Genomic DNA, 60,948 nt, shown 5'->3' on the forward strand with positions numbered 1-60,948 from the left:
AGAGAGAAATAAAATAAAATACAATAAAAAAAATAAAATAAAATAAAGCCATCAAGTATATACACAGTACAAAGGTCAAGAAATCTGTTCTACCAGCTCACAGGAACAGAAATACCCCATTATAGTGCAGGTGCTAGGACTAAAGAGATGACTTATTTACATATAGCTCTTAAAGGGATCCTGTCTCCATGAAAATGCTACCTAAGCTATCGGCATCACGTTATAGAGCAGGAGATGCTGAACAGATTGATTTGACAGTTTTGATCAGTCACGGCCCAGGTGTTCAGATTCTTACCAATAACTAGACAGAGCCAGGAGAAACATATGGATGGGCACTTCACTCTCCAGCTTGCTGCGCTATCCGACTGGTAGGAGAGAGGTTCTATAACAAGTCTATGGAGCTTGTTCCTGTAAGGAGTCGGATAGAGATGCGAGCTGGGGAGTGAAGAGCTCAGGCGTGCCCTTCTCCTGGCTCTATCTAGTGTAATATATAGAGTTTGTGTAATATATTAAAAAAAAAAAATTTAAGACAATGACACTTTAACATTATGGTTTCAATGACTGAAAATACTATTTCGAGGGGGTACATACTTTTGGCCATGTGATGTAAACAATTACTAGTCATGAAGGATTTAAATAGTCGAATATTAATTTATGGCTTCTTTTACAACTATAGTATTTTGAGTATTCAAAAAGGCAAGAAATTATCCACAATACCTTCAATGAGCTGTGTCTTCCGGCGAGCTTTGGACCGCTAAAATTAAGACCTTGCCATCACAGATTTGGAGACTCGTTTCAATTACCAGTGGACAAGTGGAAATTTCATATGGTAAGTTTATTATTCATAAAAGGAGATTTATCAAACATGGTGTAAAGTGAAACTGGCTCAGTTGCCCCTAGCAACCAATCAGATTCCACTTTTCATTCCTTACACATTCTTTGGAAAATGAAAGATGGAATCTGATTGGTTGCTAGGGGCAACTGAGCCAGTTTCACTTTACACCATGTTTGATAAATCTCCCACATAGTCTTCAGATGTATCAGAACTCCATTGACTTACTGTGGTGTCTGTTGTTTGGACAGCAAGAATAGCGATATATGATGCAATATACTTACCACTGGAGACTCAGAAGTAGATGTTAACAGAGCCTAGTGCTGGTTTGTAGTATATACTATATGGATATTAGAATATACCTCTAAATCACTGAATTGAGGTGTTTTATTAAAGGGAAACTATCAGCAGGCTAGGAGAATCTAACCTGCTGATACCTTCCTATTGTGCACAGGGCGCTGAGGATGAAGGTAAGTTTCTTACCTCCATCCTAGGAGCTCTTAGGAGTTTAACCTTCATGGTAGTTGAGTTTTTTGGTGCACTGGGGAGCGGGTTATCCTAATAATATGGAAACTTAACTTTATCCTCAGTGATCCATGCACAATAGGGACATATTAGTAGGTTAGATACTTCTAACCTGCTGATAGTTCCCCTTTAAATCCCTATTTACACAAATGTATAACATCCAGCCCCTAACAATACAGTCGGCCTCTACAAACATTTGCAAAAGTATGGGTCATGCTAAAGAGCACACTGACACCAGCGTAATAGGACGCCACCACTGAAACAAGTCACTTCATGAGTTTTCTTCCCTCTTTAATCTTCCACTTGTACTTGTATTATGTATTATGGAGAAGTGGAAGTGTAGAGAGATAACAGCAACTCAGCCACATAAGCTTACAGTGAAGGGTCACCGAGTGCTGAGGCTCATAGTTTATAAAAGTCACCATCGCTCTGCAGAGACCAAATATCTAGTATTAGAATCAGCATAAAAATTGGTTTTCCATGGCTGAGCTGCTGCATGCAAGCCTTACATGACCAAGCATTGGATGCTGTAGAGGAACTTGACTGGCCGCACCTATCCTTGACCTCAACCTCAATGAACATCTTTGGGATGAACAAGCACAAAGATGAGGAGCCAGGCACTCCCGTCTGATGTCAAAAATGTTTTTTCTAGATAAATGGGCAAAAATTCCCATAGATACCTTCAAACTTTTGTATAAAGTCGTCGACCCCATATTAAAGGAGAAGTTTGGCAAAATTTTTTATTAAAGTATTGAATTGCCCTCCAAAAGTTATACAAATCACCAATATACACTTATTACGGGAAATGCTTATAAAGTGTTTTTTTCCCTGCATTTACTACTGCATCAAGACTTCACTTGTTGGATAACATGGTGATGTCACTTCCTGGATAACATGGTGATGTCACGACCCGACTCCCAGAGCTGTGCAGGCTGTGGCTGCTGGAGAGGATGATGGCAGGGGGACACTGAGGGACACAGGGCACTGGAGGGACACTGAGCATCCCTCTGCCATCATCCTCTCCAGCAGCCACAGCCCGCACAGCTCTGGGAGTCAGGTAGTGACTGGTGTTATCCAGGAAGTGACATCACCATGTTATCCAGAAAGTGACATCACCATGTTATCCTGGAAGTGACATCACCATGTTATCCAGAAAGTGACATCACCATGTTATCCTGGAAGTGACATCACCATGTTATCCAGGAAGTGACATCACCATGTTATCCTGGAAGTGACATCACCATGTTATCCAGGAAGTGAAGCCTTGATGGAGTAGTAAGTGCAGGGAAAAATCACTTTATGTGCATTTCCCGTAATAAGTGTATATTGGTGACTTTTGGAGGGCAATACAATACTTTTTTGTAAATTTTGCCGGACTTCTCCCTAAAAGAAGTCTGGCCACTAGTAAAAAATTTGAAACTCCAGGGGCAGGGGAGAACATTATAAACCATCCACACTCACCTTTCGAGCACTGGAATGCCACTCTGGGATCTCCTGCACTGCCGACGTCACGGCCTGGTTGATGGACAGCCCGCTCAGCCAATTAGTGACTGGGGCAGGACACCCCTTATCGGCTGAGCGGGCTGTCCATCAGCCAGGATGGGAATTTTCCCATCATCACAACTTGGGGGAAAATGTCTTCTGGCGGGGTCTCGGGTCCGGTCAGACAAGGTATCACGGGCAGGGGGAGAGGTAAGCAAGGCTTCATTGCTATGTTCTCCCCTGCCCCTGCCTGTTAAATATCGAAAAAGCCCAGACTCCTCCTTTGATTTCTATAGATTGTGGCATGTCATAAAAGCTTCTGTCATCTACAGTATATATTATGTATACAAATATTCCATTTTTCACATTTGACATGTTTTGCAGGATGGATCTATGTTCAGTATTAAATATAATATGTGCCTGACTGGGAACATGCGGAGCGTCCATCTGGCACCCTGTAACGGCTCCGATCCTTTTCAGCAATGGCGGTTTCAGCAGTATATGTGAGGGAGAAATTGTCCCTTTAAGAATATAATAATCCAAAACAGTCTCCGGTAGTAAAGTGTTATGGTAATTGAGTATAGGAGTAGACTAATGAAAGACCAACCAAATGTTTTTGCAACAAGAATATGTGGTAGAGAGAGAATTGGAGAGGATAATGTTCAGGAAGAAAGATGGAAGATACTTAATGTATAAACGTTTGTGATTTGGATTTTGCCTCTTTTTTTTTGGGGGGGGGGGGGGGGTTAAGGGAAGGGATAAGTAATTCTGATGTAATATATTGTGAAATTATAATAAGGTTTTTTTTGCCTTGAAATGTAAGTAAGGATAAAATATTTAAATAAAGATTAAAAAAAAATAATAATAATAATAATAATAATAATAATAATAATAATATGTTTTTGTGGTTGTATTTAAAGAATTGAACTACTAATAAAACTTTTCTGAGAAATAATGTGAACCGTGGTCAGCTGGTGCTCGGCTATAAGGGGTTGTCCCACAAGGACACTAATAAATCATGTGGGTAGTTGGGGTGTTAATTTCTGGGACCCCCCCCCACTGTTACTGAGAACAAAAAGTCTCAAATTCCTAATCTTGGCCGCAGTATGGGGAAAACATTAAATGGATTATCAACATATCCATGCATGGAGAGGCAGGTACCCCGTATACTTTAATGGCCCGGATGTAGCCATCTAGTGACTGTATTCAGGTCACTTTTCAAACATATATGTATTTAGCCTTGTACCCTAAGTTTCCTTGTTTCCTACACTAAAGGGTCTTCATTTTATATAGGTATACATTAAGAAAATAAACGTAATATAGTCAATAGCTGTCTACATTCGGGTCTTTGATGCTTCTCTATGCATGGACACATTGGCATCCCATTTTAACATGATGACGATGTATTTATGGAACGTAAAGGCAAATCATAGTCTAAACCTGGCTAAGCTATCGGCATCATGTTACAGAGCAGGAGGAGCTGAGCAGATTGATATATATCTTTATGGGAAAAGATCCAGTATAACTTATTGATTGGAATCTCTGATGTTTCCCTGCTAAAGAGTCCAGTCTATTGAGTGACACCGCCCACTGGACTCCTTACACAGAATGATCAGAGATTTTAATCAGTTATACTGATTCTTTTCCTACAAATATATATATCAATCTGCTCAGCTCTTCCTGCTCTATTACATGATACTGATATATTAGATAGCATTGTCTTGGTGACAGGTTCCCTTTAACATCCTTAAAGAGGGTTTTCCCACTGAAGACATTCTGAAATATATACACGATTTGCCATAAAAGTTTCTGGAATCACAACTATAAAAAAGAGGGTCCCGTGCCCACAGTCCACCATATAATTTCTATAGACTGGACATGCACAGCCACCTTTTTTTTTCAGGTTTAGGTACATGTGCACATGTCTCCACTACTTCCTGAGCAGCAAACAACGCTGCCATCCATACAACGCTTTCACCGCCGCCCTTTAATATTTCATGTGGGGTCCATTCTATATAGATAAATGCCTGCACAGAGGAGACAGCGCGCCATTGTCAGCAGTCAGGGTATACTTGCCTGTGATGGTGCTGCAGGGGGTCTGGCTGATAATAAGTTTCCCCGGCTTCCTGAATGTGCTCCATCACTCGCTAACAATACTTCCTGCGCCTTCTCCTTTCAGCAGCCGAGCTGCCGCATTACACAAGTCATTTGTCCCTGGATGGTTGTCTACCTCTCCCTGTGGTGTTGCTGAATACTGTCTGGAATTCTAGTGGATTATTCCTTTCTATTTAACAGCAGAGCGTCTCAGTTCTACAGCTTTTTCCGTCCATTTCTCCTTCTTTTCCGGAGTTTCCACAAGACTTAACTTTCACGCCCTGTTAAAGTATTTAGCTACCTAGAAAAGCAGTAAATCGAATCACACTCCTGCTATCTCTTCGAGGGATAAATATTCAGATGTGACGTCCATGTTTATTCTACTGAGTTGAGGGTTTACAAATGTAGCAGAGCTGACTTGTTCAGAAGAAGCAGTGCTGAGTTTGTCATTTGTCACCGCCAATGGGGTTAACGGTAGTTTTCCCGTAAGCCTGCATATAAAACCATTGTCTAACAATCCTAGAAAATAAAGCCTCTTCAATTGTATAATTTTACAGTAAACGTTCTGCATCAGTTCCTCTATACTACAGAAGATCTCCGCTTATGGTCATTGAAAAGAAACTTTCATTGTTCAAAGCATTACTGGCATTTAAAAAAAAATGTCATAGGAATGTGTCAATAATTTAGAGTATACAGACCCCCACCAATTGCTAGAACAAGCCAAGAGAAGCGCATGGTTAAGTGCTCCTCCCCCAGCTTGCTGCAGGAGATTGTAAGGGCCCTATTCCACCGGACGATTATCGTTTGCATAATCGTTAACGATTAACAATCTCAAACGACCGCTGTTGCGAAAGACCTGAAAACGTTCACTCATTTCCATGGAACGATAATCGTTACTTCTGATCATAATTGCGATAGTTTTTTCTTCGCTATTTATTCGCTATTGTGTTCGTATCTATTGCGAACGACCGAACTATGTCTTATTCAATGCGAGCGATTTGCGAACGTTTTGCGAACGAGCAACGATAAAAATAGGTCCAGGTCTTATAAAGCGATCAACGATTTCTCATTTGGTCGTTAATCGTTAACTGCATTTCAACTGAACGATTATCGTTTAGATTCTAACGATTTAACGATAATCTGAACGATAATTGTCCAGTGGAATAGGGCCCTAAGTGTCTGGAGTCCGACTCCTGCAGCGAACCAGGAAGAGAAGTGCTCAACCGTACACTTCTTCTGGCTTGTTCTGTAGATTTGTGGAACACCCAGACCCTGAACAATGAAAACTTTTAATAATTCTCTAAACCTTATTTAAAATCTAAAAAAAAAACATGCTCCCAGAGAAAAAGAGAAGACTATATTGTGTTACACAATTGACAGTGATGGCAGGGTATTGTCCAGGGATATCACAGAACCTCAAATTCCCAATCACCATGTCCATAACCTCCTTCAGAGTACCCACTGTACACAAACATACATTCCAACGTGTTTCCCCCAAGAGAACATGAGGTTCATCAGGGGATACCTCGTATAAAAACTAAATAGTCTCATTGCTGGATGGAGCGAGCACTGGTGCCTTTACAGAGAAGGGTAAATAAGGGAATATGGAGGTGACATACAATATTGCTGGCTGAATACACCTATACAGCTGCCCGGGGAGGGATATGGATTGGGGGTTTATCTCTTAGGTGCACTTTACAGGTATATAACTATGGGCTACACGTTAAAACTTTAGCATTTGTTATTTAACGGCCTCGTGTTTCTGTCCATCAGTCTGTACCGTTTTGTACAGAGAAAATAACAGCTATTACTCAAAGAGACCTCATATGTTCCATTATGTCAGCCGCTCCATTCCTCGGCATTATGTAACATTTAAACACTGTTCCTGCCTCAGCCAGACGAGATTACAACCTATTCCCAATTACCGTGTCATTCTTACCGGGAACATTAAGATTTGTTATTAGCTAAAATGGATCATCACACTAACATATTCACCTGATTCTGACTGAGAAATGTTATGGAGCCGATGGGAAAATACAAAGAGATGTATCTGCTGTGCAGGGTGTTACTGATACTTCTGTGCATTCATATATATATCTATATATATATATATATATATATATATATGTGGTTCGGCTCAACAAACTTCATAAACCAATAGCAGATGCCAGTATAAGAAACGTACTCTTAAACTTACTTTCCTTCCCCCTCCTAAACTCACTGGGGGGCATCACAATACAACCTTTTGGTCACTGATATAGTTAATATCCCAAAGCATTTATGGCTATGGCAGACGTGGGGGCACTTTATAGTCCCATCAGCACCCATCAATTCCACTTCAGAGAAGCAATAGAGTGACACCTCTGTCTAACCACCTAAATGCCATGGACAATATTTAAAGGGGTATTTTGAAGATAAAAAAAATTCTCAAATCAACTGGTAACAGAAATTTGTAAATTACATCTATTTAAAAATCTCAAGCTTATCAGCTGCTGTATGTCCTGCAGGAAGTGGTGTATTCTTTCCAGTCTGACACAGTGCTCTCTGCTGCCTCTTCTGTCCATGAAAGGAACTGTCCAGAGCAGGAGCAAATCCCCATAGAAGACCTCTCCTGCTCTGGACAGTTCCTGACATGGACAGAAGTGGCAGCAGAGAGCACTGTGTCAGACTGGAAAGAATACATCACTTCCTGCAGGGCATACAGTAGCTGATAAGTCCTGGAAGGCTTGAGATTTGTAAATAGAAATTTCTGTAACTTTTTCAAACGAATTGATTTGAAAACTTTTTTTCTCCTTACTCCTTTAAGGCAGCATCAAACAGATTAAACAGCTGAGATCGGAGTTAATTCCACTCACATTTGTTGGAGCAGGAGCCTGTCCGTCATAGCTCCTACAATGACTGAACTGGCACAGCCCCTGCATGGTTTACCATAGTGGCTATGTCTAATATTATTTCTTCCCTGTACCTTCCCCCCTTCAAGTAGTCCGTGGAACTGCCCCATCTGTGATGGAGATCAGGCAAGATCTACCCTGCTCTTTAAATCTGCCCTGCCCCCGAGCCAATTCCCTGCCTAAAGTGTCACTGTCGTTTAATTATTATTATTATTTTTTTTTTTTTTGCAGAAATCGATAGCACAGGCGATTTTAAGAAACTTTGTAATTGGGTTTATTAGACAAATATGCCATTATCTGCATTCAAAAAGACTTTCCCCAGGTCCCCCCCCCCCCTCCTCTCTCACATTCACTGCTTATTATCAGGAAATCTCAACTGTTTTACATTAGTCGGATCCTGTCTGTTAAATGAAGGGGGCAGGAGGAAGGAGGGAGATTAGTCGCCAGCAGAGAGCAGAGAACAAAGGATTACACAGCGGGAACTGTGTGAAAGCTGGTATTCAGAGGTCAGAGATGTCAGTGCTGACTTCCGAGGAGATAGCCCGGTGATGTAGCTGTAAATTAACTCTTTGTTGTCCTGTTTTGGTGCCACATCTCTCTCCACCCCTCCCCACTCCATAGAGAACACTGATTACAGGGGGAGAGCTTCAAACTGCTTTTTCATGATAAAAATGCATTTTTCGGCTAATAAACCAATTACAAAGTTTCTTAAAATCACCTGTAATATTGATTTCTGCAAAAAAAATGTAAACGACAGTGACACTTTAAGTTAGAAGGGACCAGAAAATAGAACCCAGACATTATCTACGACCAGCAAGTGGCAAGTATATTATTATTTTTTTCTTTTTCATTTTTAGGTTTCACTCTCCCCTAGATTATAAAACCCTGAATATGAGGATGAAATGAAAGCTGGCAAACATCCCCTGCACAGCTGTCATTCCTATACAGAGGACATAGTAGGGGAATACACCACATCCAGCCTCTACACTGAGAGGAGGAGGAAGCACAGACACGCTGCTGTCTGGCCGCTCCGGTCTATCAGCAGAGTGGATGGAATATACAGACTAGATGTTGTAGAACGTAGGTTACATGCTGCCAGCTAGTGTATGACGTGTTCCCAAAACAGGATCGCTGCGAAAAAGAGATGTGGGAAATAGCTTCCATTCTTCTTTCCTGTTATTCACTGCCGTCCTCTGCAAGTGACACTCTAGTAGTGAGTCCAATGATTTATTCCATGGGAGAGTAGAAATATATTGGGGTAGCTGCACATTACACCTACAGGAGCTAGTAGGACATCTTATTCTACGTCTATAACAGCTTCCACTCTTCTAAGAAGACTTTCTACAAAGTTTTGGAGGCATCTGTGGGAATTTTTGACCTTTCAGCCAGAAAAGGTCCAGACGCTAATGTTAGATGAGAGGCTTGGGCTTACGATTTAAGGGAATGTGCACACTATGGAATCCTGGCAGATGACCTGCCATGGATCCCGAAGCTTGCCCCTGCTCGTGGCCGTGCGCATCTCTGCTATAGACTCCATTCTATGGTCAGGCAGATTCTGCTGTGCACATACGCTTAGCTAAAGTTAATCCCAGGTTTACACAACAGGATTCTTCTACCATCATTAGACGCAAATGCCTTGATACATCTTGCAGAATTTATGCCTAAGGCTGGGTTCACACTGCGTTTTTTGTAGTCCGTTTTTTTTTTTTTTCATTTTTTTTGCAAAAAAAAAAAAAAAAACGGATTGAAAAACAGATCAAAGCACATCTTGTTTTAGCCTACACAAAAATGCGGTCAACTACGTTTTTTTTTTGTGTACACTAAAAAATGGATGCATTTTATCCATTTTATTGTTAATGGAAAAACTGATCCAAATGGAGGCACACAGACGCTTCCTTTTTTCCATCCATTTTGCAAACGAATGGAAAAACAAACAAACTGGAAAAACACTGTGTGAACCCAGCCTAGAACCGCTTGGCTACAAAGCTATGCTAGGGTAGGATTTTATGCAAAAAAAACTAAATTTGCACATGATAAATCTAATGAAAACTAGTTAATGGAACAACCCCCCCTCCCCTCTTGCAAACATTGAAAAAAAGGTGCAGGCATTGGAAACTGATGAAAAATAACGCAAAACCCTTATTAAGTCTTGGACAGATATTTATGAAGTGCATAAAATCCCTTTATTAGCCAAAAGAAAAAATAAAGTTATGCAAACACAATAATAAATCATAGGGGACGACTTATCAAACATAGGGGGAAATTTATCAAACATGGTGTAAAGTGAATCTGGCTCAGTTGCCCCTAGCAACCAATCAGATTCCACCTTTCATTCCTCACAGACTCTTTGGAAAATGAAAGGTGGAATCTGATTGGTTGCTAGGGGCAACTGAGCCAGTTTCACTTTACACCATGTTTGATAAATCTCTGCCGATGTTTTTAGATTTTAAAGAATTACATCAGTAGCTTCTCACTAAACTCAGCAGACAAAACCGAATCCTCAACAAAATGTTGAAAAATTAAGTATTTCTTGTGTATATCACTCAATGCTACTGATTTCATGGGGGTATAATATGGCCTGAGGGGGTATGAATTGGCCTAGGCCAAAATATACCCGGGGTATAAGCTAGCCTAGGCCATTTTAACCCCGGGTATAGTTTGGGCTGGGGGTATACTCTGGCCTGTTACACCGGAGCTCTTTAGAAGGATCTATAGTCTTTTCTTCTTCCATTGAATTATCTTATGGTAGAAAAGTAATTATTTCCTCAGTAATTGGATTTTTAGGCTAGTGATACAGGGCGATTCCTGTAAATGGGGTTGTGTTGCTGGTCAGGGACGCTTGTGGGTCCCAATATCACCACTTTCACTTGTATGAATGATGTAGTGTTGCATCAGGCAGTGGAACACCGTGGTACCTGGTGGTGTTACCGGTAATTGCCACGTAGCCCCAGCCCTACGCTATCTCATGTACAAAGGCTCTGTTCACACTAGTGCTTTGACCTCTATTAATACCAGCATCATGTCAGATTTGTTTTCCAATGGACAGCCAGAAAAAATCCGGGGGACTGCGCTATTCTCGCCACCAGTAATTCTGGAAAGGCCGACAGACACAACCCCCGATGGAGACTCTCAATGTAGATGTGAACCACGCCAAAGATGGATACATCAGCCCTAAACTATTTGCTTTTATCTATTTTTGTGATGATTTTTCGAAAGTGAATGTGATTTACAAAGTGAAAAATGTCAAACACAAAAATCCTAAGCCCTGGGAGGAACCAATGTGAAAAATGTGGCGTATAGAGAGGAGGATTTCACGCTATATTATCACCTTTTTTTCTTGCCACAAGCCAAATAGTTTGGATTAAAACTCCGAGTAGGATTTTCTTTTTCTCTGAAGCCTTCGTGTTTTTTTTCTGTTTTTTTTTTCCTTGTTTAGTCTTAACTCTCAGGAAACTGATTTATATGCAATCCAAGAAGCAGCGATACACGCGGAGATGCACAAAGCAATTAAGGCTCAAAGGTTTTTACAGCAAACTCCGATGATGGACTGCATGCTAATAAGACGAGAGCCCAATCTCTGCAGGAGGACCGGAACGTACAGCCTTGATGGTAATTTAGCTTCTGCTAATAAAATAGCACTTTTACTTCTGCAATGTCGCTACAAACAAGGCAAAATGTATAAAAAGGTGAGAGGGTTAACCCCTTCCTGCACTGCACATGCATGGCACTGGGGTAATTCCCATGCAGTGGTATATAGTACATGTCAAATCACGGTTGTGACCTCTGTGGCAAGGGTGTATCGGAAAAGGTGATGGGGTGCTGATGGATCCATACATTTAAGGACTCAATATCGTTAAAAAAAAAAAAATTGTTCTAATTTTAGCGATAATCTTCTGGTATAAACGTGGCAACAATCAAACTACGGAAAAAAAAAAAACGCTCGTATGTCGCTGATGGCATCTTTTGAGCTCACCTCAAAATTATTGTTTGTCGTTCTCAAGTCTTTCAGTGTGTAACCACTTGTCATTCACAGTGTATGGATACGAACGCAATAACGGATATTCATAGAATATATACAAACGCAATTATGATTGCATTAACGGCTTTTTATAGCGATTTATGTTTTCGTCTGAATGCCCATCATTTAAAAAAAAAGTCGTTCGCTAAACAAGCGATTATAGGTACGTGTAAAAGGACCTTTATGGGCCTATTACACGGGCCGATGCTGAGGAGCAAGCAGGCACGACCTGTTAGGTCAGCACTCACTTGCTCCTAGTTCCTCGTTAACTGTCAGTGCTATTACCCGCACCGACATAAAGCAGGTAAGAGCACGGGGGGAGGGGGGCTGTCTGACGATTCAGGTAGTGCATGTTGGTTGACCATTGCCTTCTAAACTTACCTATTACACCAAAAGATTCTCGGTCATACTTGGCTGATTACTGGCCGTTCCGGATGATAATCGTTTCGTGTAATAGGTCACGACGGCTGATTGTTGATTTAAAGCAAGACCTAAAATCCTGATAACAATAGCAACAGTCTGCTGGGCGCCACTCTGTGTAATAGGAGCGGCGGCAGCAGACCGCTGCTCTCTCCTATGGGCCACCCAGATAATATAAAGATCGTCCGGGCAGCCCCTCTCACAACTATCCCACCCCCCCAACATACTTGCCAACAAACCCAACTCTGCTAGGACCTGTTTTGAGGTCATTCCTGGGTATTTTCTGGCAATTGCAATGAATCTTAGTAAAAGCTGAAACCATGGAGCAAAAAGAAAGAAACCTTTAGTGGTTAGAGAAGAGCAAATATTCAAATATTCGAAATTCGATTCGAATAGCCCCTGGTATTCGTATATTCGATCAAATATCGAATCCCATTATTGTCTATGGGAGAAAAATACTTGGGACCCAGAAATCAATATTTGACCACTTGGACACCTCAGGAAATGATGACAACACCTCTGAAATGCATCTGGGACACCAGGGGAAGCATGCCTGGGTGCATCTAACTTTTGGGGGTCCCTTCCTACCCAAGGGCCCTATTACACGGGACATTTACCGTTTGCTAACTATTGTTCCCTAATCATGCGCTGTAATTCCACATTTGTTCGCTCAAGTTCCGCATTTGCTCACTACTCGTTCAGTGTAATTGCACATTGTTCATTGTTTTTCTGGGATCAGATGGAGTAAATGATCGTAGTAACGTTCGCAATAAGGATCGAAACTAACAACTATTGTTCTGTGTAATATGGTGAACAATTTCAGGTTAACGATAAACAATCTTGTTTGCAATCGTTTATCGTTAAACGTTAAATATTGCTTTGTCTAATAGGACCCTGAATACACTGTCTCAAAACACCTTCTAAATCTCTGCTTATTATAGTTTTAGCCCTAATAAGGGCTTTTGGGGGTCGCTTCCTACCTAACTTCACCTAAAAGCTTTCTCTCCCTGGTATACAGTCTGTCCCTCTCTGAAATCCCCTATTCTGATACTCAGGAGGTGACATAGTTTAGCCAGCCAATCACAGTTAGAGTTTTTTTTTTAAGTCCTGCCTATTCCTAGTGCCTGCCCCCCCCCCGCATGTTTATTGGCTGGAAAAAAGCGCCAGGGGGGTGGGAGGGTGAATCACATTTTTACGGCGTTTTCGTTCAAATATTCGAACAAAAACGAATAGCGTAGTATTCGATCATCACTATTAGTGACCCCTAAGTTTGCCGGCAGTGCACTGTTCCTCACTGAAAGTGCTGCAGTGATGTCACTGGAAGAGACTACAGAAGTAAACATTGCATGTGACGCCATCACCGCATTTCCCGCAGGAGATATCAGAGTGGCAGTTGTGGTAAAGAAAGTTTTTTTTCTTCTTTATCCCCAGTTTCAGGATGTTCTTAAATTGGTAAATTACTAAATATCAATGTATCTTGTACATTGCACAAGTAAAAAACTCGATTCTTCCATGAGTGTCCGACATGGAGGCTCCAGTGGGTGTCCTAGTTTTTTTTTTTTTTTTTTTTTTTAATTAACGTTTGTCATGTAACTTGGCTGAGGGCTAAACACAGTAGCAGGGTCATTCTTTAACTTTGTATGGTGTGAACACAGGGAATCCCCAATCGCTAGGTCTGAAATATTCTCTATAGCAATTGATGACATGCAGATGACCAATCAATGATAATTAACAGTGGAAATTAGAAGGGTTTTCCACTCAAACATAACTTTTTATATGTTGCTGCCCGTGGTGAGACTAACTATTTATTCCATACTTGTTATTATCTATCCAGCCTCCTTCCCCCAGTTCCGAGTGGCTGCTTTCTGCTGTGTGTGAGATTTTCTGAGATGGTTGATGTAAACAAGTCTCTGGCAGGCTTTATCTGCAACTCTGGAGCTTCTTTGTAATGCTGGGAGGGTTAATCTTAGGTCAAATTACTGATGAATGCACTGCGATTAACCCTTCCAAAATTAAAAAGTTGCAGATAGGGACTTGCTTACATCAGCCATCTGTGAACCATCAGCTCACATACAGTTTTTTGTGTCTTCAGCAGAAAGCAGCAGATCAGAACTGGGAGAAGGAGACCGAATAGATTAACAAGTTGTGTCTGAGCGGAATGCCCCTTTAGGTGGAACATGGTGAGCAAACGGGGTGTTATCAAAAGTGCAAAAAACACTTGATTAGTGCAAAAACCTGCACCTTTTTGATGCCGTACGTCCTGCTCCCTGGATGGATGTGATGAATGGTGGAGGGGGGGGGGCATGGCTAGCAGGCATAAATCATAGTGAAAATCCCCACAGACTTAATATAATAAAATATAATATAATTAAAGCCCCATAGACTTATTATAAAGCTGCCCTGATCGACATCACTGCGAGCCGGGGAGTGAAGTCTGCTACTATGTGCTTTACCACGACTGTGACATCTCCAAAGTTTGTTTGTTTGTTTGTTTTTTAAGACTGTGCCCATTAAAAAACACACCATTATGGCAGCCGGATGTGATAAATCAACACAGCTTGTTCACATGGCAGAAATAGGAATGTTCTGCTGCAAAATCTTTGATGTGAGTATCTAAATTCCATGCTGATTTTGACGTAGAATTTTATCTATATTTTCACACAGATTTTTTTTTGACACAGTGCTCTCTGCTGCCACCTCTGTCCATGTCAGGAACTGTAGCAAACCCCATAGGAAACCTCTACTACTATGGACAGTTCCTGTCACAGACAAAGGTGGCAGCAGAGAGCACTGTGTAAGACTAGAAAGAATACACCACTTCCTGCAGGACATCCAGTAGCTGATAAGTACTGGAAGACTGGAGATTTTTAAATAGAAGTAAATTATAAATCTGTATGACTTTCTGACACACTTTTAATTCAGATTTCCTAACCTGGGTAATGTAAACTGGGTTGAGGGGGGTCTAAAACCAGTACTCCCAGTCCCCCTGACCCAGTTAAAGAGGTAAAATCTTTTTCTATCAAATTAACTGGTTTCAGAAAGTTATATAGATTTGTAATTTACTTCTATTTAAAAATCTTAAGTCTCCCAGTACTTATCAGCTGCTGTATGTCCTGCAGGAAGTGGTGCATTCTTTCCAATCTGACATAGTGCTCTCTGCTGCCACCTCTGTCCATGTGAGAAACTGTACAGAGCAGGAGCAAATCCCCATAGAAAACCTCTCCTGCTCTGCACAGTTCCTGCCATGGACAGAGGTGTCAGCAGAGAACACTAAAAAGAATACACCACTTCCTGCAGGATATACAGCAGCTCATAAGTACTAGAAGACTGGAGCGTTTTTAAAGAGAAGTAAATTTAAAATCTGTATAACTTTTTGAAACCAGTTGATTTAAGGGAAAAAGATTTTAGCTAGAGTACCCCTTTAAAGAGGATGTACCACCAGGTACATCCTCTTTAACCTGAACCGATGGATCGAACGGCGCCGGCATGGGGAAGCCGGTGCCACGGTCCGTTTTCCGGACTGAGTCCTGGTTCCCATGCACGGCGCCGCTCTATGCACCGGAACCGGTCGGTGCTCAAGCACTGGAGGCGGGAGGGAATTCCCTACCCTGTATGACGCAGCTCCATTCTTTCTAAGGGAGCCGCGTCATGGAGGGGAGGGAATTCCCTCCCACTGGGGGCGGGCTGGCCTCCAGTGCTTGAGCACCGGCCGATTCCGGTGCATAGAACGGCGCCGTGCCCGGGAATCAGGCCTCGGTCCGGAAAACGGACTGCGGCACAGGCTTCCCCGTGCCGGCGCCGTTCGATCCATCGGTTAAGGTTAAAAAGGATGTACCTGGTGGTACATCCTCTTAAAGTGTGGTCCCTCTAGCACCATGTCTGCAATAATAAATGTTACCGCTCTATCTGATAAGAATATGTGGACATCCTGGAAACCGTGTATTGCAGGTGACCTATTTTTCTTCTATTTTAATCCATCTGTGAAGTCTGTGAAGTGGAGTTTTTATTGCCTAGCTGTGTAATACACCTACAACCACACAGCAGCCGGGAAACATGAGTAACATTAGCCACACAGAACAGAAGAGATTAGAATAATAGTTGTCTGCTGCCGCCTGCTATTTGCCTGAGGTCTGTGCTGGATGTAATTTGGGCTGGATGACTCATAGGAGATGTCATCCCCACCGCTGCCCGACCATAGACCGATCCCACCGATAGTGATAATTACACAGACCACACATGTGCAGCCCCCTCCTCATTCACATCATCAGCCTCCTTTCTTCAGAGATCAATGAGAGTCTGGACCTCTACCAAGCTGGCGTAGGATGACCTGCTAGAAGAGTCATTTCAACCATTTAATACCATGTTGTATCTGCAGCAGAAAGTCTCAGCAGGATAAGGCTATGTTCACACAACGTAAGTTCCGTGAGAATCACGGCCGTTGTTACAACGGCCGTGATTCCCACGGAACTTACGTAGTGCTGCCTTCTGAGGGAATCCCTGCCGGAGTGTATACACATAGTATAAACTCCAGCCGGGATCCCTAGCAGCGCCGTAGAAAACTGACATTCATTGAATAGTGGCCGCAGAAAACCCTGTCAGTGCACACTATGGAGCGAGGGGCTCCGGTTGCACACTCCATTGTGTGCAGTGGAGAGTTCTGATGCGGGCGCACACGGATGCACCCGCATCAGAACTTTGCGGCGCTAAAGATCATCCGGACGATACTGCAGTACCGGCCGGGATGATCTTTTCTGAGACTGCCCGGGTCCTGGAACGGCCGGTCTCTTATGTAGTTTGAACATAGCCTAAAATTGTGTCAATCTGCAAAACTGCATATTTATTCCTTTCTATCCTAGAAAAAGACATAAAGGGGTTATTCCGGCTTAGAAAAACGTGGCTGCTTTTTTAATTTTTTTAATTTTTTTTACAAATCTATATAACTTTCTGAAACCAGTTGATCTGAAAGAAAAAGATTTTCTGCGGAGTACCCTTTTAAGATTTAGTGGGGTCTGATCAAAGTTTCAGGAAGTCATTGGTGGGTTCTGGCTAAAATGACACCTCCAATGACAGTGCTAGAAAGCCATCAATGTGAGGTCTGGATAATGTGACCCCTTCGAGTCGACTGTGGTGCCAGGAAGCCATCAATGTCTGGTGAGTGGGGTGCAACTAATGGGACCCTCTGATCGTGGTGCTAGAAATACTGTGCGCTCCTTCATCATAAGTGATCACGTCTTTCCGTATCCCCCCAGCACCCGCTCCGCAGAACAGTTCCGGATCTATAACATGATGGACCCCACTGACTACAATGGGTTCATAGGGGGAGATTTATCAAACATGGTGTAAAGTGAAACTGGCTCAGTTGCCCCTAGCAACCAATCAGATTCCACTTTTCATTCCTTACAGATTCTTTGGAAAATGAAAGGTGGAATCAGATTGGTTGCTAGGGGCAACTGAGCCGGTTTCACTTTACACCATGTTTGATAAATCTCCCCCCAATGGTGTCCAATATTTTATCAGACAGAACAGAGCTGCATTCTAGGCTATTTTGTTCAGAACGTGTGTTAGAGGCTCCTATTGGGACACACAGTAAATCCTATACATGGATAAATCTGAACATTATAGAATGTGCTGAAAGCAGTAAAACAGTGAAGTAATGGTTGATTTGTGCCGAGTCATCTCAATGTGCGGATCCAGAGCTTCTGGTAAAACACGGTGGCTGTGATTATCCGCAGTCTCAGTCACCGACTTGTGATAATAATAAGTAGGATAACTTGTGGTGACCACTGAAGTAGCTGAAATCAGTCTGGTACTGGACCGGGTCCAGAGGACGTCACCATTTACAGACGATGAGAGCGAATAGCCTGCAGCTGCCTCTGACACTATTTGCAAGTAGTATTGCCCGATGCAATGTGCTGCAGGATATCGTATTACTGATGGGGGGTGTAGAAGCAGCATTAGAAATCTTGCATTGGGGTTGTCTGCCTCACCTTAAAGGGGTTGTCCAGCAAAAAATCTTTTTCTTTCAAATCAACTGGTTTCAGAAAGTTATATAGATTTATAATTTACGTCTTTCAGTTTGACACAGTGCTCTCTGCTGCCACCTCTGTCCAAGACAGGAACTGACCAGGTCAGAAGCAAATTCCCATAGAAAACTTCAGACATGGACAGAGGTGGCAGCAGAGATCACTGTGTCCGACTTAAAAGAACACATTTCTTTTCAGACTTACAGCAGCTGATAAGTACTGGAAGACTTGAGATTTTTAAAAAGAAGTAAATTACAAATCTATACAACTTTCTGAATGCAGTTGATTTGAAAGAAAAAGATTTTTGCTGGAGTACTCCTTTAAGGCAAGGACACCATGGAGGATATATTGCACATTATATAGGCTGCGTTCACACTACGTATATTTCAGTCAGTATATGTATATTTCAGTCAGTATTGCAACCAAAACCAGGAGTGGATTAAAAACACAGAAAGGCTCTGTTCACACAATGTTGAAATTGAGTGGATGGCCGCCATATAATGGCAAATATTTGCTGTTATTTTAAAATAACGGCTGTTATATTGAAATAATGGCCGTTATTTACTGTTATATGGCGGCCATCCACTCAATTTCAACATTGTGTGAACAGAGCCTTTCTGTGTTTTTAATCCACTCCTGGTTTTGGCAATACTGACTGAAATATACATATACTGACTGAAATATACGTAGTGTGAACGCAGCCTATATATAGACTATCCTGCCATTATATAGAAAATTCTGCCAGCATTGTCATACTCAAGACAGTAGGGGCCATGTATGTGAGGGTGATGGGGACCGTGTCTTCCCCTACCGTCTAGTCAAGAGATGACTGTGCCTTGTCTGTTCTAAAAATGTGAAGTAGAAGTTAAAACGGTTATCCAGCGCTAAAAAAACATAGCCACTTTTCCCTCTCTCTTATCTCCAGATTGGGTGTGGTTTCAAACTCTGTTTCATTGAAGTAAATGGAGCTTAAAGGGGTTATCCAGCGCTACAAAAACATGGCCATTTTTCCCCCTACTGTTGTCTCCAGTTCAGGTGCGGTTTGCAATTAAGCTCCATTTACTTCAATGGAACTGAGTTTCAAAAACTGTACCCAAACTGGAGACAACAGTAGGGGGAAAGTGGCCATGTTTTTGTAGCGCTGGATAACCCCTTTAATTACAAACCACACCTGAACTGGAGACAAGAGAGGGGGGGGAAAGTGGCCATGTTTTTGTAGCACTGGATTACCCCTTGATTAGGGTGCCTTCATACACACCGGATCTGCAGCAGATACGATGGTACAGATTTGATGCTGTGCAGCAGAAAATCCACTGCGATACGGTGTGTGTGAAGCTACCCTTAGGGTGCCTTCACACGTACCGTATCGCTGCGTATTTAGCGCTGCGTTTTTATTTCTGCGCTTTTAATGCTGCGTTTTTGGTGCGATTTTTACATGTGAGTTTTGATTTTCACATGATTTTCATGTGAAAATCAAAACGGCGCATGTAAAAATCGCACCAAAAACGCAGCGTTAAATACGCAGCGATACGGTATGTGTGAAGCTACCCATAAAGGGATTATCAAGGATCAGAAAAAGTACAGCTATTTTTTTTTTTTTTTTTGTGCAAAAACAGCACCACCCTTGTCCTCAGTTTGTGTGTGGTATTGTAGTTCAGTTCTATTCACTTCAATGGAACAGAGGACAGTTTCTGGAAGAAAGCGGACATGTTTTTATAAGCATGGGTAACCTGTAGTCCTGAACATGCAAGTTTATTCAGTATGCATCCTTAAAGGGAACCTGGAGTCCAGTGGACGGTCCTAAACAGTGAGTAACAACCTTTTTTTTTGGGTAGGACAGCCCATTGGACTCCTGTTGTCAGCATTAAAGGGGTTGTCCAGCGCTAAAAAACATGGCCACTTTTCCCCCTACTGTTGTCTCCAGTTCAGGTGCAGTTTGCAATTAAGCTCCATTTACTTCAATGGAACTGAGTTTTAAAACCCCACTTAAACTGGAGACAACAGTAGGGGGAAAGTGGCCATGTTTTTGTAGCGCTGGATAACCCCTTTAACATGGATTGACGTTACTTGATTGACAGTCTTCTCACCACACAGGAAGGCTGGGACTCACTGATCAGGATCATCTACTGGCTACAAATGTCTATGGGGGAGAAATCATCATGGGACCTTGCAAGTTTTTGGGGAACCACACCTCTTGTAACATATAACCCTCCAGTACACCCTCCACCCCCAGTGCTGAATTTACTAAAATTTAACCTGTACGCAGGCATAAACTGTAGCTGAAACCTATACTAGCTCAGAGCTGGCGTGGATTTCAGTAAGGGTCTAATAAATCCTTTGCTACATAACCGCTTTCTTCCAAAATTATCACCACCCGTCCTCAGCTTGTGTGTGGTATTTCAGCTCCGATCAATTTACTTTAATGAAACTGAGCTGCAATACCACACACAACCTGAGGACAAGAGTGGCGCTATTTATGGAAAAAAAAAAGCAGTTATGATTTTGTAAACTGGGAATCCCCTTTAACACTGTGACATAGTATATTAAAGTGATGGCAATAACAGTACATGGTGACAGTCTACATATGTACAATGATCCACCCTCACATGATGGCATGCATGAAACTTATCTCTCAGGGGTCTAGAACACGAACCAAGTTCATAGAAAACTGAATTCCCCTTGGTGCTACTTTGGTGCCAATTTTCACACGCTGTGATTTTTACATGTTTCTCTTATGTTCTTTTGGAAAAGATCCAAAAATTATTTCTGTGTTTTCTACAATAATCCAGAGAAAACAATGGTGGAAGCATAAAGAAGCACAATCCATTAAGATGCCGGGAGCCCATGCAGCTGATAATCTGAGGATTAGTTACAGGGTTTCTTTGTACAATGCCCATCAATATGTTAAAGTACATTCAATCAGTGGTGTAACTATAATGGAGGCAGACCATGCGACTGCTGTGGGGCCCGGGCCCCCATTGTCTAAACACATGGTCTGTCGCCATGGTACTAGTGGGTGCACTGTCACCGAAAGTACCTTCCTCCCGCAGAGAGAGAGTGGCTCTGTTCGGCAGTGACAGGATCAGTCACTGCACCTCCCGCCTTACCGGCAGTACGTCCCCCCCGCCCCCCCCCCAGACAGTGACAGCCGGAGCAGGCACTGCTCACTGGTGACATCCGCCACCAGCACCTCCCGTCTTCCCATGGCAACTCAACATACCCCCGCCTGCACCTCACTTCTCCAGCCCCCTCCTCCTTCCGACAGAGACACTGCCTGGAACCATCCTCCTTTGAGTCATGTGAATATATGCATAGGTGGGGGGGACCCCGAACAGTAGCTTGCCATGGGGCCCCTTGAATCCTAGCTACGCCCCTGCATACAATGCATGTGAATGGGGAGTTTTCATGTTTTGTTTTTTTTTCTGGATTCCTTCAAGATTTCATTATTCACAGCAAAACCAATTAGGCTGAAAATATCTGCGGTGTGTGTACATGGCCTAAGGGTTCCTAATCTGGGATCTCTTGGGCACCAACGAAAAGTCTGCAACAAGGTCCCAGCTGTCATGTAGAATTTATAATACTAGATTCATCATGAGGGGCAGAGGGACCCTGGAGGCACCAATAGTCTCCAAGGGCCAGGTGAGAAAACCTCTGCACCCCATAGCCAGGGCCATATTTACCACTAGGCACCCGTGGTCCGGTGCCTAGGGCAGCACCTTGCAGGGGGGCAGCACCAGGGAGCAGGGGGACAGAAAAAACTAATTTCCCTCCTCCCATTCAGACTTGCCAGTAAATCTGGTGTCTTTTCCAGGGGGGTGTGGGGTATAGTGGTATCGCCAATAGGTGCGTGAAGATGGGGCGTCTTCAGGTTTAGTGCCTAGGGCAGCAGCAGCTGTTGGTACAGCCCTGCCCATAGCTACATCTATGTAAGGAACCTTTATCTAAAGTGTTACTGTCACTTTAAAAAAAAAAAAACTTTATACATGTCACACAGATATCAAATCTTTTGATTGGTCGAGGTTTGGGTGTTCTGACCTCCACCGATCACTAGAGAAGATCTGGGAGAAGCGTGAGACTGAGTGCTTCTACCTCCATTGGAGAAAGACTTTACAATATGTCTAAATAGCTCCTGTAATAATATACACAGAGCAGTGAGGATCTACTCTGGTTCCCATTCCAGAGTCCTCCAGTTCTCTGCTGATCATCTGATCACCCGGCTGTGTCAGTACAGTAACGCAAAGATCTCAACAGTTTCAGAGCTTCCAGCATCATTATGCATTATGGAGCCAGGGACTCTAAAGTCCGTTCCATTGCTCATTGTCTGTAGTTATGGACTGTGCAAGGAACGTGTGAACGTAGCCTTACATTGTAATATCAGGATGAGAAGATCCAAACAGATCCCCCCCCCCCCCCCCCCCGATCCTGCCACCACCACACTGGGGCCAGATGTAAACAAATAAATAATAATAACACAAACATCACAGGGTGGGCCAGTGTCACAGCAGCACAAGGAAGGTATGGAGATATGTTACCAGCCCCAGAGATAGATAGATAGATAGATAGATAGATAGATAGATAGATAGATAGGAGATAGATAGATAGATAGATAGATAGATAGATAGATAGATAGATAGGAGATAGATAGATAGATAGGAGATAGATAGGAGATAGATAGATAGATAGATAGGAGATAGATAGATAGATAGATAGATAGGAGATAGATAGATAGATAGATAGATAGGAGATATTGTACATAGATAGATAGCGAGATAGATAGATAGATAGGAGATAGATAGCGAGATAGATAGATAGATAGATAGATAGATAGATAGATAGATAGATAGATAGGAGATAGATAGATAGATAGATAGATAGATAGATAGATAGATAGGAGATAGATAGATAGATAGATAGATAGATAGATAGATAGATAGATAGGAGATAGATAGATAGATAGATAATAAATAGGAGATAGATAAGAGATAGATAAATAATAGATATATAGATAAGAGATAGATAGATAGATAAGAGATAGATAGATAGATAAGAGATAGATAGATAGATAGATAGATAGATAAGAGATAGATAGATAGATAAGAGATAGATAGATAAGAGATAGATAGATAGATAGATAGATAGATAGATAGATAGATAGATAGATAAGAGATAGATAGATAGATAGATAGATAGATAGATAGATAGATAGATAAGAGATAGATAGATAGATAGATAGGAGATAGATAGATAGATAGATAGGAGATAGATAGATAGATAGATAGACAGATAGATAGATAGATAAGAGATAGATAGATAGATAGATAGATAGATAGATAGATAGATAGTCCACTTTTTTGCACGATACTATTCTGAGTGTTGTGGACTATCTACTACCTACCTAGTGCGTCCTTGGTCAGGACTAGATATGCAGATATCCCATAGAGATACATCAGACAGCTCTGCAGACTCTTCCTGCTCGGTGACAGGTAAGGGCGTTGGGCAGGTGAGATGTCGCGCCTGCGCACTGGTGACTTCGCCCTGGCTACGTTGCAGCCTCCTCTCACCTGGGTCCAGCAAAGCGGAAGCGCCGTCCGCAGCCTCCCCGGCTCCCGGGCTGTCATCTCCGCCACCTCCTGCCTCCCTCCTCCGCCCGGATCCTCCCTCGTCACCTGCCTCCCCCAGCAGGATCCCGGCTCACAGCCACAAAGTGGAGGAGAGAGGCGAGAGCTGCCCCCGCCGGCGCCTCCATCACTGTGAGTACACAACAACTTCCCACAAACTTTCTGACATTAGATACAGTGTCTGATCCTCAGCCTGACGTCTCTCCTGCAAGATCTGCTGTGCGGGACTACAAGTCCCAGCAGGGTGATGAGGGTTGTAGTACTTATACTCCAGGACTAGAGAGCCACCAGTTGCTGCTGCCCATTGATCGGGCTCCGGGTCTGTGTATGATCGGCTGCTGCTGTGAGCGGGTGTGACCACTAGGGGCGCTGTTCTATTGCTTCTACATAGGAATCCTTGGAGGTTTCATTGTATCCTAGGGGAGAAAGAGTATATACTATATACTGTGCTACTACTATTGCTACAGAAGGCAAGTTTCATAACTTTTGTTCCTGTCTCTTTTGCAAGTTTTTTTATTAGGTAACCCTTAGTGTGGGATGTAAATTGCGTAATACCTTTCTGCTTTATACAGATGTGGCTCTCAAGTTGGTGCAAAACTACAACTCCCAGCATGCCCTGACAGCCGAAGGCTGTCAGGGCATGCTAAGAGTTGTAGTTTTGCAACAGCTGGAGGGTGAAAAGTTAGGTAACCCTAGAATGGGTATTGGGGTCCCCCTTTAATTTCTTTTTTTAATTTCTTTTAAATCTTTTAATTGTAATGACATTTCTGATTGACATACGCGACAGTCATTGAAACTCTTGATGTCTGTATTGCATTAGGTTTACGTGCAGTCCTATGTAAAACTGCTGCCGAAATGTCAAACTCTTCACCACTATTCCTATCCGAGTAGCTCACATCTGCTACATCCCCATACAGAGACTAGATCTTGATTTGTTTCTTTCTTTAGGGTACGTTCACACTTACCGGATCCGCAGCAGATTTCATTTAATTAACTGAACACAGCATCAAATCTGCACCATCAAATCTGCTGCGGATCCTGTAGGTGTGAACGCACCCTTAGATAATTTTATTTGTTTTTTTGTTCGTTTTTTCCTTTTTAACAGTTGCAATGTGTAACTATAAAAAATTTTCGGAGGACCTCGTGCCGTTTTCCCCTTCCTAGATTTTACACTAAAAACAAAAGTGATGCCTTAGTATTGGGGTGAGTAAGGGCCTTATTACGTGGGACGATTATCGTTCGAAAAATCGTTAGATTGTTCGGATTTAAACGTTTAGTGTAATAGCAGACAACCATTAAACGACCAACGAGTTTGGACCTATTTTTTATCATTGATTGTTCGCATGGAATAAGGGCCCTATTCCACCGGACGACTATCGTTCAGATTATCGTTAAATCGTTTGAATCTAAACTATAATCATTCGGTTGAAATGCAGTTAACGATTAACCGAACGAGAAATCTTTGATCGCATAATAAGACCTGGACCTATTTTTATCGTTGCTTGTTCGCAAAACGTTCGCATTGAATAAGACGTCGTTCGCAGTAGATACAAACGCAATAGCGAAGAAAAAACGATCGAAAATACGATCGTAAGTAACAATTATCGTTCCATGGAAATGAGTGAACGTTTTCAGGTCTTTCGCAATAGCGGTCGTTTGAGATCGTTAATCGTTAACGATTATGCCAACCATAATCGCCCGGTGGAATAGGGCCCTAAGACGTTGTTCGACAATAGCGACGACAAGACGACCGCAAGAACAATCATAAGTAACGATCATCGTTCTGTGTAATTGGGTAATTTGTGATCGTTTATCGTTAATTGTTGAACGTTGAAAAATCGCTTTGTGTCATAGTACCCTAAGGCTGGGTTCACACTGATTTTTTAGCATACGTTTAACGGATCCAGCGACGTTTTTGTGTCCGTAGGAAAAACATCCTTTTGATCCGTTTCTTTTATAATGGAAGTCAATGGAAAAAACGGATCAAAAAGGATGCACACAAATGCATCCGTTCTTGCAATCCGTTTTTCATATTTTTTTTTTTAAAAAACTGATTAAAAAAAGGGATTGCAAAAACGCAGTGTGAACCCAGCCTAACACAGGAGGGGTGATATCAGATATTACAGTCTTCATGGGCTATTAGGCTCATTTCACACTGTGTAAGTAGTGTCCCTCAGACACTATATTGTATATGTGCTTTTTTTCACTGTATCTAATTCAATGGAATTGCATAGAAGGCAACACTGTTTCATATAGGGGTCTTTGGACCTATTTAAAGCATATACTAGGACAGGGGTACTCAACAAATTTTAGTGAAGGTCCACTTACCGGGGTCTATTGTCAGGTGAAGGTCCGAGCTGAACATCAGTAGGAAATGTGTTTTGTTACTTTGTCACAAACGTTCAACTATTTATATACAGAATTGCTGCTTAGGCTAGGTTCACACTGCGTTTTCAGCATCCGTTTAACGGATTCGTTTTTTTTAACGTCCAGAAAAATAGGGTCAGCAACGTTTTTTGGTCCGTTTTGGTCCGCCAAAAAAAACGGATCCTTTTTTTTTTATAATGGAAGTCAATGGAAAAACGGATGCACACAAATGAATCAGTTTTTTGCAATCCGTTTTTCATACGTTTTTTTGCAAAAAACGGATGCGTTAAACGGATGCTGAAAACGCAGTGTGAACCTAGCCTTATTAGCGGGAAAACTGGCATTTTTTTCTTTCTCACCAGGCCTTTGATATTAGGTACAAAGGGGGTGACTGCCCTGGTAGTATATAGCCCCCCTGTTGCTCCCCCAGTAGTGTATAGCCCCCCCTGTGCGCTCTCCCTCAGTAGTATATAGCCCCCTGTTGCTCCCCCAGTAGTATATAGCCCCCCTGTGCGCTCTCCCCCTGTAGTATATAGCCCCCTGTGAGCTCCCCCCAGTAGTATATAGCCTCCCCGTGTGCTCTCCCCATGTAGTATATAGCCCCCTGTGAGCTCCCCCCAGTAGTATATAGCCCCCCTGTGCGCTCTCCCCCTGTAGTATATAGCCCCCTGTGAGCTCCCCCCAGTAGTATATAGCCTCCCCGTGTGCTCTCCCCATGTAGAACATAGCCCCCTGTGAGCTCCCCCCAGTAGTATATAGCCCCCCTGTGCGCTCTCCCCCTGTAGTATATAGCCCCCTGTGCACTGTCCCCCAGTAGTATATAGCCCCCTGTGAGCTCCCCCCAGTAGTATATAGCCCCCCTGTGCTCTCCCCCTGTAGTATATAGCCCCGTGAGCTCCCCCCAGTAGTATATAGCCCCCGTGAGCTCCCCCCAAGTAGTATATAGCCTCCCTGTGAGCTCCCCCCTGTAGTATATAGCCCCCTGTGAGCTCCCCCTGTAGTATATAGCCCCCCCGTGCGCTGTCCCCCTGTAGTATATAGCCCCCTGTGAGCTCCCCCCAGTAGTATATAGCGCCCCTGTGCTCTCCCCCCAGTAGTAATTAGCCCCCTGTGAGGTCCCCCCCAGTAGTATATAGCCCCCCTTGTGCTTTCCCCCTGTAGTATATAGCCCCCTGTGAGGTCCCCCCTGTAGTATATAGCCCCCTGTGCGCTCCCCCCAGTAGTATATAGCCCCCTCAGTAGTATATAGCCCCCTGTGAGGTCCCCCCTGTAGTATATAGCCCCCTGTGCGCTCCCCCCAGTAGTATATAGCCCCTTCTGTAGTATATAGTCCACCTGTGCGCTCTCCCCTTGTAGATGCCCCTAGACAGAAAAAAAAAATAACAAAAACAACTCACCTAGCACCTCGTTCCCCGCTGCGGCTGTCTTTGTCTCTTCCCGTCGGTCCGGCCCCCGGCTGATACGCGCTCTCTGGGGATGTCCCGGGGATTCCCCAGCAGAGCGCGCATCAGTGACCTCAGCGTACGCCGCCGGCCTGCACTTCCGGGAAGGACAGGCCGGCAGCGTACACTGAGGTCTGTGGTGCGCGCTCTGCTGGGGAATCCCCGGGACATCCCCAGAGAGCGCGTATCAGCCGGGGGCCGGACCGACACTGCCCCTAGCCCCACAGGCGTACTGACATCTAAGGACAGTACGCCTATGGGGCGGGAGGCAGTGCGGTGGGGAGCGGGACGGACCGGATCCGGGGAGATTAGGAGGTCTGACCAGGGGTCCGGACAGCTGGCCTCCGCGGTCCGGGTTCGGACCGCGGTCCGCCAGTTGAGGACCCCTGTACTAGGACTTTCTCTGACATGTTAAAGGGGTACCCCAGCGAAAACTTTTTCTTTCAAATCAACTGGTGTCAGAAAGTTATGCAGATTTGTAATTTACTTCTATAAAAAAATCTTCAGTCTTCCAGTACTTATCAGCTGCTGTATGTCCTGCAGGAAGTGGTGTAGTCCTTCCAGTCTGACACAGTGCTCTCTGCTGCCACCACTGTCCAGAGCAGGAGAGGTTTCCTATGGGGATTTGCTACTGCTCTGGACAGTTCCTGTCATGGACAGAGGTGGCAGCAGAGAGCATTGTGTCAGACTGGAAAGATTACACCACTTCCTGCAGGACATACAGCAGCTGATAAGTACTGGAAGACTTGAGATTTTTAATTAGAAGTTAATAATTACAAATCTATATAACTTTCCGAAACCAGTTGATTTAAAAGAAAAATGTTTTCACCGGAGTACAGCTTTAAATCAGTGATGGAGAACCTGTGGCCCTCGAGCTGTTGCACAACTACAATTCCCATCATACCTGGACAGCCAAATCCATATCTTTGCAAAGAAGTATATCATAGTGAACCTGCAGCAAGCCCATTGCCTTCAAGTGGGTTATCCAGGATTAGAAAAAGCAGAGCTACTATCTTGAAAAAACAGCACCACTCCTGTCCTCAGGTTGTGTGAGGTATTACACTTCATTCCCTTACAGCTTCATTCCCTTCAATGGAACTGAGCTGCAAAATCGCACACTCAAACTGAGGACAATAGCAGCGCTGTTTCTGGATGAAAGCGACCATGTTTCTCTAAGCCCGGACAACCCCTTTAATGGAACAAATGCCCCTATGTATTTGAGGGACTGTAAAGCACAGCAGACTAGATTTAGTCCATTAAAGTCAATAGTTATTTTTTTCTATGTGTCATAGTCATACTATGTGCCGATACAGTGAGTCCCCAGCATCACTGCTGTATTGGCCCATTGCTGATGGAACCCCCCTTTAAGCTTTATTTACATAAACCATACAGCCCCCTTACTCACTTTAACCCTAGAAGCAGATGTTACTGCACATAATTACCATACAGAATAGAAAATGCTAAATATCAGATCGGATTTGTAGAAATCTGTTCACCGTTTGTGGATTTGATGCACTTAGTACAAGTGTATGAGTTTTGGGTTAGAATGACACTTTATTGTGTTATTTTTCTTTTCCCTTTGTTATTCCAGTATGGAGGTGACTTGTTCGGCCTCAGCTTTGTCTCATTGTCATCAGGCTGTACTGGCTGGTAGCACATGTCTCTGGGATAGAATGCAGCCATTGTTGTGTAGCGGCTGCAGGGTACACTGGTGACATTGTTACCGCCGCTTCTTACCCGTACTGCCTGTAATGGGATTCTCACTGGCCTGTTTGTTTTTCCATGATGGATATTGTGTCGTTGGCTGGTCGTGTCACCAAGGATGACTGTGTACTTCTAGGTATATATATATATATATATACACAGTGGTACCTTTGTTTAAGAGTAACTTGGATTGAGAGCATTTTGCAAGAAGAGCTCACAGTTTTTAGAAAATGTAACTTGGTTTGAGGGCATTGTTTTGGTTTAAGAGCTCCCTGTACTGGGTGGGAGGGGGAATGGAGGAGGGGCATGGTCTACATAGCGGGGTCTACAGCACTGTACTCTGACCCAGGAAGTCTAACTCACCTTGCAAATCATGGCAGATCCACTTCAGGCTGGGGCTTACATCAGGGGACAGGACTGTGGAGGTAATCCATTCATAGCTGTAACCCCTCTCTCCCAGACATTGACTGCTGCTATACTGTGCTCACCCTAAACCCTGCTCATTCCTTCCTGCAGTCTTTGAGCCATTGTGTTTCCCATCCTCCCCATCCCTGCTATAATGTGCCTGCACTTACACTCAGCTATACACACTGCTGCTATAATGTGCCTGCACCTACACTCAGCTATACACACTGCTGCTATAATGTGCCTGCACTCACACTCAGCTATACACACTGCTGCTATAATGTGCCTGCACTCACACTCAGCTATACACACTGCTGCTTTCATTTGTTTCAGAATAAAAAAAAAATCATTATTTTTTGATTGAGGAACCAATTTCTTATGGGACAAGGCACCACTGTGTGTGTGTGGATATATATAATGGATAACTATAGCCAGAGGCTTAGGGGCCTGACTAATAAATATCGGGGCCTTCCTATTCTCGGTTGTATAGGGGAAGGGTCAGGGGTCAGACATGTTGGATTTTGACTACCCAACACTTTTTTTCTCTGGTGCCAAAAAGTGCCAGAGATCTGTAATTCTATTAAAAAATCTCAAGTGGTGTAGTACTTATCAGCTCCTGTATGCCCTGCAGGAGGTGGTGTATTCTTGTCAGTTTGACACAGTGCTCTCTGCTGCAACTTCTGTCCATGTCAGGAACTGTCCAGAGCAGCAGCAAATCCCCATAGAAAACCTCTACAGCTCTAGACAGTTCCTGACATGGACAGAGGTGGCAGCAGAGAGCACTGTGTTAGACTGAAAAGAATACACCACTTCCTGCACGGCATACAGCAGCTTATAAGTACACCACTTCCTGCAGGGCATACAGCAGCTCATAACTACTGCAGGACTTGAGTTTTTTTAATAGAAGTAAATTACAGATCTCTGGCACCAGTTGATTTCAAAGAAAAATATTTTTGGTGAACAACCCCTTTTAATACATACTACTACATGGGTGTCAGCTCATATATACGGCTCATCCCATCCACCTCTGGTGACGTCACCCTCTGTTAACCCACATATGTCTTACGTAAACCAGTAGCGCACATTCCTGCATACCAGCACCTCTGATATTTGTAGTTTTCATTGGCTGGTAATAGGGACAAGGTGATTCCGTGCAGGATATTGCACACCGGTATTATTTGCACACAGTTGCTTTACCACACTGTATACCGAGTTAAAGGGTATATGATTTCTTATAAAAGTGATGGCCTATCTGAGCAAACATGGATGCCGGCAGTCAGACCCTGCCTAGCGCTGATGGCCTATCATCTTACTGAAGCCTATTTGTCTATTTTGCCACCTATGATCGGTGCTTTGTAATAATTTTAACTTTGCGATTGTGGGAATCCTCGTGCCCTGACTAAGCGGCTGACCTGTATACATAGATCTGCAGTAGCCTGGGCCTTCTATGACTTCAGACCACTATAGACCCTAATAGGCCCACATACAGTCACTGCTCATAGCTGCATCTAATAGGGGCCGAAAGCTAGTTCCCTCTGTGCTGCTGTACAACCTGTGTGTCATATACATAGTACCGCCATGTCACATAATTGTGTGTATGAAATGCAGACTAGGCATAGAGGGAATGGCTGGAGTCATAAACCCATGGGAAGACGTCTCGGTGTACTACCTATTGGTATAGCAACCCTTTCCCCTGAGGACATTGTTATGTGGCAGCTTTTCTATTCTCATTCATAGGACATAATAGCTGGAGTCCTAAGGCCTGTTCACACACTGCTGAAGCCAACGCTGGGTCCATGCTGTGTTATTCCTGTACGTCCCTGTTATATGTTGGCATCCTATCATGCTGTCATATATAATGGCGCACAATATTTCTGAAATTTTCACTTACGTTTTTGATGAAAATATCTATAGTTAAAGCTAACATATTAAATGCTTTACAAAATGTATGTTGCATATTTTTAGGGTGTTTTTTTTAATTATTATTAATGGAATTCAAATAGGAATTATTGAATCTAATGATTTGTTATAGGGGAAAAAAAAACAGTAAAAGAATTCTAGAAAAAAAAAAATGTAGCAAAAAATGCCCTTAAAGGGAACCTGTCACATTGAGAATGCAGTCTGTCCTGAGGGCATCAGGTTATGTTGTAGAGCAGGAGGAGCTGAACTGAACATTCATGAGTTATTGTAAAAATATGGCCACCTTAAAGGGGTACTCTAGAAGAAAAAATATTTTCAAATCAACTGGTGTCAGAAAGTTATATAGATTTGTAATTTACTTCTATTTAAAAATCTCCAGTCTTCCAGTACTTATCAGCTGCTGTATGTTCTGCAGAAAGTGTTGTATTCTTTCCAGTCTGACACAGTGCTCTCTGCTGCCACCTCTGTCCAGAGCAAGAGAAAATCCTCTCCTGCTCTGGACACTACTTCTTGCAGGACATACAGCAGCTGATAAGTACTGGAACACTTGAGATTTTTAAATTGAAGTAAATTACAAATCTGTATACTTTTCTGACCCCAGTTGATTAAAAAAAACATTGAAGTACCTCTTTTAAAGCGGTACTCAAGTGGAATTATTTATTTTTTATATAAAGTTATATAACATTGTAATATAACTTTATTAAAGCAGCAGCAGCAACAGTGCTCTGTGTGTGAATTTACCTTTGAAGAGAAAATGACACAATGCAATGAGAAATGTATTCTGCTAGCCCTTAGTCAGGGGTTACGCTGCCAAAATCCACATTAACTCCGCAGTAAATCCTCTTGGATTCATAATGGTTCATAAACTGTCCTGAAGTCATGTTGGAGAAGGTTTCTTTTCCCCTGCTGAGATCCGATAAGACAAAAGCAGAAGAGATGTGAATGTGATGTGCAGGAGCTCAATAATGCAGCATTAGGGATCCGACAGTGAATATCTCATATAGAGAGAAGCCGATAGATCAGGGGTCCTCAACTGGCAGACCGCGCTCTGCACAGTAACCATGAGTGCTTGTAACAAGCGCTCATACTTACCGTGCAGCAGCACTGACAGAGAGGGAGCCATTGGCTCCCTTCCTGTCGATCACTCTTGTAGCCACAGCGGTCAAAAGAGGCCGTTTCGGGCCAGGGAGCGCACAGGGGGGCTATATACTACTGGGGGAGTGCACAGGGGGGCTATATACTACTGGGGGAGCACACAGGGGTCTATATACTACTGGGGGAGCGCACAATGAGGCTATATACTACTAGGGGAGCGCACAGGGGCTATATACTACAGGGGGAGCGCATGGGGGGGGCTAGATACTACTGGGGGAGCACACAGGGGTCTATATACTACTGGGGGAGCAACAGGGGTGCTATATATTACTTGGGGAAGTCACCCCCTTTGTACCTAATTTCAAAGGGCTGGTGAGAGACAAAAAATGCCAGTTGATAAAAAAGATGAAGATTGGGAATAGAAGGTTTGGGGAATTGGAATTCAATGTGTACTATCCCTTTGTTCTTGGGGGGGGGGGGGGGGGGGGGGGGGCGAAAAAGCACTATCAAAGGAGCTTGGCAGCGACTTACTCCCCCCTAGGGACAGGAGAGAGGGCTAGGGGGGATCAGATACGCTTTCTGCTGCAAGCTGAATGGCTGTCCAAATGTATGGCCATTGGCCAGGTTTAGTTCTAAAACATATTTGACTTTATCTTCTACCATGAAGGAGCACTTGCCGTTATCTCACATTTTATGCCAATGCATTATCCTTTGACGCCTTACATGTTTGTATAAGGGTGTAGCTAAAATAAATATAGTTTTATTCATTTTTATGAAGCTATAGAGGTGTGTGGCCCCATTTACGCCATGCTTTGGGGCATATGCTGGGATTCACTTCGGGGACCTGTCAAAACATAATGCTTGTGTATAACCCGATGTGCCCATTGACTTTAGTGCACTGAACATAGTGTAATCGTGACTTCCCCAAGCGTTATGCAGGACTCAAAAATGAGGGGAATATGGTGTTTTTGGTGGCAGAATTGGTGCACCATGGGCATGTTGTGGTATAAGTAGGGACTGGTGGTGGACTATGGATGTGTTGTGGTATGAGTAGGGACTGATGGTGGACTCAAGATATGTTATGGGTCAAGTAGGGGCTGGTGGTGGACTGGGGGAGTGTTGTGTAAGTAGAGACTGGTGGTGAACCAATCACTACTTATTGTAAGGTAAGTAGGGACTGTAAGATAAGTCAAGACTTATGGTGGACCTGGGATGTGATGTGGGATAAGTAGGGATTGGTGGTGGACCTAGGATGTGTTGTGGTATAAATAGGGACTGGTAGTGGACTAAAGACATCTTATTGCTTAAGTAGGGACTGGTGGTGGAGCGGGAAGGGGGGTGTTGTAGGATATGTAGGGATTGGTGGTGGACAAATTCCTACTTATTGTAAGATAAGTAGGGACTGGAGGGGGACCTGGGATGTATTGTAAGATAAGTAGGGACTGGTGGTAGACCTGGGATGTGTTGTAAGATAAGTAGGGACTGGTGGCGGACCTGAGACATGTTGTGGGATAAGTAGGGATTGGTGGTGGACCCAGGACCTGTTGTAAGATAAGTAGGGACTGGTGGTGGACCTGGGATGTGTTGTAAGATAAATAGGGACTGGTGGTGGACCTGGGATGTGTTGTGGGATAAGTAGGGACTGGTGGTGGACCTGGGATGTGTTGTGGGATAAGTAGAGATTGGTGGTGGACCCAGGACCTGTTATAATATAAGTATGGACTGGTGGCGGACCTGGGATGTGTTGTAAGATAAGTAGGGACTGGTGGCGGACCTGGGATGTGTTGTAAAATACAGTAAGTAGGGACTGGTGGTGAACCTGAGACATGTTGTGGGATAAGTAGGGATTGGTGGTGGACCTGGGATGTGTTGTAAAATAACTAGGGACTGATGGCGAACCTGGGATGTGTTGTAAGATAAGTATGGACTGGTGGTGGACCTGGGATGTGTTGTGGGATAAGTAGGGATTAGTGGTGGACCCAGGACCTGTTATAATATAAGTATGGACTGGTGGTGGACCTGGGATGTGTTGTAAGATAAGTAGGGACTGGTGGTGGACCTGGGATGTGTTGTAAGATAAGTAATGCAGTGGATGTAATGGAGTCATGGCTCAGAGGAATCTTCCCTCTCGGCTCATTGTGCAGAATAGTTTCAGTCAGACAGCTGCAGCAGTGGAGTAGAGTCTGACGTCCGCCATAGACACACCTGTTTAACTTACTCCCTGGCTCTGTACATAATGACCTGCTAATGGCTGACATGCCACTGACATTGCTTTGGGCTGGAAATGAAAAGGCTTCATGTTCTTCTCAATCACCGTGGGAGAATGTAAATTGCGGAGGAATGTTGACTCATTCTGTACGTGTCTCTGATTTTAGCCGTGAATTTCCAGTTTGGGCTTTTGGCTAAGTAGGTTTCTCCCATAAATGTCATGGAACCTTTCCAGATACGTTTACTATAATAATCCAGATTAATCTGTAATCTATAAATAATAATAGTTCTGATGTTCTATGACATGAGTAACCGGTCACCACCTAGTGATCCGTATCGGTGACCTCACCTATGGCTCCTCACCCACAGAAGACTCCGGCATTGTAAATAGCACACGGTAGGTGAGGTGCCAGGGGCTTCAGATTCCGTTTCTGCCAATGAAGCATTTAAAACGCATGGTACATTTTTAACTGGTAGGTCCTGTTACACTGGCGCGGTGCCCTTCGTATCTTTTGACTCTTTTCAGCGGCATGTTTCACTTGATTTGATGCACTTCACTGGCAATAAAACGTCCATGAAACGAAACTCCGTATTCATGAATAAGAGCAGCACTTACCGAAGGAACCAAAGAATAGAGAACATTTACATTGACCGCAATTTTTTTTATTTTGCTTTAGGGAAATAGTGCTGTACCCTCACCTCCACTTGTGCTTACACTTATGTTTACAATTTTGACAAATGCTTGTGCATAGTCCCTAGCTAAGGGTACCTTCACATGTAGGGTGGGTTCACACTGAGGAATCCACATGGAGAAGTTCCGGCAGATTCCGTTGCTCGTCCCTGCTTGCACCGGTGTGCATTTCCGCCCCTCCCATAGCCTCAATTCTACGGTGGGGCGAATTCCGTTGACCACCGAAAGAATTGACTTGTCAATTCTTTCAGCGGACGGCGGAATCCACCTGTGCATAGAATGGAGTCTATGGTACAGGCAGAGATGGGTGAGCATCAGAATCCACCGGAACTTCTCTCCGTGGATTCCTCAGTGTGAACTCAACCCTACTGTAGTTTGTTCTAAGGGAACCAAGTGACTTATCATGGGGTCCATCAAAGAAAGCAAATATTAATAATAATGTGAAAACCTATAGTACAGTGTTCTTGATGCACTGGCCTCTTGGAGACTTGTTCTTCTACATCATTGTGCTGCACAATGTATATTTGGAGATCAGGGATGGGGATCCTTCGGCCATCCAGGTGTCGTAAAACTACAGTTCCCATCTTGTAACGCTACAAAAAGTTGCATTGTAATTTACCCTTGGATTTTCACGTTGTCAATGACAGCGACCACTTCTCTTCTGCACTATAATGCTGTTTACTTCAAGTTATTGGTCTCTAAACAGTCTCTTTTTTTTCCCATTATTCTTCTCTCCCAGGTCTCGATTGGTGACTTCACATACACAGCAATGAACCTTTCATAGTAGACCCCATTTTCTTTTAAGTCCAAGAAGCTAAAAAAAAAAATATGACAAACTTTAAGAGGTTGGTGCTGGGCCAGCGTTTTATGCACTGGAAACTCGGGGCGGCAACTCTTATTTTCATGGGATTTGTATTTTTAATCCAAAAAGAGGTCGTTGACCGAGAGATGGACGAATTGACGGGACATGGAGGGTCTCGGGTAAAAAAGAAAAAAATGTTCGATATGGTGATGGAGGCCGTAAATAATCTCAAAGACTCTGTGCCAAAAATGCAGATCAATGCACCCGAGAAGCAGCTGGAGACTGATGCCGAAAAACACTGTCTACCGGGCTATTACACCGCGGCCGAGCTGAAGCCTTTCCTCGAGCGGCCGGCCCAAGACCCTCATGCTCCCGGAGCAGCTGGAAAGCCGTTTCACACCGATAAACTCAGCCCTGAGGAAGAGAAAGAAAAAGAGGAAGGAGATAAGAAACATTGTTTTAACGCATTTGCTAGTGATAGAATTTCACTTCATCGGGATCTGGGACCTGACACAAGGCCTCCTGAGTACGGATTGTTTTTCTACTGCAGTTTTTCCAAAATGTCTGTATGTGATCTGTAATTTAAAGTGTCACTGTTATTATAATTTTCAAAATCTAAGTGAACAGTATATATGATATAAAGCAAGTTTCCAATATACATTCATTATTTTTTGTGTTATCATGCTGTAAAACAAAGCTGAACTTACCAGATATCCAGGTCCAGTCTCTGGAAGGCAGATTTTCTGACTTGTGCTGGTTAAAAAACCAGACTAAACACAGGAAGTCCAGCCAGTACAGAGAGTTACGGCTCAATGTGTCCATCAGTAACATGACTGCCTTCTCTCTATGAGCGCTCTGATTGGCCTGAGATACATAGGACTTCCTGTTTTCTGACTCTTTGAGAAAAAAAACTCAGATAACAGGAAGTGCCGTGTTTTCCATGATAACTAAAAAAAATAATGAATGTAAATTGCAAACTTGCTTTATATCACAGCTTCTGTTGATTTAGATTTTGAAAGTTATAACAACTGTAACACTCTAATTGTTAGAGGTTTTGTTGGGTTTAGTCAAAGGAATTCCTGGCCATCTGCCGAGAAGTAGTAGTTGTTGTGGACAAGCACAAAGAGCGTCTCTAGCAAGTGATCGGTTTCTCTGCAGCGCCACTGAAGGGGAAATAAGGAATTACAGTTTTTATGGGGATGTCTTTGTAATACATGGATATGTCCAATAGAGACACACAATGTAGCCTGTTTAGTTAATTTAGAATTTACTATTATAGTAATTAATTTTAACTCCTTTTTTTTTTAGTTCTTTTTTTATTAACTGTGAAAGAAGGCCTAGTAGATGTTAGGAGAGCGTGCAAATACAACCTGAGACTATAGATCCACAATTTACTATACACATTAATAAACGTAGAGTGTAATGTGGACACACTTGATCCTATTCCCTATCCACAGGGGGGATAAGTGTGAGATCTCAAGGGGTCCAAATGCTGGGACCACCTGTAATCTCCAGTATGAGGCCCCAACTTCATTGTTTTAAATGGATTGGTGGGTGGGCACACATGCTGCCACTCCATTCATCCTCTATCAGAGCTGCAGCTATCTCTATCTGTATCTATATCTCCAGCAGCTCCATAGACAATAAATGGAGTGGCAGCGTGCATGCTGATCCACCTCTCTATTCCAAACAAAGGAATTGGAGTCCCATTCTAGAGATTGTGGTAGGGTATGAAATAGAATACCCCTTTAAAAGCAAATGTGCCATTCACATTACTTTTTCAGGTTAAATAGTTTGTATACATTAGGAGATACCAGTCTTCTGACGGATACAGTCGCATACCCTCTGTAGACCTCGGTTTCTGTACCAGTGACTATGTTCATTCTGTTTCCTGATTATATACCTTTTTGGGGGTGTTGAAAAGCATAAAATTACCTGTTCAGGTAACAGACCAAACATAATCACTAGTGAACAACATTTGGTCAATGCCGGTCTATTTGCCTGATGCAGTATATGTTAGATTACCTTTACGCCGGTGTCCTGACATGTGACAACACACCCTGAAAATACGATTAAAATCAGGCCTCGGGTTGAGACCTGAATCAGAAATAGAAAATCTAAAATTAGAAAGTTGTTAAACTTGGACTGATGTATGTGATTATTATAATACTACTACTGAGTGCACTTAGGGAAAGCTCTGTTTATACCAGTGTCTTATAGATCCCATTGTTATATTTAGGGGCCCAAAAGTTATTCTTTCTTTTTTAAAGTGTTACTGTTGCTTTAAAAAAAAAAAAAAAAGTCAGACAAGTCAAAGTTTTGTTCAGTTGGCATCTGGCTGTTCTGACCCCCACCAATGGCTAGATGGAGCTGGGAGAAGCACATGGATAAGCACTTCACTCCCTTACACTCCACTTCACTTGCTACAGTAAGGGCCCTATTCCACTGGACGATTATCGTTTGCATATCATTAACGATTAACGATCGCAAACGACCACTATTGCGAAAGACCTGAAAACGTTCACTCATTTCCATTGAACGATAATCGTTACTTATGATCGTAATTGCGATCGTTTTTTCTTCGCTATTTATTCGCTATTGCATTCGTATCTATTGCGAACGACCGAACGATGTCTTATTCAACGCGAACGATTTGCGAACGAGCAACGATAAAAATAGGTCCAGGTCTTATAAAGCGATCAACGATTTCTCGTTCGGTCGTTAATCGTTAACTGCATTTCAACCGAACGATTATCGTTTAGATTCGAACGATTTAACGATAATCTGAACGATAATCGTCCAGTGGAATAGGGCCCTAAGTGTATGAAGCCTGTTTCCTCCTGGAAGGAGTCATAAAAGTGAGCCGGGAGTAAAATGCTCCGCCAAACAGTTCTCCCAGCTCTGTCTAGTGATTGGTTGGGGGTCAGAAAACTCAGACCCCAACCATTTAAAACTTTTGACTTGTTTGTGTGACACATCAAAAGTTTTTAAAGTGACAGTAACGCTTTCACCTGATTACCACGTTCGTCGTGTCACTTTTTTCTTTTACCTCTTTTAATTCTTAAAGGTGCATTGAGCAAAAGTTCAAGCGCTGTCCGCCACTGCCCACCACCAGCATCATAATCGTGTTCCACAATGAAGCCTGGTCCACGCTGCTCCGCACAGTATACAGCGTCATGTACACCTCCCCTTCCATCCTCCTGAAGGAGATTATTATGGTGGATGACGCCAGTACAGATGGTAAGATGTGCATTAAAATAATCCTTAAAATTTATTTTTTATACTTTGCCACTGCCTCAATGCCGCCCCCTCTGGTTGAGTTGCAATTTACTGCTAAAGAATCGACTAAAATGAGATGCTGCTATTGTTCAGCATTGCTTACATGTATATACGCCATATGTGTCCAATACCTCTTTAAGCATGCGGTATTAAAGGGGTACTCCAGCAAACATCTTTTTATTTCAAGTCAACTAGTTTCAGAAAGTTATATAGATTTTGTAATTTACTTCTATTTAAAAGTCTCAAGTCTTACCATACTTATTATCTGCTGTATGTCCTGCAGGAACTGTCCAGAGCAGCAGCAAATTCCTATAGAAAACCTCTCCTGCTCTGGACTGTTCCTGACATGGACAGAGGTGGCAGCAGAGAGCACTGTGTCCGACTGGAAAGAATACACCACCCCTTTAATGTTATGGCTGGTGGGATATACATATAATACAGTATGCAATAAGATTCTAAGGCTCGTGTAATGGCGGCTGCGGTGCATCTTTCCTGTATTTTCTAGCTGGCAGTGTTAGTTGAATGTTTTTCTTCACCTTTACCTCTGAATAACATCAGCAGGAAAGGTGTCAGTCATAGCTGGAGGGTTCAATGTTTTCTCCACATTGCCAGTAGTTTAATGCATCCCCCCGGTAATAGGAGAACTGCGGTTGTGTGTCTCACCTACTATATTAGGATTCACATTGTAAAATACAACTTCTTACTTTTGGGCATAATTTTGCAGTTTATGTAGCCGGTGCGTCTTGTTCTGTCACTTCTGGTGTTGAGTTACAACATGTATGTATGGTTCTCTCTGAATATATACTATGGGGGAGATTTATCAAACATGGTGTAAAGTGAAACTGGCTCAGTCGCCCCTAGCGACTAATCAGATTCCATCTTACATTTTTCAAATAATCTGTGAGGAATGAAAGGTGGAATCTGATTGGTTGCTAGGGGCAACTGAGCCAGTTTCACTTTACACCATGTTTGATAAATCTCCCCCATAGTGTATAGTGCTCTCTCATTTATATCTATAATAAGAAGATATATATATATATATATATATATATATATATATATATATATATATATATATATAATAAGAATCTAGAGTCTTCTCAGTGTGGACTGGTTCTAGGTACAGTGCATGGTCTGATAGGGTGCACTGTGGGTGATATGGTGTATTCACTTAGATGTATATAGTGCTCTGATGTACGTATAATACTCTTTGCAGTGTTCATCCACATTGAGGTTCCCCCATTACCTACCAAAATGCTCCCCATTTTCATCCATATTGTGCTCCCCATTATCTGCCAGAATGCTCCCCATTATCTGCCAGAATGCTCCCCATTGTCATCCACATTGTTTTTCACATTTCCTGCCAGTCACCCATATTGTGCTCCCCATTGTCTGGCAGAATGCTTCCTAGTGTCATCCACATTGTGCTTCCCATTGTATGCCCAAATGCTCCCCAATGTCATCCACATTGTTCCCCCCATTGTCTGCCAGTATGCTCCCCGGTGTCCACCACAATCACTTTTCCAGGCACTGCTCCCCTCTCCTATCCCCCCTGTAATATGGGAGTAGCTTCTCGGCTGTGGCTCCCATGTAGCTTTCCACTAGGTGATGGGGAGGACTTTGTACCTGGTAAGATCCTCGTTTCGCTCATGTCTGTATTGATAAGTGCCTCCTGCTGTTTATAGACCTGATGGGAGGAAAACTCTGCAACCTGTATCATAGGTACATTATATCTATCTATTTCTTGTCCTATATTTCAGATTAATGAAGATATTAAAAGTTTACAATATAGATGAGCGAACCTCAAGCATGCTCGAGTCCATCCGAAGCCAATCGTTCGGCATTTGATTAGCGGTGGCTGCTGAAGTTGGCTATGTGAAGGCTATAGTCATTGGCTGTATCCATGTTTTCCAGACAACCTTAGAGCTTTATCCAAGTTCAGCAGCCACCGCTAATCAATTGCGGAACGTTCGGGTTCGGATGGACTTGAGCATGCTCGAGGTTCGCTCATCTCTTGTTTACAACAAACATTTTTATAATGTTTTGTCCATTTTCAGAATATTTAAAGGACAAGCTGGATGAGTATGTGAAGGCGTTCCATATTGTGAAGGTGATCAGACAGAAGGAGAGGAAAGGCCTGATCTCTGCCCGTTTACTGGGGGCCTCCGCAGCAACCGGAGATACTCTGACATTTCTGGATGCTCATTGTAAGTAATAGAGGTAACTGGTATTGGTTCATAAGATCCAGTACAGTCTGCCAACGGCAAACTATCCAATAGGATTTCTAGTTTAAACACAACATCTCATCAGTTAAATAGCTGCGATAGGAGTAATCTCTGATCCCAACCACATTGACAGCAGATATCAGCTGTAACTAACAGCCTGCACCTCTGTTTATGGAGCAAACACCTAACACCACCATGATTTAATAGGCTGTGTCTAGCAATCATTGGGGTCAGCAATATCCATACTCCAACCAATAAAAACTTTTGACATGTCTGTGGGACAAAGTGACAGGTACACTTTAAAGAGACTCTATCAGCAGGTTTATACTGTCCTATGTAAGAATCCTATGATGTACTACATTGTTCTGTGCAGCTGATCCAGAGATATGTTTCTGAATAACATGGATAATAATTAGTCCTCTCCATTATGTGCATGAGCCCAGTAGTCCTTAATATTCATGAAAAGCAAAAAGCACCGCCCACCAGCTGCTGATTGGCAGTTATCTACCTATGCTGTGTATAGTCAGTCAACTGTCAGTAGCTGAAGGTGAGGGGAGGGGTGTGGCAAGAATCCTATTCTCCTGCATATTAGGAGAACATCTAAACAGAATGATGTAGGTAATACACCGATCTGTTCAGCATTTCTGTCACTAGTTTATGCTGCCCTAATTTAAGGCAACATAAACCTAGTGATAGATTCCCTTTAAGCTTTGAAGAATCTGCTGCCTTTGAGATAAGCCCTAGTATTTAGTCCCCTTTTAACCCTATAATAATCAGTACTTGTATTTTATAGCCACAAGTTACTGGTGGTCTGTTCTTTTGAACATCAGAATTCTCTTTGCTTCCCGTAAAACCCATCTTGGGAATTTATTGCAGAGAACGTGTAATCTAAGGCTCAACATCTCCATTAAAACCTCATAACAGGACATATTGAAACACAAGAAGCTAATGATAGGTGTAATCTAAGCACATGGAACCTAAAATAGAACAGACCGGCCAACAGCTGGCTTATGCAAAGTCAAGAGAAGGCACATTTTATTACATGAACTGTATCTTTTTAGGTGAGTGTTACTACGGTTGGCTGGAGACGCTGTTGGCCAGAATTGCCGAGAATAACACCGCCGTTGTCAGCCCAGATATTGTCACCATTGACCTCAACACCTTTGAGTTTTCCAGCCCATCGCCGTACGGAAACAACCGCAACCGAGGGAACTTTGACTGGGCCTTGGGATTTGGATGGGAGAATGTCCCCAGTTTCGAGAACAAGAAAAGGAAAGATGAGACTTATCCCATAAAGTAAGTTGATGAGGAAACCGTGTACGATGTACATTATGACAAATACATTACCAAGGCTAACAATAGGCCCTTGAGTTAAGGCCCTATTTCAGGGATGGGAAATAGAGATGAGCAAACCGGGTTCAGGTTCGAGTCGATCCGCACCCGAACGTTCGGTATTTGATTAGCTGGGGCTGCTGAACTTGGATAAAGCTCTAAGGTTGTCTGGAAAACATGGATACAGCCAATGACTATATCCATGATTTCCACATAGCCTTAGGGCTTTATCCAAGTTCAGCAGCCACCGCTAATCAAATGCCAAAAGGTTCGCTCATCTCTAATGGGGAACCATCGGCCCTTCAGCTGTTGCCATCAAGCTAAAGCTTTGGCTGTCCAGGCATGATGGGAAATGTAGTTTTGCAACAGCTGAAGGGCCGAAGGTTCTCCATCGCAGCCCTATTACATGGAGCGCTTATTGTGTATAGATTCGCTATAACAATCGATCGCTTATGATAACTGTTACTACAATTCTGATATTACATTCACCAATTGCTGTTATAAACGATAGTTCTTGCGGTCGTTAAGTGTTCCTCAGGACGACCCACGCATCATGTTTTATCTGCAAACGACTTATTACACGAACTGCGAAGGATAATTTTTAGACATGTTGAAAGACAACACTTAACTAATTTTTGTTCATCGTTTGATCGTTGGGTGTTATTACACTGACAGATTTTCGGTCGTTATAGCAAATTCTATAACTATAATTGCTCCATATAATGGGGCCTTTATTCTCCTCCTTCAAGTTCATTAAAAAAAAAAAAAGGATTCTTTCATCTCTGGGTCATATCAGATCATGCTTCCTGTTGCAAGACTACAGTTCCCATCATGCTCTGACAGCCAAAGGCTTGTAGTTTTGGAGCAGATGGATAGCCATAGGTTGGAGAACACTCATTTAAGCGATGTTGCAACTGTTTAAGGCCCTATTACATCATGCGATTATCGGCCGTTACTGGCCGTTACTGAACTGGCAGTACACTGCTGGCATCCTATGGCAAGAAGATAAGTAACTCCCCCCTCCCTCCGTGTGTCTGCAATCCCAAAGCTGTCATTGTATACGTTAGCATCACCACATGTACTCTATTACTTGACCTTCATTAGGTGAAACTACAGATGTCCTTTAATTCCTTTAAAGTGTCTCAAGCACTTACAAAAAAAAAAACACATGACATGTTATTATCGTTGGTTTTTTTCCTTTAACATGGACACTTTTTTTACTTAATTTTTTTGTTATATAATTTTGTGCATTTTTATTATTTTTAAGTAAAACTTCAGTTCTACAAATAAAATAAAATGTTCTAATATTATTGTTTATAATTTTAGAACGACCCCACCCTTCCCTTCAATGCACTTTTTTTTTTTTTTTTATGGTAAATAGCCCTGAAGTATACTGAATATTATTTGCTTTATTTGTTGACTTGGTATGGTAATTACATTGACTTTAGTGAGTTGGTTTAGTTGTGACCTTGGGCTAGGTGTTATTTGTACTACATTTTGTTCTGTACTGTGAGCACACTCCATACGCCGCAGGTGCTGTTTCTGTAATAACAACCACTAACTGCAATCCTGGCCATTTAACCTCTTTGGGTCCATTTACACAGAAAGATTATCTGACAGATTATTTGCCAAAGATTTGAAGCCAAAGCCAGGAATGGATTTAAAAAGAGTAGAAATCTCAGGCTTTCCTTTATGACCTGATCTCTGCTTATAGTCTCCTCCTGGTTTTGACTTCAAATTTTTGGCAGATAATCTGTCAAATAATCTTTCTGTGTAAATGGACCCTTAGGCAGGGGGCTCCCCTCTGTCACATGATTGATCTCCCATTGTGATTAATAATGGGGAGCTGTTGGGGTAATATGGCAGCCATAGTTTTTCTATTGCTGCCTACAGAACATTTTAGTAAAATGACAGTACACTGCAATACGTCTATATTGCAGTGTTCTGTGCAAGTGATAAGATGTTCAAGTCTCATAAAAACACTAAAATTGCTGAAAAAAAACTAAGTTTTCTGTAGCTATCTATAAAAAATTATAAATATTCCTAAATACCATAACTTTAACAAAATCTATCTATAAAATATATATATCATTTTTTTTTTAAATGTGTAAATCAGTAAAACTATAGCTCACACCATGAAATATGAGCACTTGCACAGCTCCATAGACAGAAAACTAAAAACCGATAGCGACAGATCTGTCAATCAAGCCTGGCAGAAGAGGGAGAAGCCATCTTGGACTGCCAATGACTTAAAGCCCCCTTTCTGGCTGACAGGTTCCCTTTAAGATTACCTGAATGCATCAGAACAGATAATAGGCATATAGAATGTAGTACTTTATTTTAGAACGGATTTTTGATGATTGAGTAGCTGGTTAGTGTTATTATAGACATGATTTATATGGTGCTTACCTTCTTTCCTTCCTTTCTGACAGTGATTGCCTGGGATTTATTTCTTGATTGCTAGAGATTCCCAGCCTGAGAGATGTGGTCAGGGAATTAGAGCTGCTTTACTGATTGCGATTGTAGACTTTGATGTGTTAGAAGTCCCTTTGCAGCGGCCTGCCTTATTCCACATCATTCAGAGAAGAGGATTTCGTCTTAAAGTGTCCCCGTAATTTCAAACATTTTTGACGTGTCAAGGAGACTTGTTACAAATGTTTTATTGGTGGGGGTCTGGGTGCATTACTTGTTAGGGTGCTGTTCTCCCTGACCTGTTCCAGGAGACCGGATCTATAGACTTAGTAGTGCGCTTCTACTGGCTTGTTCTAATGATTGTCTGGCGTCTAAGCTCCCAGACCCCAAACTACTAAAAAATTTTGACATGTCTCTATAATGTAGTCCATAAAGTATTCCAGCAGCATCAAGAAGTCTGAAATTTCAGTGAATTTTATTCATACAGTAACATGCACTAAAGCAATGTTTTTTAGACCCAACAGGGAGTTTGTCAAGCCTAGTGGACCCCTATTGTATGGTATGCCTCTATGACATGTCAAAGTGTTTCCAAATTATAGGGACATTTAAAGTGAATGTACCATCAGGTTTATTGTTTTTTGCTTTTTTTTTGCTTTTTTTTTTTATTTTTACAAATGGAGCTGCATTACAGAGGGGAGGGGATATGGTCACAATGGGGGGCAGCGAGCCCGTCCCCAATGCATAGAGCCAGGCCTATGCACGGCAGAAGAACTGTGCCGAGCGCGGGAACTGCATGGCATTTTTTTAATAAAAAAATACCATGCCATCGGGATCCCCGCGCTGGTGTCATTCAGCTAATGTAAAAAAACAAAACAATGTACTTGATTGTAGAGTGGGCATCTATGCTGGGCCCTGTCCTGGGGTGGGGTTTGGTGGGGCTGCCTGGGGTGACAGGTTCCCTTTTAATATTTTTTTCCCTGTTCTAGACAAATTAATTCACTGGGAAATAAGATTTATTGCGGCAAAAAATCTATTAAACGCATAACTAATAATCAAAAATATCGGAATAAATCCGGCTATGGGTGGCTGACCTTCCTTAGCAACGCCTGGAACCATGGAAAGACCCCGGAGTTTGCACCATGTTACCATGGTTACATGCGTTGCTAAGAGAGGTTATTGCCGACAATGTCTCGTGAAGCATCTCTTCAGCCTCTCTGAGTGGAGTTACCTATTAACATTCTTATGTAACCTCTAGCCGCTTGTTGCATCTTCTTTTGGACAGAGTAGTACCGGACTCTTTTCACGATCCCCCGTGCCAGTAACTAATGGTTCCTCTACTTGATGACTCTTGCCAGAAAAGTATTAGGCTGCGAGGTACATCATCCACCGATGAGTGATAAATAACTGGAAAGTGCTGTTTTCAGCAGGCAGAGTACTTCAGAGCTAAGAGCAATGGATAGTGTGGTCATATACCACAGGCAGAGGCTTAAAGGTGTACTCCAGCGACAATTTTTTTTTCTACCAAATCAACTGGTGTCAGAGATTTGTATCTACTTCTATTTAAAAAAAATCTCCAGTCTTCCAGTACTTATCAGCTGCTATATGTCCTGCAGGAAGTGATGTATTCCTTCCTGTCCGAGACAGTGCTCTCTACTGCCACGGCTGTCTATGATAGGAACTGTCCAGGGCAGTAGCAAATCCCTATAGAAAACCTCTACAGCTCTTCTGAGTGGAAAAAATACACCCCTTTCTTCAGGGCATACAGTAGCTGGTAAGTACAAAATGACTGGAGAATTTTTTTAATAGACGTAAATGAAAAATCTCTAGCACTAGTTGATTTGATTTTCTTTCCCCTGGAGTACCCTTTAATCCTCTGTAATCGGGACCTGAGTTTCACTATTCTGTGTCAGTGCTGTTGTGTGGCCCCAATGGACCATTGGTATACAGTGCTGCTTAGAGCTAGTCTCTCACTACCAGGGTTTATTTCTTATGGGATGTTGCACAAGTCACATATTGGAGCTTACAGATGGAAGGCCATGTGTGTATACACAACAAAGTTTACAATGCACTTAAAAACAGGCTGTGTATACATTTGCTGTATTTGCTTTACCAGGATCCTAGTAAAGCCCCTATAAACAATGGTTCTACATAAATGAGTTTTCACCAGTAGTCATAAAAGGATCCACGACCACAGATATACTGTACATTGACTAGACATTGCAAGTCGAGGGACAAGAAGGCATTAGAACATGAGTGGAAAAGGGACATCAGCATGATACTCTCTATTTATCTATCTATAGTAGTATATTTGTAACAATAGTAACCTTAAAGTTGGGGATGGGGAACCTTTGGTCCTCCTTTGTTGCGAAACTACAATTCCCATCAGCCCTGGACATGCGGCGACCATCATCACAACCACAATAGCACCACAGGAGGGAGTGGCCCAGTTGTCCAGCAACCCCAATGCTGCCAGACATAGCCCCCTGGGCTCTCGGCCACACCACCTGCAGACACAGTGCCGCCACAGCAATGGCGGCACGGAACCAGACAAGGAAAAGCAGATTAAAATAAAGACTGAGGAAAGCCAGGCTTTGACCCTATATATTCTTACCAATTAAAACCTCCTGGGTAGGGGAGGATTGCTGAACAAAGGCCAAAAAGAGGGGACAAAATATACAGAGTAAGGGTATGTTCCCACTACAGAATACATGCAGACCCATTCCACTGTGCGGCAGAATACATGCAGACCCATGTCACTGTGCGGCTTCTGCTTGAAGTTTCGCCTGTCCCATAGACTCAATGATTTTTTCCGGCGAATTCCGCCATCCGCCAAAAGAATTGACATGTCAGCAAATATCATTGAGCTGATAGGACGGCCGGAACTTCGAACGGAGACCATGTGGTGGAATCTGCTTGAAGTCTCCGTACATATTCTGTAGTGGGAACATACCATAACTCCATGAGGAGAAAAAAAGATAAGGCAGCACATCCATAAACTTATAACTGAACATCTGCTTCTCAACACTATATACTACTAACATCAGGAGTTAGTTACAATTTGGTTAAAGTGCAGAAGCCCACACACCGCTTCAAGGTTCCTGATTCCCGTGGGCCCCATAAAATAAAGGGAGAAAGTACTTGATATGTACATGATACACGATACACGATGCATGATATCTGCTCTTTCCTTACGGGGAACAAGCAAAATAAAACAAATTTTCTTGGATTTGGTGTTACTGTTATGTTGGGGACAATTTTAATGGAAAATTTATATTTAACTACAGTAAAAGTTGTCTGAGGGCGCATTTTAGTCAAAAAGTCAAATGATCGACAAACCATTGAAATCCTTAAATTTGGTAAATCTGACACTTTTCATCCCTTTTAAGAATATGTATCATGTATTAGAAATATAGAAACCTCAGCTATAAGTGTCTATTCTCTTCCAGGACACCAACTTTTGCTGGAGGACTCTTCTCAATTTCCAAGGAATATTTTGAGCACATTGGAAGTTATGATGAAGAGATGGAGATATGGGGTGGTGAAAATATAGAAATGTCTTTTAGGGTAAGTATATGTGTGGCCACCATCCCGATAGGTGGAGATGCCTTATGTTTGTTGACTTTGTCGTAGACCTGATTGTTGGTTTTCTATGTAGTTCTCAGTTATTATCCCCCCCTCTCTCTGTGTATGCACAGGTGTGGCAGTGCGGAGGGCAGCTGGAAATCCTGCCCTGTTCTGTTGTCGGCCATGTTTTCCGCAGCAAGAGTCCTCATACCTTTCCTAAAGGTACCCAAGTGATCATCAAGAACCAGGTGCGCTTGGCCGAAGTGTGGATGGATGACTACAAAGAAATATATTATCGCAGGAATCGGGAAGCTGCAAACATTGTTCAACAGGTACAGGAGCATAAACAGGGTATGGTCACAGCTCCCCCTCCTCCCTACACAATGGACTCTGCACAGGTCACAGAGCATGCCCACAACATTCCTCAATAGAAATGTATTCACAGCTATGCCATGTAGCTGCTCTAAAGGGCAACTTTTAAGGCTGTTAACAGAATCACAGACAAGATGGCTGATCCATAACACTAAATTGAATTTAAAAAATAAAATGCAATCAGAACAGATAAAAAAATAATTCTATTGGTATCTAGTTTAATTATGAAAGAAGCATATAGGTTTAATTGTTTTTAGATGTCTTAATTAGTTTAGCATTAAAGGGGTTATCCAGAATTAATACCTACATTCTTGCAAAAACAGCGCCACCCCTGTCCTCAGGTTGTGTGTGGCATTACAACTCAGCACCATTCACTTCAATGGAACTGAGCTGCAAAACCCACACCCAACTGAGGACAAGAGTGGTGTTGTTTCTGGAAGAAAGCAGCCATATTTTTCTAAGCTTGGACAACACCTTACAACTAGGCTGTCCTATTCTTTGATGGTCTTTTTTTTTTTTTTTAATAACAGAAAGCCTACGGAGATTTATCAAGAAGATTCAGCTTACGAAAAAATCTTCAGTGCAAGAATTTTACATGGTACCTGAAAAATGTCTATCCTGAAATGTATGTGCCGGACCTGAACCCACTCATCTATGGTGATGTAAGTTCTGTGTTGCAGTCCTCTGCTTTTTCCTGAAATTAAGCCAGATTGCTGTAATAATCCATTTTAGTTCAGAGTCACAATGGAAATGTGAGAAAAAGCTGACCCCTATGGCGTATGGATTTTTCCTACAGGACAGCACTGTGGCCAGCGATTGGCTGAGCAGGTGGCCAGTGATTGGCTGAGCGGGTGGCCAGTGATTGGCTGAGCGGGTGGCCAGTGATTGGCTGAGCGGGCGGACAGTGATTGGCTGAGCGCGCTGTCACTGCCAAGACAAGTCAGTCTCCAAAGTGACGGCAGGAGTGCAGTGAGGCAGGAACAGACTCTTTATTATTTTCCTTATAACTGCAGCAATATATATAAAAAGTTTCCCCACACTGAAGTACCCCTTTTAAAAATGATTGTGTGTCTTCATTGTAGTAATGTATATGAATAGATAGATTGGTAGGTAGATAGATAGATAGATACATAGAATTAAGTCGTTAGTAATGATTGCTATCTTTTTTTTCTTACTAAATGATGCAATTATTCTTTACTTTACTTTTTATACCTTATATATAATTTAAAACAGACCTGTACATAGTCTTGAAGGAAGTCCTAAGGTTTTGTGTATAGAGCCCCAATACAGGCTTATATATTGCCATGGTTACAGACTGCAAACAAAGCCTGTGTGTAGTCTGATATTGCAGTTACAGGTTACCTTCTATTTGTCTTAAGGAGGCAGATGGGTAGAGAGCAATATGTCATACACACAGTCTGGAGCTTGTAACTATGGAGACACATAGGCCTGCATTGGAGCTCTAGGCCCTAAACAACACTAGGTTTTTCATCAAAAAAATTAGTACAAAAGGCTGTGAAGGTGCAAATATTGTTTTACCAGCAGTCTGTTCCACACTGACAAATGCGGGGGGGCTCTATTGTGGTAAAGAAAATCCGGAAAGACATTCCAAAACTGTAGATTGGGATTGGCAGTGGTGGGCCTATTCTTCTCAGCATACCCTGACCACCTGGAGAAGGAAAAGATCATCCATCTTATGTTTTCTGGTACAGTATGTTTTATAACTCCAGTGTCTTGTGTCTTCCTACAGATACAAAATGTCGGCAAACAGTGGTGTTTGGATGCCGGAGCAGATAACACTCATGGAGACAAACCTCCTATCCTGTATACCTGTCATGGGCTCGGTGGTAACCAGGTAACATCTCTATACTCTATATTTTCCATATAAATCTGTGTAGTCTTGAGAAATAGGGGGGCATGATCAATAAATATACTAATGTTCTAAACAAGGTTCAGGAAAGAAGTGTTTAATAAAAAAAAAAAAAAAAAAGATATAGATAGATAGATACACACACACACAGAAGGGGACACAATCTGAGGTTATTGGAAGATCAGGAGCAATTTGATAAAATATTCTTTTACTGAAAGAGTAGTAGATGCTTGAAAGAGACCTCCATCAGGTGTGGGTGGTGGATCTACAATAACTGAATGTGAACCTGCTTGGGATACACATATATCTATCTTATGATACCATAATAATAATAGGGTAAGGATATACAGGCAGAATAGCTGAGCTCGGGGTCTTTTTCTGCCGACAGTCTTCTGTGTTTCTTAGTTAGGGGTTGGGGGATGTTAACATCTGTAGCTGACATAGTCTGTGGGTGTATTTGTTGGTGGCTATGGTAAAATATCTATAGTAGTCTCAGGTCTATGTGCGATCATCTGTCTATTGATTCTCTGAGTATAAAGTTCTGTCAGCTAGAAGGAAGAACAGATGCTCTGCTGTTAACCCTTATCATCCCTGGCCAGTCTCTGATAACCCCCCTCCTATAAGTGCGGAGGGGCCGCTCTCCAAACTTTGTGAATGAGCCTCCGGCTGCTAACTGTGTGTCCTGGAATGAAAATTATACGGTATCACTTGTCTTCACATTCCTAAACCTTTAGGCCATCAGCTGGTTAGGAGGAGTCCATGAATAGGCAGAGTAAAGTTTGTCAAAGTGTACACTGCAGATATCGTAATATACAATCTGTGGTTTCACGTAGGTTATTATTAGCTGCTCACCTCCCGGCAGCCCAGAGTCACATAACAAATCCAGCTCTGCTACACTAGACATGAGCGCAACTCCACCGCTGCAAAATATGTATCTGCAGGACATTTATACTTGTCTGTGCTGCTTTTGCATTGTTCCACAAGATCTCTTACTATATTTGTAGCCTCTCATTTATGGCTTCCTTAAAGGAGAAGTCCAGCAAAAAATGTTATCAAAGTATTGTATTGCCCCCCAAAAGTTATACACATCACCAATATACACTTATTATGGGAAATGCTTATAAAATGCTTTTTTCCCTCCACTTACTACTGCATCAAGGCTTCACTTCCTGGATAAAATGGTGATGTCACAACCTAACTCCCAGAGCTGTGCGGGCTGTGGCTGCTGGAGAGGGTGATGGCAGGGGGACACTGGGGGACACACGGCACTGGAGGGACACTGAGCATCCTCCTGCCATCATCCTCTCCAGCAGCCACAGCCCGCACAGCTCTGGGAGTCGGGTCGTGACATCACCATGTTATCCAGGAAGTGAAGCCTTGATGCAGTAGGAAGTGCTGGGAAAAAAGCACTTTACAAGCATTTCCCGTAATAAGTGTATATTGGTGTTTTGTATAACTTTTGGGGGGCAATACAATACTTTAATAAAAAATTTTGCCGGACTTCTCTTTTAAGGACTCGTACACAATGTATGGCAGTATATGAGGCTATATATATATATATATATATATATATATATATATATATATATATATTAGTCACACGCATACTGTATATACTGACTATTCAGCAAGGAGAATCATAGGTAATGAATTAACACTCAGTTCTGTATGCTTCTAACAAGTCCATATACCCTGAGTATATACAGTATGTGTGGGGAACGCTCTCACATACATTAGTCCCTGAGATTTTGCCTCCACGACTAGTAATTGACTAGGACAACGCTGCAAGGTTTGAGTGCTCTCTGCATTAGCCTTATTATTCCTGTTCCTATCCCTGTTAAGTCCTGGACAAACCCTTAATGGGGAGAGCTCGAGCCTGTAAAACACTTACTTGCACTTAGTCGGCTATTACTTCTTTTGACCAGAGCAGAATGATACTTGAAGCGAGTGGGTTCAGCGTCGTGTATACACAATAGACGAACACTGAATCTGGCACCAGGCTGGGATACCAACTCCTACGGTAACACATAGCTCCCTCACCAGAAACAATGCTCTATTTGTATTGGAAATACATTTTGAGATTTAGTCCTCCATAAGATTTAGATCCCAGTATTCCCAAATAGTTTGTAAACTGTTCAAAATTTAAGTTGTCAATGACTGGAAATCGGACTTTGTTTGTTTTTTTTTCTGCTGTTTCACATATACTGTGTCTGCGGAATTCAGATGAGCTGCAGTACAAGACATGGCCTGTGGGCCAGAGTGGCACTGTTTTTTAAGGGAAGAAAAACATTTTTCTTTTTTCCTTTTTAATCCGGGATAACTCCTTTAATTTTTTACGGCATTAAAGTGTTACTGTCACTTTAAAAAAGTTTTGATCAGTTGAAGTCTATTTTTTCAGACCCCAACCAATCTCTAGATAGAGTCAAGAGAAGCTCGTAGCAGAGCCTTTTTACTTTCCCCTCGTTTCTTTTCATGTGTCTCCAAGACAAATAGAGCCGAGAGCTGGAGAGTGAAGCTACCAGCTTCATCATGTGATCGCTGGGGGGGTCTAAACACCCAGATCAGGAGCGATCAAAATCTTTGAAAACTCTGTGTGAGATGTGAAGTTTTTGAAAAAGAAGTATAATGTTAACATTTCTCCTTTTTTTTTTTCCTATTTTTTCTCATTTAGTACTATGAATATACTCTAAGCCATGAAATTCGACATAATATCCAAAAGGAACTGTGTCTTAGAGCTGGAAAGGGGCAGGTTCTCCTTAAGAAGTGTAGTCATAAGGGCAGAGGGACCACTGTTTTACCTGAGGAGAAATGGGAACTTCAGAAGGTACTTCATGAATAGAAGAATAACATTGTTAAACACTAGAGATGAGCGACCCTGGAGCATGCTCGAGTCCATCCGAACCTGATCGTTCGGCATTTGATTAGCGGTGGCTGCTGAAGTTGGATAAAGCCCTAAGGCTATGTGGAAAACATGGATATAGTCATTGGCTGTATCCATGTTTTCCAGACAACCTTAGAGCTTTATCCAAGTTCAGCAGCTGCCACTAATCAAATGCCGATCATTCGGGTTCGGATTGACTTGAACCCGAACCCGGTTCGCTCATCTCTATTAAACACGAATCAATGCAAATCAATAAATGAGCTTTTTACTAGATTGGCACCCACCCCTATTACATTTTACTTTACTTCCCCTGATATGTCTTGAGTTAGTGGACACCTATCATAGCAAGGTTCTTTTTTTTTTTTTTTTTTTTTAATCTAAAATAAAACCCAAAATTATTCTTAAATGTTTCTTTGAAGGAGCTAGGGCCACTGTTGGCCACACATCTGATCATGAGCAGAGGGGTCTCTGGTGGCATAATCAGCGGTCGGACTCCACTAATCGGACACTTTCCTGTGGATAGGTGATAAGTAGTGCTGAGCGGAGATACCGTACTGTTTGGGTTCGGCAACATGCTCCCAACCTAATTGTTTCTCATTTGACTCCCTGCAGCTGCAGAAGTTGGAGCCTAAAGCCCCTATTCCAGAGGGCGACTGAGACCTCGTTCCCCGCTCGCTGTCGCTGCTATTCCATGCTTCAGCAATGAGCAGGGGAGACCACGGGGAGCTGTAGGGGGGAGGGTTGCCCGGGTGATCGCTTGATCGTCCAGGCAGCCCATAGAGGATAGTGGCGATCTGCTGCTGCCGCTCCTATTCCTCAGAACGATGGCAGCAGATCGCTGCTATATTTATTGTTTGTTTTCCAACATGTGGAAAGACAAACGGAAGCAACGATCAGCCAACAACATTCATGTCGGCTGATCGTTGCCTTCTATTACACAGGACAATTATCGTCCGTAACCACCGATAATCGTTCTGTGTTATAGGACCTTTAGAGAGCCATAGGCTGTATCCATATTTTCCAGGACTCCTTAAGGCTGCCTCAAACCTCTGCTGCAGTGGAGAGTCAAATTAGAAACATTTTAATTTAAATAAAATTTAACAACTAAATTCGGCATCTCTGCTCAACACTACTTATCAATTACGCAAAAGAAGAGCCCGTGGAGCCTCATTGAAGAGTCTCGAAACACAGGACTAGCCACATATCCCTCCGGGAAGGACCCAGCGAAGGGGCGGCTCCTGTAAGGAAACCACCAAAACCACCATATTAAGTGGCCCTATAAGTCAATGTAATGACAAGGGCAAAACCAAGGCCAGGTATCCATCAACATACAGCTGTTTCGGGGTGTTGCCCCTCATCTGTGTAAAGCAGGATTCTGGCTAGGTGCTACCCCTTGCTAACAGGAGCTGCCCCTTGGCTGGGTCCTTTCTGGAGAGATATCTGGCAGTCCTGTGTTTCAAGACTCTTCAATGAGGCTCCACGGGCTCTTCTTTTGCATATTCATGTTTCCCAGGGGGCAATGCACCTAGGATTTCACTGCATTGAGCGCTTTCACTAGCAGCCGACAGTGTTATAGTTTGGCTGGTCTCCCTGAGATCAGTGATCTTTTTCTTTTATCACAACTTATTGATTATCACTCATTACTTATCAACAGGTAAGGGCCATATACACAGAAAGATTATCTGACAGATTATCTGCCAAAGATTTGAAGCCAAATCCAGGAATGGATTTGAAAAGAGGAGAGATTTTAGGCTTTCCTTTATTACCTGATCTCTGTTTATAGTCTGTTCCTGCCTTTGGCTTCAAATCTTTGGCAGATAATCTGTCAGATAATCTTTCTGTGTAAATGGACTCTATGGGGGACATTTATGAACAGTCCGCCCGAGGCGTACGCCAGGGAGAAGGTGCAGATTCGCCCCTTCTCCCTGGCGTGCGCTTCCCGTACTCCCTGCTCGCCCGATGCTCGCAGGCGTAAATTATGATCAAAATCTACACTTGCTGGAAGCAGATGTAGATTTCGTACGCCAGGTTAGTGAATCCTGCCGGGGGGAAAGGGGGCGGAGCCTTATATAAGTACGTCGGTAAATACAAGTACGCCGGTCTTCATAAATCCCCCCACTATGTGTCTGATTAGTAGAGTAGTGTTAAGCGGAAAGGCCAAACTATTTAGTTTCGGCAACATTCTCCAAACCCTGAATGTCCACTGTTAAACTCACCACGGCTGCAAAAGTTGGATGCAGCTTTAGGGAGTCCTGGAAAACATGGATACAGCCTAAGACTCCCTAAGACTGCATCCAGCTTCTGCAGCCGTGGGGAGTCAAATGCTAACTGTTATAAGGTCGAATGATGTTATAGCTGGAAATTGATGCCAGTGTGATAACGCTAAAGGGGCTTTCTCTTTTGTCGTCTTTTTCCAGGATCAGCTCCTCTACAATGCTGCATTTAGAATGTGCCTGACCGGAAATGGCGCCAACCCAACTCTTGTCCCGTGTAACCCTTCGGACCCCTTCCAGCAGTGGGTTTTCCGACAGAGCTCTTAAGCAAACTAATGACACTTTCTCTTTAACACTGTGATAGAAGAATACACTGTACCGTTCCCCGCAGTCGCAGATGACTTGGGTTAAGCCTGTTGTGTTATGGAAAGAAAGAACATGACGAACGTTAAGTCAACTGCAGATGCCAAAGAATGTTTTAAAGCTTTTTATATTCTCCCGTTGTGTGTTTACATGATAGCTGTTAATGGGTCAGGACCCCCTCTTAGTGTTTACAACAATTGCAAAGAGTACAGAGCGGGCGATGTACTCCGAGGCTGAGCACCATGCACTTCTGGGAAGGGGGGAGGGAGGACTTGCCTTAAGGAAAACTCCACTGAAATATTATATGTGAGCCATTACATTGTGTTTATATGTCTTCCTTACCTGCAAGGCTTTGTATTCACCGTTACAATATGGTTTCTACATCATATCAGCCAGTGGCCGGTTACCTCTATGACACATTCCCCCACAAGTTTATCAGACTCCGGCGCTTTTTGATCAGATGGTGGTTGCACAAAGTCATGTGATACACGTGCGATAGAAGGGATTTCTATTATGGCATAATAGTTGGGATATAATTTTATTCCATATAAAGATAATATAATTGGAAATAATGTATCCAGGGGCCTAACTAAAATAACAGATTTAAAGGGGTACACCAGCTAAAATCTTTTTCTTTCAAACCAACTGGTTTCAGAAAGTTATATAGATTTGTAATTTACTTCTATTTAAGAATCTCAAGTCTTCTCATACTTATTAGCTGCTGTATGTCCTGCAGTGCTCTCTGCTGCCACCTCTGTCTAAGACAGGAACTGTCCAGAGCAGGAAAGGTTTTCTATGGAACAGTTCTTGTCTCAGACAAAGGTGGCAGCAGAGAGCACTGTGTCAGACTGGAAAGAAAACACCACTTCCTGCAGAACATACAGCAGCTGATAAGTGGTGAAAGACTTGACATTTACGAATAGAAGTAAATTACAAATCTATATAACTTTCAGAAACCACTTGATTTGAAAGAAAAAAGATTTTCACTGCATAACCCTTTTAAAGTGTCCGTGTCGCTTAAAATTATTATTTTTTCTGTAGACACTCTCTTGACTTTTACTCACTCATTTAATCCAGTATTGGTCTGACTCCAATATTGTGTGAAAAATTCTCACTGGTAGAAAGGCTGACACCGATATTTGTGAGTAAGAAAACATAGACCCCCAGCAATGTTTTTGTCACACAAGGGAATTTTAGGAAAATTTGTCATATAAAAACATAGGGGGAATAGTAAGGTGCGCCAAGCCTTTCCCTTAAAATTGGCTGATCTGATGGTTTAGTTGATGATGGTGTTAGATTTGTTATGGGGATATCCATATTCTGGTACCATTGGTCAGGATGCCGAAAACACTGCCACCTCTAAATGTAATAGGATGTTTCTTAGAAGTAGCTTTAGAGCCTTATACTATGGTCAAGTGAAGTGCCGCTCTTCTTTTTATTGTACGAGGTACGTATATGTGCATGTATATAGGATACAGACACTCCTAATCTGAAATAACCCACAGACTCCTCTATGTTCTAGACGCCTCTTTGACCAATACATAATTGTACTCTGCTCACTCCTTGAAGCAGCTTTACTAATGCGCTGACTTATTCTAGATTTCTATAATTGTGGTGACTGACTCAGGGATGTGCAGGAGATGTTTGTTGTTAATTTTTAATGTGTTTTTTTTTTTTTTGTATTTATGTCATTTTCATTGACTTGTGTCCCCGTTATGAAAATTTATATCGTATCTTAGAAATAGATGGTAGTTGTTATTATACTCTGAAAACTGGATCGACCTGTGAAAAAAGATGGTTAGGCTGAGTTCGCTACGTTTCTGCAATCCATTTTTTTTTCATCCGTTTTTTTCAAAAAACGGATGCATGTGTGTGCATCCGTTTTTAATCCGTTTTTCCATTGAATTCCATTCTAAAAAATACGGATCAAAACGGATCCAATTTTTTTTAACGTACACAAATATGTAGTCGACCTCATTTATGTGTCCGTAAAAAAAACGGATCCGGTTTTTTTTTAACCTACACAAAAACGTAGTCGACCTCATTTTTGTGTCCGTTAAAAAAAACGGATCCGTTTTGATCCGTTTTTTTTTTTATAATGGAATTCAATGGAAAAAACGGATCAAAACGGATGCACACACATGCATCCAATTTTTCCATCCGTTTTTTGCAAAAAAAAAGATGAAAAAACTGATTGCAAAACCGTAGTGTGAACCCAGCCTTAGTAGTTAGAATTGAATGAACCTGTCAAAATGATTCCCAGTGGCTGCCAAAGTTGGAAGCCACCCTAGGGCTGCCAGGAAAATATGAATGAAGCCTGTTGCTGTATCCATGTTTTCCAGGACTCCTTAGGGCGGCATCCAACTTCTGCAGCCACTGGGAAACAAATGTCGCACGGTCTGGTTTGGGTGAACCCAAACGTGCTCGAGGTTTGCTCACCTCTAGTAATGACAAAGATCACAATGCATTCATTGAACTTTTTGGCCTACAGATGACAGATGCCAAAGGTAGGCATCCATCACAGCTGCTATTTTTATTTGTACATCACAGCTTTTCCCAGGATATATTAAACAGAAGCTGAAACACTGTGTGAATGCAGCCCTAAAGGGCAAGGATGAGCGGATTAGACAACTGTAATCTGCTAATAGCCCTTTGTTGTGCATGGGACGCTGAGGGTGAAGGTATGTATCTTACCCTCATCCTCGGTGCAATTACCATGTTGTTTTTAATGTAATCCTGTGGCTGTTTGGTGCACTGTCCCACCCCCAGAGCGCGGACCTGACCCACCCCCCGCTGGCCTGCTCCACTGATAATCATTACAAGGGGTGGGACAGCTGAGAGGGGGGGGATCAGCATTCCCAGAGGATTACATTAAATCCTGCACGGGAAAGGTGCCAAGGGGGAAGATAAAAGCCATACCTTCATCCTCAGCGCCCTGTGCGCAATAGCAAACAATCAGCATGTTAGATTTGTATAACCCATGGGTCTCCAAACTGCGGCCCACCAGCTGTTGCTGGAGGGCTTTTGGCTTTGGATTTGGCTGTCTAGGCATGATGGGTAATGTAGTATTGCAACAGATGGAGGGCCGCAGTTTTGAGACCCATCGTATAACCCATTGATAATGGAGGGTCTGAGCTTGACATCCCTAAAACACTGGGGGTCACCAATAACTTCTTTTTTGCGCTATGAAAGGGTGGCTCTACAGGGAAGAAGGGTCACCAGCTCCGCAGCCTAGAGTTCTTACAATGCTGCTGCAAATAGATGGCCATTAGGATTTGCTCTCTTCATCTGAAAATTAGATGTTGAAAGCTATAAAATCCCTATATTGTTATTTAGATATGTCCCCCAGAAATGCCCTCCTCATGTCTGTCTAGCGCAGGACATAATCCTATCATATTGTATCCGTTTTTCCTGGAGTGTCCCTTTAGGCTGGGTTCATACTACGTATATTTCAGTCAGTATTGTGGTCCTCATATTGCAACCAAAACCAGGAGTGGATTAAAAACACAGAAAGGATCTGTTCACACAATGTTGAAATTGAGTGGATGGCCACCATATACCAGTAAATAACGGCCATTATTTCAATATAACAGCCGTTGTTTTAAAATAACAGCAAATATTTGCCATTAAATGGCGGCCATCCACTCAATTTCAACATTGTGTGAACAGATCCTTTCTGTGTTTTCAATCCACTCCTGGCTTTGTTGCAATACTGACTGAAATATACGTAGTGTGAACCCAGCCTTAAACTGTAGAAGTTTTTTTTTGTCCCCCCCCCCCCCCCCCCCATGTCTAAAAGGTAACAATACCAATCTGATTCTTTGCATTTACCCTTTATTTATTACGCTTCACTCTGTTCTTTAGAGCTCTTTGCTTTCATCAATATTATATTTTAAGGGA

At 42.6% G+C, this 60,948-nt stretch overlaps 1 protein-coding gene across 1 annotated transcript; it reads left to right on the forward strand.

The window, feature by feature from the left end:
• The first annotated feature begins 23,807 nt into the window (after positions 1 to 23,807).
• Positions 23,808 to 60,558, forward strand: LOC138800821 (polypeptide N-acetylgalactosaminyltransferase 3-like). The gene is made up of 11 exons (XM_069982872.1): positions 23,808 to 24,035; positions 36,475 to 37,063; positions 39,605 to 39,777; positions 41,874 to 42,023; positions 43,103 to 43,337; positions 49,232 to 49,349; positions 49,481 to 49,681; positions 50,252 to 50,383; positions 51,472 to 51,576; positions 54,263 to 54,415; positions 56,890 to 60,558. The coding sequence occupies exons 2-11, from the start codon at positions 36,564 to 36,566 to the stop codon at positions 57,010 to 57,012; spliced, it is 1,890 nt and encodes a 629-aa protein (XP_069838973.1). The 5' UTR covers positions 23,808 to 24,035; positions 36,475 to 36,563; the 3' UTR covers positions 57,013 to 60,558.
• Positions 60,559 to 60,948: the final 390 nt, after the last annotated feature.

The sequence above is a fragment of the Dendropsophus ebraccatus genome, chromosome 9 (assembly GCF_027789765.1).
Source record: "Dendropsophus ebraccatus isolate aDenEbr1 chromosome 9, aDenEbr1.pat, whole genome shotgun sequence".
NCBI classification, from domain to species: Eukaryota; Metazoa; Chordata; class Amphibia; order Anura; family Hylidae; genus Dendropsophus; species Dendropsophus ebraccatus.

Coding starts and splice junctions, on each gene's coding strand:
- LOC138800821 (XM_069982872.1), top strand. CDS start 36,564: ATGACAAACTTTAAGAGGTTGGTGCTGGGCCAGCGTTTTATGCACTGG. Junction 51,577..54,262: donor ATGGGCTCGGTGGTAACCAG/GTAACATCTCTA, acceptor TTTCTCATTTAG/TACTATGAATATACTCTAAG. Junction 54,416..56,889: donor AGAAATGGGAACTTCAGAAG/GTACTTCATGAA, acceptor GTCTTTTTCCAG/GATCAGCTCCTCTACAATGC.